At 39.3% G+C, this 72,089-nt stretch overlaps 4 protein-coding genes across 12 annotated transcripts in view; all 4 read left to right on the top strand.

Annotated features, from left to right (window-relative positions):
- Positions 1-15,385: 15,385 nt before the first annotated feature.
- LOC131222889 (probable histone acetyltransferase type B catalytic subunit) lies at positions 15,386-33,742 on the top strand. The gene is made up of 10 exons (XM_058218131.1): positions 15,386-15,577; positions 15,919-15,960; positions 23,397-23,506; positions 28,105-28,173; positions 28,950-28,988; positions 29,063-29,139; positions 29,305-29,371; positions 30,564-30,651; positions 30,752-30,912; positions 32,716-33,742. Exons 1-10 carry the CDS (start codon positions 15,502-15,504, stop codon positions 33,364-33,366), a joined length of 1,380 nt encoding a protein of 459 aa, XP_058074114.1. The 5' UTR covers positions 15,386-15,501; the 3' UTR covers positions 33,367-33,742.
- Positions 33,743-36,001: 2,259 nt separating this feature from the next.
- LOC131222888 (mitochondrial-processing peptidase subunit alpha-like) lies at positions 36,002-50,032 on the top strand. The gene is made up of 13 exons (XM_058218130.1): positions 36,002-36,223; positions 37,988-38,227; positions 38,683-38,979; positions 39,078-39,245; positions 39,349-39,516; positions 39,622-39,702; positions 39,856-39,922; positions 40,073-40,170; positions 41,368-41,440; positions 41,530-41,600; positions 41,726-41,775; positions 49,444-49,556; positions 49,641-50,032. Exons 1-13 carry the CDS (start codon positions 36,017-36,019, stop codon positions 49,691-49,693), a joined length of 1,686 nt encoding a protein of 561 aa, XP_058074113.1. The 5' UTR covers positions 36,002-36,016; the 3' UTR covers positions 49,694-50,032.
- A 1,562-nt stretch (positions 50,033-51,594) lies between these two features.
- Positions 51,595-65,443, top strand: LOC131222886 (pentatricopeptide repeat-containing protein At1g51965, mitochondrial). Of its 8 annotated transcripts, XM_058218124.1 has the most exons (4): positions 51,595-52,807; positions 53,473-55,306; positions 62,544-62,764; positions 64,640-65,443. In XM_058218124.1, exons 1-2 carry the CDS (start codon positions 51,956-51,958, stop codon positions 54,676-54,678), a joined length of 2,058 nt encoding a protein of 685 aa, XP_058074107.1. In that variant the 5' UTR covers positions 51,595-51,955; the 3' UTR covers positions 54,679-55,306; positions 62,544-62,764; positions 64,640-65,443. The 8 variants fall into 8 exon arrangements, with proteins under 8 accessions (XP_058074107.1, XP_058074108.1, XP_058074110.1 ...); XM_058218125.1 differs by lacking the exon at positions 62,544-62,764 and having other exon boundaries at positions 64,640-65,442; XM_058218127.1 differs by lacking the exon at positions 64,640-65,443 and having other exon boundaries at positions 62,601-62,918.
- A 6,521-nt stretch (positions 65,444-71,964) lies between these two features.
- LOC131222885 (nudix hydrolase 8-like) overlaps positions 71,965-72,089 on the top strand; it is a 5,102-nt gene continuing 4,977 nt past the window's right edge. Inside the window, exon 1 of one of the 2 annotated variants that reach the window (XM_058218121.1) lies at positions 71,965-72,089. This exon is cut by the window's right edge and continues 412 nt beyond it. The gene's annotated coding sequence lies outside the window, so the exon portion shown is untranslated. The other variant, XM_058218120.1, reaches the window with a different exon arrangement.

Raw genomic sequence — 72,089 nt, 5'->3', positions numbered from 1 at the left:
AGCCCGTTTCTCAAGCGGGCCTAGCTTAGACTTAGTTGTCTAAAAGTCCATCAACGCAACTCAATAGTTAATCTTTTCAAAAATCAGAATTTAAAAATAAATTCAAAAAAAAAAACTTCTCAAAATTCAAAATGTTCACCATCTTTTCCTAAAACACATCCTCTCTCTCTCTCCCAATTTTTTTCACAAAAAACAAAAAGAAGAAGTTGATTTTTCCACCCCTTGATTTTAATGCATACACCCCTATTTTTCTGGTTGCTTCTAACATTTATAAAGGAGAAATGAGCTACTTTTTTTTTAAGGAGAGAATGTGATGAAGAAAAGAGGGTGGGACGCAGATGTCAGGAGTGAGAGGAGAGGATGGAATGATAAAAATGCCCTCCTTTAGAGCTTCTTCTGTAACTTCCATAATGTTCTAGATTTTGCTCTCTCTCTCTCTCTCTCTCTCTCTCTCAAAGCGGTCGAGTTCAAGTTTGAGTTTAGGCTCAAGTTGTGCCATGCATATGTATTTTGGCCCTGGCTCAAACTAAACTATTTTGGCCCGTCACGAGCCCAAGCCCAGTTTGGGCATATGTTAAAGAAGATGGGTGGGCTTGGACAGAGCTCGAGCCACCCTAGCCTAACCTGTTGACACCCTTACCTATATAACTTAAACTCATTATAAAGATCTTATTTTAAAAGGGGGGAACGTACACGGGCCCCCACTGAGAGTGAGAGAGAGAGAGGACTATGTTAAAGTTATGATACCAAAATCATTATTGGGTCTATTCACTTTTATGAGCTTACATGAACCATGTTTCACATGCTAACAAGACCCAAGTGTTAGTAGATCATTGTAGACACCTTTACCCTAGGCTAATAATCTGATTGAGTTTGAACTGAAGGATGGTCAATCAAATCCTAACCCTGAAAGCCTGAATCCTAGGAACCCCAGTCCTACATCCTAAACTCAGCCCATTTAACTAGATAAACCCAGTCAACATAATCAACCTAATCATAAACCTTAGGAACCTAAAACTCTATAACATTCAATCAACTCGACGAGTCGACTCGCCGAGTCAACTCACTCGGTCAGCCTACCCGATCCAACAACTTAATCAACTCACCTAGTTAAGCCCAAAACCAGGCATGAACTGAAGCCAAACACAAGCCCAATCAGAGAAACGTGCAAAACCTCGAAGTGACAACATTCATAGCAAAGTCTCCACACGCTTAGAGGATACTTCCTACCAAAGTAGAGAGTCCAAGTGGGGACCGACGACAACTAGCTTGCCACCGGCCACATGGCACTCCCCCTCTTTGGGGTGGGGTCCCTCAAGCATGTGGAATCACTCATTTTCAGACCCTAAGTATGTGGTTGAAGTGTATTTACTCCGACATCCATCTCATTACCCAAAATTACACTTTTACCACCCATCCAACTTATTGGATAATGCCATGTAGCAATCTCCAAGTATAACCTTTCAACCGCCTTTTTCCACCAAGATCACTGGGAATTACAAGAAAATCATGTTTGGAGGTTATAAATAGCCCCCTCCCTTTCTCATTTCAATCATCCAAAACATTTAAAAGGGACTCATCCACTCCCATTTCAAAGCCTCTTCATCCCTTAGGGTTTTAGTCATTCAGTCATCCCTTCACCAAGGAGAGTAAGAGTGAGAGTAAGAGAGTCCAGCCCTGGTCTAGCTCAGCCTAGCCAAAGTCCAACCCTAGTCTACAGTTATTGATTATAAATTTCTTAAGGAAGTATGGAGTGGTCAAAGAGTTGATTACTCAAGTATGAGAATTTTTTATTGTGATACTTAATCTCATGTATTGTCTGTTGAGATAGATAAGCTAGACAAAAGAGCAAAAAAATGCACATTCAGTGGCTATGGTTATGGGTGAAAAGTTATAAGTTGTTAGACCGTGCTTCACGGAAGATCATTATTAACTGGGACATAAAATTTGATGAGGGTACTTTGGTCGACCAGTTTATTTAAGATAACTGAGTCGAGCTCCATCCAATAACGCACGATAACTTTAACCCCCTAACCACGATCATGGGATAACTGATAGCATCATCATGTACGCAGTTCTGGCTTAATGGCAGAGATCGTGCCGAGAATAGCGGACGTCCACTCTGACCAAACAATATAAATAAGAGCTTAACCTATTGAAACAAGTACGCAAAATCTCTCACCCTAAACCCCATCTACACAACTTAGACCCAAATTTCAGGTCTGACTTTAGCATCGGAGGATCCCCTGCCCTGGCCAAGGTCTCCATTGTCGTTCATCTGTGCAGATGCTCAGATAAAGGGTGAACCAGATTTTTGCATTAACAAAGGTTTCTTATTTCAGAAAGATGAGCAAAATAAAACAAAAAAAAATAATTGTGATGTAGAATTAGACAATGATGAGATACTTGAGGAACCTAAGTTGCGGGTTGAGGTACATAAAGAGGTAAAGCCGCCACTTATTGGGAGAAATCCATCGATGGATCACAGGCTACCGTTGAGATACCGGGATGACTCAAATATTGCATTTGCTTTCATTACAAATGAGAGGGATCCATTTACTTTTCATGAAGATTAAAAAGATAAAAATGTAAAAAACTAAATGGAAGTTCTGCACGAAGATATGAATTCTCTATATAAAAATTAAACATAAAAGATAGTTGAGCTGCCCGTTAATAAGAAGGCAATCGGTTGCAAGTGGATATTTCATGAGAAATTGATTAGGTACAATACCAAATTGGTAGCGAATATATCTATTCATAAGGAAGACGTCGACTTCACTAAGATTTTCGCGCCAATAATAAAACATATATTTATCATATTTGTATTAGCCCCGGTTGCCCAATACAATTTGGAATTAGAACAGTCAAATGTTAAAATTGTGTTTCAACATGGGGAATTAGAATAATAGATTTAAATGAAGCAGCTGGAAATGAGCGAGGTGTAAGAAAAGAAAATTCTTGTTTATAGGTTGAAGATATTGTATACCTTGAAACAGTCGTCTAGGAAGTGGTATTATAAGTTTGATTCTTTGATCATGTTTAACCAGAATTTTAGTAGAACTAAATTTAATTATTTTGTTTATTTTAGATCATTAAGTGGCAGGGAATTCACCATTCTAGTGTTGTATATTAATGATACGCTCATTGCCAAATATAACATGTCTGAAATCAACATGTTAAAGGCTCATTTATCCAAAATGTTTGAAATGAAAGATATCGAGGTTGCAAAGAGGATTATTAGCATTGATATGTAGAGAGACAGGGAGTGGAAAAAGTTATAGTTGTCTCAAGATAAGTATTTTGAGAAGGTTTTAGTCAAGTTTAGATTTAAAAAGGTGAAACCAATTAACATTCTCTACGATGCTCACCTTTGACTTTCTTCAAAACTATATCCTACGTCAGATGAAGAAAAGCGGTATATATCTCGTATGTCATAGTCGAGCACAGTTGGCAGTCTTATATATATCATGGTATGTACAAGACCAAATATTTCATATGTAGTTGGTGTCGTGAGTAAATACATATCAAATTTCGACAAGCAACATTAAGAGCAGTAAAATTATTACTTCGGTATATACGAGGTACAACGGACTACATCTTGTGTTTTAGAGATTCAGATGAGAGACTCATAGAGTATGTTAATTTAGATTATGTAGAAAATGTGAAAAATAGAAAGTCTACTTCCGGTTACTTGTTTATGCTAGTGGATTGAGTCGGTTACTTGTTTATGCTGATGGATTGAGTTATCAGTTGGATATCTAAGCTTTAGTTTGTAGTTGCACTTTCCACAATCAAATTTAAATATGTTGTAGTGACGGATACATTCAATGAAGTTATTTGGTTAAAAGATAAGATGAATGAATTGAGACTTTAGCAGGAAGTTATGCCTGTGCATTATGACAACGAGAGCGTGATTTATTTGGTAAAGAACTGGATATATCACTCTCGAACTAAGCACACGTCATCACTTCATCCAGCATATGCTAAAAGAATGATATGTTACTCTTGAGAAGATTCTTAAGAGTAGATTCTTATAAATGTCGTTTTTGCAAAGAAGTTTAAATTTTGCTCGACTTCTCTAGGCTTGACAACAAAGGAATAGAGATGGAGTGTGTACGAAATGATGATGTCGATGCTTAAAAGAATATTAGCAAAACAATGAAGTGATTTTGCTATCAAGATAGAGATTGTTAAAATTGTGACACCACAATAACTATTGGGTCTATTTACTTTTATGAGCCCATATGACCCATGTTTCATATGCTAACAAGGCCCAAGTGTCAATGGACCCTTAAAGGGATATTTTTTTATATTTTTCTCATGAAACGGTGGCTTTTAGGGTTAATTATACTGGAGTTAATGGTGAGTTATGATTTTGAACTATTTTTGGTGTTTTGAGAATCTCCAATAAGAGAGACTTAGAGTTTTTGTTGTAAGTTATTTTCTTCTATGTAATCTTCTCTTAGAAATAGATTGATCGTCGCTTTGTGTCTTGGGTTTTTTTCACAAGAATTTCTACATAAAAATTACGTGTTCTCTGTGTGTTTGTTTGGATTTTTGTTTTCTCTTATTTGTTTCAATCCAGATTAAAGTGCTTCTGCATGATTGAATTTCCATTAGGCCATGCCCTAGTCTCCCACCTTCCTATGTCCACACACCCTATGCATAGGGTCCTCTTCACAAATGACTCAAAGATTAGATATGACCCTTACAAAGATTCTGATGATGGCTCTCTACTGTCTCTTCATGTGGGATAAATCCGGTAGAGGCGCCCTGTTTTGAATGACTGACAGTGACATACAATCCACGGTTCTATTTTAGATGTGTAACTTAAATTAGATTTGTTTAATTTTTAAAAGACATGGGCTAATCTATATAGATATCCTGTGTATATACTGAACTCAAATTTTGAAGAACTCTTTTATTACCCTGCCTTTCAAAATTCAATCCAAACCAAATATACATCCTCAATTGTGCATGTAACGTATATATAACTTACAGGGCCTGCATTGCCCTGGCCTGAAGCCAACTTGCTCATGTCTTGCCCTAACCCAGCACTCTAGGGTGAGCGCCAGGGCCAGACCCTCTTTAGCCAACCTCGACCTGGCCTTGGCTGAGCCTATTGCCACCCCTAATCCCAACTCTCTAATGGGCTGGACTCTAGTTAGAGTCCAAGATCCCTGAAATGTATGCTAAGACCACACACGTGTGAGTCCCATCAGTCCACGCACAAGCAACACTTGCCAATATGGCACATGTGCGTGAGATTGGACTTTTCCATGAGATGGGTCACACCGGTTATATCACCCGACCTTAGAAATTAAGCTGTTTCATTCCCACGTGGGCCACATCGTACAAAACAAATGCTTGGCTGGGCATGGAAAGTCCAAAATTTTGGACATGAACCGTATTGACAGGCGTGCTTGTACGTAAATGGCCGACGCGGATTGAATACCGACACGCTTGTAGGGATGTCGCTACTAAATTTTAATTTACTACGTGGACCTTGTATCTGTTTCATCCACGTTGTACATCCGTATGATGTATGTGTTTCATCCGTGCTCTTCATTCATTTTTCCAGCTCATTTTAGGACACAAACCCAAAAATGAGATAGATCCAAATCTCAACTGGACTACACCACAGGAAATTAGTAGTGAATTTAACGACCACAATTAAAAACTTCCTAAGGCCCACTGTTTTATTTATTTGCCATCCAATATGTTGATTAGGTTTGGATGGAGTGAAAATACAAATAATCCAAAACTTTTGTGTGCCCAGGAAGTTTTTAATGGTGGGCGTTCATTCACTTTTTTGCGACGTAGTCCACCCGAGATTTGGATCTACCACGGTTTTGGCTCATGCTCTAAAATAAGCTCGACATATGGATGGACGGCATGGATAAAATAAATATATCCTGGTGGGTCTGACATAGCACCGTTTATCAGCGAGTCGGTACTGGAAGTATCAGTTGCAATCCCTTTCGTGGACTGCGGGGTTCCATACACGTGGCGTGTTGGCAGGGCTTCCGTTTCTCATTTTCCGGCATTCTCCAGGAAACGGACTGGCTACTCCCCCTATTGGCTGATGGTCGGTGCTCTGTGGGCCCTATCATGATGTATGTGTTTCATCCATGCCGTCCATCTATTTTTCTAGATCATTTTATTGCTTGGAACAAAAAATGAGGCATATCCCAATCTCAATTGGAGCACATTAAAGGAAACAGTGTTGAATCAATTTCGACCATTAAAAACTTTTTGGGGGCTATAAAAGTTTTGGATCAAGCTGATCTTTGTTTTTTCCCTTCATCTGGGTCCGTATGACCTAATCAACATGTTGGATGTCAAATAAACAACGCAGCGGGCCTTATGACGCTATTGTTTTCCTGTGATGTGGCCCACCTGAGATGTATATTCCTATTATTTGTATCAAGCCCTAAAATGATACGTAAAAATGGATGAACGGAATGGACTAAGCACATACATGGTGGGCCCACAGAGCACCCACCATCAGCCACGGGGCTGGTGGCAGGGGGAGTAGCCAATCCGTTCCCCGTTCTCCACGTCCATGTCATCAATATCTGTTATACCGCAATAATTCGGACGCTCATCATGGTGGGTCCACCTGACGATGGTCAAGGCTATATCAAATATCAAATGTGCGCCGCCTAAAAAGATAATGGTACAGAAGCAAGAAATATAAATTAGAAAATCGGACCGTACGTTTGAGGGGTCAGGACCAAAAGTGGGCTCTGGATAGCCAACAGTCACGGACGCGGATTAGCTACGGGCAGTAGCGAGACTCGCTACTCAAGTGATGTCACTACGTTATGTGGGCCCACTATGATGTATGTGTTGTATCCACACCATCCATACATTTGGAGAGATCATTTTAGCTAATGATACAGAGAATAAGTTACATCCAAAGCTCAAGAGGAACGCACCGCAAAAAACAATGTGGACTGAATGCCTGCCCTTAAAATAACACGTCTCAGAGGCTACAAAAGTTTCCGATCAAGAAGATATTTATGTTTTCCCTTATTCCATGTCTTTGTTAACTTATAAACAGGTTGGATGTCATCTTCAACTGTGGTGGGTGTCATTGTCCCACTGTTTTCTACAGGGGATCCACTTGAGATTTGGATTTACTTCATTCTTCGGCTCATGCTATATAGTGATCTCTCCAAATGGGTGAACAGTGCGGATACAACACAGTGGAAACGGATTGGCTACTCCCCCTGCCACCAGCCCCGTGGCTGGTGTTCGGTGCTCTGTGAGCCCTACTATGATGTATGTATTTCATCAGTTCCATTCATCCATTTTTAAAGATCATTTTAATATTTTATCCCAAAAATTAGAGGTATATAAATCTCAAGTGGTCCACACCACATGAAAACAATAGTGATTAGATATCCACCATTAAAATCCTCCTAAGGTCCACTGTACTGTTTATTTGACATCGAATCTGTTGATTTGGTCATCCAGGCCCAGATGAAGGGACAAAACAAAAATCAGCTTGATCCAAAACTTTTATGACCACCAAATTTTTTTAATGGTCGACGCTCATTCAACACTGTTTCCTGTAATGTGGTCCCCTTGAGATTGGGATATATCTCATTTTTGGTCTCATACTGTAAAATTTTCTGTAAAAATAGATGGACGGAATGGATGAAACACATACAGCATGGTGGGGCCCACAGAGCACCGACCACCGGCCATTGGTTTGGTGTCAAGGGAGTAGCTAATGCGTTCCCTAACACATACATCATAGTGGGACCCATAGAACGTGGTGACGTCACTTCAGTAGCCAAACTCGTTACTGTCGCGCTCAGTAGCTAATTTGCGTTATCAGTCACGTAATCACATTGTTTTGATGGTTAGAGCCATTTGCAAGGGAAGCGGATTGCGTACCAAGTAACTGAGTACAATTAGCATACTGAGTAAACTTTGTCAGGTTCATCATGATTTATGTATTTTATCCACTCGGTTGATCTATTTTATAGGATAATTTTAAAATTCTAAATAAAAAATGAAGTATATCCAACGCTCAAATGGGCCACACCATAGGAAACAATGTGAATTGAAGATCTATTGTTGAAAAATTCTTAGGGGCCACGGAAGTTTTGGATCAAGCTTATTTTTATGTTTTCCCTTCATCCATGTTTGTAAGATTGTTTGAACAATTTGGATGACAAATAAACATCACTGTGAAGCTTAACAAGGTTTCAACTATGGAAATCATTATTCCCACTGTTTCCTGTAGTATGATATGCTTGATCTTTGGATATTCTTAAATTTTGGACTCAACGCCTTAAATTATATGGAAAAACGGATGTATGGCGTGGATAGACTACATACATTCACGGTGGAGCCAGCTGAGTTTACTCAGTACGATAAGAGCGTACTGAGTTACGCATTACGCAATCCAATTTCATTTGCAAGCGTTGACTTCGATAAGCAAGATCCAACAGACGTAGGTCACCTGAGCTGTGCGTGGCCCACCATGATTTGCACGACATCTACTCCATCCATCCGTTGCAAAACCTTATCCGACTACACGTAACAAAAATCAGTTCACTTCAAAACTCAGGCGGGCCTCAGAAGCCACAAAGTAACAATGTCGAATTAGGCCTAAACATCTAAACTCATGTGGTGTGGCTGGGTCAGGCTAAACTATGGAATGATTCCTTGAGGGAGCATATTAGGTGCGGCCCCAGCCTGACCCAACGTTGTGCAGCCCTAACTATGGGGGCCACCTTGATTTATGTACTATATTTAAGGTTGTCCATCTGTTTTGCTTATTTTAAGAAACGGGCCAAACAATGAAGCATATCCAAATCTCATGTAGACCACGCCACATCAAACAGTAATGATTGACAATAAAAAAAAACTTTCACGTGAACTTATCCATATGTTACTTTCATCCACATCCGTGTGATCTTACCAACGGGTGGGAACGAAAACAAACATTAATGTGCACCCTAAGAAGTTTTTAACGATGAGCGTCCAATCACCACTAAAATGAGCTGAGATTTGTATGGTGTGGTTCAACTATTGTGTTTGATTCAACAAGCACGAGGCCACACGTGTGATTAAAGGCTTGCATTCAAATTTCATATATAATTATAATTATGATGTGCGGGCGTGATAGAGTCTACTCAACTTAATGTCTGACTAAACCATTGGTGCCTTATGTTGAATCAGACTAGTTAGAGATTAGATATAGGATCAAATTATCCTCTCAACCACCAATTGTGATCAACAGTTGGGTGAATTGTGAAATGGTAGGGGTTAGCCTTTCCAAATGGATTCTTTTTACATTTTGTCTATAAACTCAAGGACTTATTCTTTCGATGGTAACTTAGTTTTATACTTCTTAAATGAATAAAAAATGAATAGATAAAAATAAAATAAAATTAAAGGATATTTTAATGTATGGTTCATTACAATTGACGAAGTGTCAAGCAATCAAGTAAATAAATAAACGAGATAAATACTTGATCCATCCATCGAAACAAACGATTGATGCATGTAATTGCCTTAGTCAAAACTCAGTTGATCATGATCAAATAACTTAGAATTGCAGACATTTAATCTAATCATACGGTACCGTAGCGGTTGTCGCTAGGTAGTAGCGATTTATGCCATAACTAGGTTATGATATATGATAAGATAAAATATGATAAATGTAAGGTAAATTGAAAAGTAGATATATGTGTTTCACGCAGGGCCTCAAGTTCTTCTTCGCGTGTTCCTTTTATAGCTCATTGAGGCGGCAAAAACTTCATTAGTTTCCTTGCTCATCATGGATCATTCGTGTTTATAACTTTTATTCAAAAATTTTTGAAAAAAAAATCATAGATATATCCATAATTGTTGACTTCTAGAATCTTCTTCTTGTACATAATCTATTTTATGAAAGATGCTTGTGTCCCACTAATCAAATTAGAAATCAATCAGGGGAACCTTTAGGATCCCATACCTCAAATTAATCACGGCCACTCATATGGTCAGTCTCTCTAACTCATCCACTTGAGTTATTGGTTGGTCCGGATCCACTTAATACCGTTCTTTTATCAGAGACATGATAGATCTAGTTCTCCCATTATCTTTATTCTGACCAACCAACAGCTCGAGTAGAATGTCTTTGTAAAAGATATGTTGGACCCAATTTGGTTGATGTCCATTCTCTCCTAAATTTGGTTTAAGTTATAATTGGCTTTACTCGGATAAGGTTTAATATTCGGATATTTAAAACATTCTCGAACGTCTCTCGGAAGATATCCCATTTTAGAAGGACTCTGAAAGACTGCATTGTTGAGTGTATCATAACAAAATTTGTGATAAGATACGTTATCTCAATGGATCTTTTATAAACGCAGTGGGCACATTGCCTTATTAATTTCTACGTTAATCCAAAGCTATGTGGCATTCAACAATTTGCTGCCTTAAAGGTATGCAGAAGGGTCAGTGCGCATTAATAATAGAACGCATACCATATAATAGCCTTTCATTGGTCCACATTAGGGCACCAAAAAATGGGCATAAACAATGTTGTCCACTCGAAATTTGGGTGGTATGGTCCACCTATATATTTCCCATTGATGGATGGCTCAAATATATAATACAAACCTGAAGGTGAGCCACATGGTCTAACGAAGGGATTGGATTTCTTACACACACATCACGGGTGGGCTCACAAAAGCTGGGGTGCTGCGTGGTTTTCCCTTCTGTCCAGAGCTAAGCCGCTTGCGTTGCAGGTCTCACCTAGCTCTGCTTGCTTTGCAGGACTCATCGTTAATGCCTCGTTTAAAAAATAAGAAGAAGAAAGGAAAAGCTAAAATGACACGGCAGTTGGGAGAAAAGTAAGATGAGACATGAATTGCAAGTAGTAACAAGACCCCTGAACCCTGAACCTGGCGGCCTGTGTTAGTTGTGGGCCCTACAAAAACAAACAAGTATTCTCGAGTGTGAAAAGGTGTTGTTGCCCTTTCACTACCGAACCTGTCTTTAACAGACTTATGAGACACTACTTTCATTAGGATATGTTAGGAATTACAAGGGCCAAAATCCTGAAGGTTGAGCCTGTTTGTTTTCCTATTTACTATTGTAAATGGTGGTAAATAGATAATTATAACCTATTTTTATTGTTTGGAAGAGATAAAATATCAAGGGTAATTACACCTCGAATTTTTTAATTTACTTTTTGAAGAAAAGAGTGAGAATGGCTGGGTGAAATTTTTTGATCGCACCGTGATGTATGTGATTGATCCACGCTGTTTATCTATTTTATCAAATCATTTTAGTGCTGGTCTCAAAAAAATAGGTAGGTTATAAGCTTAATTGGACCACGCTGCAGCAAACAAGGGGATATTGACATCCATCGTTGAAATGTGAAGCCATCTGTAGGTCCCACACTGATTTGTATATGTGATCCAACCTATTCATATGATCACATGGACAAGGATGAAGGAAAAACACAAATATCAGCTGGATACAAAACTCATATGGCCCACAAGAAGTTTTCAATGGTCTGTGTTTAATCCTCGTGTTTCTTGTGTTGTGGTACACTTGCACTTTGGATTTGGCTTGATTTTCATTTTATGCCCTAAAACGAGCTGTTACCATGAATGAACAGCTTGGATCAGACACATATATCATGGTGGGCCCTGCACAAATTTGAAATTTTTTCCCCATATTAGTGTCGTCAAATCAAGGCTTACTTTGCATGGCGGCTGCGTGCATTTCTTATGGAAAATAATGATGGCTTATTTACTTTTACTTCCAGCTAGAAATAAGAAAACAAACACCCCACAATTCACATTCAATACCACAATAGACAGATGTAGATTTCCTCGGGTTATTAAGCTATAACGTGGGGCCCACTTGGATGCATGTGTTAGATATCCGCATGGCTTGTCTATTTTACTAGCCATGTTAGGGCATGAGCTTAAAAATAAAGCATATCCAAATCTTAGGTGGACACTGCAGGGATCAGTAGTGATTGACCACTGAAGATTTCTTATAAGCTATGGAAGTTTTGGATTAAGTTGATATTTATAGTTTCCCTTCATTTAGGTTTGGTTGACCTTATCAACGTGTTGGATGACAAATAAATATTAGGATAAGCCGTTTAATCACCACTGCTTTCTGTAGTGTCGTCCACTTGAGATTTGGATCTACGTAATTTTTTAACTCATATATTAAAATGAGCAGGAAAATGGATGGATGACAAGGATAGACAAGTACTTACATCAAAATGGGTCATGCAGTCACGACCTGACTAAATCCTCATCTTGGCAGAATAATATATCTATATGGCGCGTATGCAAATCAGGTAGTTTCCCATGCAGGGCAAGTGGATTGGTTAGTTGCCTTGCTACGACTGGGAGGTGGTTTGGCGAGTGACATTGACCGTAGCTAATTCTCTTCGTTTTGTATCCACCATCCATTCATTTTTCCATGTCTTTTCAGTGCTCGATCCCTAAAGCTAAGCAAAGCTAAATCTCAAGAAGACCCCGCCGTAGAAAAACAATAGTGATTGAGTGTTGACCATTAGAAACCTCTTAGGGCCTATTGCAATGTTTATTAATTTGACATCCAACTTATTGATGAGGTCATACAAACGTGGACATAGGGAAAAAATAAATATCAAATTAATTCAAAACTTCCGTGGCTGATAAGAAATTTAACTGGTGAGCTTTCATTCAATATTATTTCCTGTGATGTAGTCCACTTGAGATTTGGATCTAACTCATGTTTAGGCTCATGCCATAGAATAATCTATAAAATTGGATAGACGAAGTAGATGAACCACATACATCATGGTGGCTACTGGCAAACATAGCCAAACCACATCCCTATGACCTTGTGAGAGATGATCCATCATGAGGTTCCACGGAGCCATATACAGTGATATATGTATTTTATATACACTGTCCAGCCATTTTTCACATGTCACTATTAGGCATGAACTCAAAAGGAGGCAAATTAAATGCTAAGGGGACAACACCTCGGGAAGTAGCTGTGGTGGTGACAATGAAACCTAATGCATTGTTCATAAGATCACATGAATTTGATGAAGGGAAAACATAGATATTAGTTAGCTCGATTCAAAACTTTCATGGCCTTTAAGAAGTTTCAATGTTACTATGTTCTTCAATTCCCATGCTTCCTGTGGGTTAGTCTAGTTGAGCCTTCAACCAACTTATGTTTTGGGTTCATACCTTAAAAAACAAAGATAAGCTTGATCCAAAACTTTTATGGCCCTCAAAAAGTTTTTAATGGTCGACGCTTATTCAAAATTGTTTCTTGTAATGTGGTCCACTTGAGATTGGTATATACCTCATTTTTGGTCTCATATGATAAAATAATGTGGAAAAATAGATAGACACCATGGATGAAAACACATACATCATGGTGGGGCCCACGGAGCACCAGCTACCAGTCCTTGACAGGTGGCAGGGGCAAGGTGGTACATGAACTGAGTTAGCTCGGTTAGCTCGCTTGACTCAACTCGAAAAAGCTCAGTTTGAAATTGAGTTCGAGCCAAGTCGAGCTAATTTTTTGAGCTCGAAACAATTTTGAACCGAGTTCAAGCTTGCCCAAGCTTGATTCAATTCGGATTGAACCTAACTCGAAACGAACTCGGATCGAACCAGTTAGGTGACTCCGTTACTTTGATATTGATGTTGCTCCCAAAGTGTTTGATGAAATGACTCAATGAAGTGTCAACTAATGGCAAGTAAGGTATGTATATGAAACAAATACTATTTTTTTTCTTGATTTTGATGTTGCGTATAAGGCATTTGATGAAATATCTATGAAATTGTTATCATTTTACATACAATGAGAATTTGAAAGTGTAATCCATATATTTGTGAAAATGCTACACGGGTAAACTCGGCTCAATCTTGGCTCAAGCTTAGCTCGAACTCGACTTAAATTGGCCCAAGCTGTTGATAGAACCAAGCTGAGCTCGCCAGTCAAGCTCAAGAACTGAGGTGAGCCGGGCTTAAGCTGGGGTCAACTAGTTGCCAAGCCAAATCAAGTTGTGCCAAGTTCCTCTCGCGGTTCACCTGGTGTACACCTCTAGTTTTCGAAGGGGGAGTAGCCAGTCCGTTTCCCCACGGAGCCCCTGCTAGGATTGTCTGTTTGGGCAGTACCCAATCCCCGTCTATACGCAGGAATCTAGCGCGGATTGGTTACGAATAAATATTTGCTCTAGTAGATAATACTTTTTCATTTGATTTCATAATAATAGTGGAAAACAAAAAACAATTGGCAGTCCATGCGGTGATAAACGGTATTAAAAAATAAAGCGACAGGATTATATCATGGCTTTTATTTTTAAAACGCAAGCCATCTGTTTTAACACCACAATATGAGTGGACCTGACCCATGCATCACACTGCCACATGTCTCATGGAGAGATTGCTATTCCACATTGCGGACCTTCCAGCGCTACCCTCACAATAAAATCAAGCCAGCCTTCTCATACAGTGGCCCACACACTCACACCAAATTTCAATTCTTGATCAGTTTCCTCGACCGTCCATTTTATGTTGTACAATGTGCAGATTGACCTGATCTTTGGGTAAATTGATCTGTATGGTTTATATACGAGCGGCCTGGATCTCACACACTTCCACCATGTTGATGCTGTGATAGCTATGGATGGACCCGGAATCAGCCCTAGTCAACTGCAGTCTTACATTCAGTACGGGGCTTGGCGTGGCCAGATCGGCCCCACCAACAAATCTAAGGAAGCAGATTGCGTACTGAGTAAACTCTGTGGGGCCACTATGGACGTATGCATCCTATCCAAACCGTACATCCGTTTTTACATATCATTTTAGGGCATGTGCCAAAAATCGAAGCATATCCAAGGCTCAAGTGGACCACAGTACAGGAAAGAGCGGGAATAATGATGTCTACTGTCGAAACATTCGTTCGTATGGCCCACAGAGATGTTTATTGATCATCCAACCTGTTCATAATATTACAAAGACATGGATGAGGGGAAAACATAAATATCAGCTTGATCCAAAACTTCTGTGGTCATCAAGAAGTTTTCAACGGGTAGCTTTCAATTTATACTTTTTCCCGCGATGTGGTCCACTTGAGCATCGTATATCCTTCAATTTTTGGAATATAACCTAAAATTATCTGTTAAAATGGGTGGACGGTGTGGATAAAAGATATAAATCACAGTCGACTCTACAAAGTTTATTAAGTACGCTTAACTCAGCACGCAGTCCGCTTCCCAGAGTTAAGTATCGCCGCACATGCCCCACGTGGTGCAGTGGCAATAAAGTACCATTATTTCGCATGGTATCGAAGACCATAGAAACTCTATCAGCCCTACATAAGCCGAAACCCTTCCCCCTTTTCCCCCTTTCGTATGTCATTTCCCGCCTCCCGATTTTCCCTATTTTCCCTCTTCTTTTTTCTTTCCTGCTGCGAGAAAACCCTAACCCTAGCTACGGTTTTCAGGAATTAAAAATGGTGCCGAAACAAAAGGGCAGCATCGATCTCCCTACAGAAGGTAGGAAGCGAAGGCGAGGATTCGCAGCTATCGGTAAGTTCTCGGAAAAATAGTTCAAAACCCTCCTTTTACCCTTCTTTTCTTCGATTTCAAGCTTTTTCTGTAAATTCTTCCCTAAAATATAGCATTTCATCTCTGACTAGATTTGTTTTCCAAATTTTTAGCTGTAGCATGAAAAAACCTTCGTTATTTTTCTGTTTTTAGTTCTAATTTGCCTGAAATGTCGATTTTATTTAGGTCAGGCGTTTCTGTGCTTAGGCGGGGTTTTTTTTCTTCTGTAATTCTTTTGAACTTTGTGTCCTAAACTCGAAAATTTCGTTTCTGCATTTTTCTTATATTTGTTCGCTGATGATTGCATTTTTCTTTTGGCGCAGATGTTGGAATCGAGGCGAATGAATGCATAAAGATATATCTCGGTATGGATTTATTTACACGCACCACTAGTTTTCCTATGGTAAGACAAGAAATTGTATTCCAAAATCTCACTGTCCAGTTAAGGTGGGTGGGAATCCCTATGCACACTTAAAATGGGATTTCACTAAGGTTGTCAGCAGGTGGGCCTTCGGGCACCATAGTTCGGTTCAGACCTCAGTTCCAGAGCTGGGGCCACAATGATAATATTCATGTCGGTTGCTTGTGTGTATATATATGTATGCGATGCCACTAATATACATATCAAAATTGATTTTAAGGGGCTGCGCTTGGGCTTGACAAGCTTTTATTTGGTTGGGCTCAGGTCTAAAAAAATTGGCCTGTTTCCGTTTTCATTTGGGCCTGGGCTTGGGCCTTGTATTTTTGGGCCTGGACTGTTTTGGAACTGCCTCATGCCAAGACGTTGATTGTTGATGGCCTTAACCGTTGCTTGATGGTTGGAAATGTGGGAACATAATCTTTTGTGCACTCAATGGCCTAGGCTGAAGCATGTCCACTTTCAGCCTGTGAGTCAAGGACCCAAGATGGGGTTCAACCCAGCCCTCAGGCTAAGTAGCCATACGTTGGCTGATCAATGCCCGCTCGTCAAATATTCATCATATCGATGTTAAATAAATAAGTCGAATCAAACTGGCCTACTTGTTGGGCACGTGGTAGGGCTTTCAATGAAATGGGTCTGCATTAGGCAAAATCAATATTTTGAATAGGGCCGTCTGACCAGCTCAAATGCAGGCTGGAATCAACCCCAGGTCCCGCCTGTTGAGGCGCTGACAGCCCTAGTCCTTTGGCCTATTTAAGCCATTTCCAGCTCGATAATTGTGAGGCCTAAAATTCAGGCAAGGGTCATAACTACTTTTTTGGAGGCTCAACTCAAATTCCACTGCAAAGCTGGCTGGACTCAGGCCAAGCAGAGCCAGCTGTGCACTGCTGCAACTATAATAATAAATCAACATCTCAACTTGTTTGCATGCAAATATCATGAACATAATGATGAAACTCTTTATGTTTTGCTTATGGCATGAAGTGGTTGAGAAAAGCACTGTCTAATTCTGCATTATATATATATATATATAAATTGAATTTATTAAATTGTGACAAAAAGGTATCATGGACAAGTTAAAGTGTCATCTAACACAATCGCCTAGTGGGCATGTTGAGATTGATTTATCCATGCTAGTAGTGGTTTATGTTTTGTGCCAATGTCTATAAACTTGATAATGTGTTATCATTTTTTTGTTTTTTAAAAGACAACAGTGAACTTCATAAAAGGGCTGCTGAGATAGGGTGAAAATATGTACAAAAACGCAAAAAACGAAGAAAAGGAAAATATTACATATGCCCCACCCAGCCTTTGCGCACCGCCCACTCTACAACTGAAATCCAAACATCACTAGCTGCTTATCCCACTTCATTACTTCCATTACGGAAGCATCTAGCATTCCTTTCATCCCAAATCCTCCAAAGGCCAGCAAGAAGACAAAGCCTCCAAACAGCTATGGAGCATTTGCGGTGTCAATAAGTTATTTCCACCTCATAATGTGTTATTTCCACCTCATATTTTCACCATCAGCTTAAGTCAATAAGTTAGGTTTAACTTCAATAGTGTAATTCATTAAAAAACATAGCACTAGATATAAAAGTTTGTATGTGATCAACTAGATGAGTGGTGCCATGTTAAGTGCTTCATAGAGTTCCATCAAGTCCAATAAGCTAAGTTTAGCTTCAGTTAAACAGAAATCAGGTTTAAAGGTAAGCATGTGATGAACTAGAGTAATGGGACCATGCTAAATGCCTCACAGAATTCCATGAAGCAGTCCAAAACATTTTCACAAAAGCATGGTGCTGGTGCATGGTGGTCAGGGCCATGGTATTAAAAAACAGTTGCATAACGGTAACAGTTATGCGTTACGGGTTTGTAATGGTTGTAGCAGTCATTATAGAAAATTTGTTCCATTACGGGGCTGATACAAGTTTTTTTTTTCCTTCCGAAAAAAGGGTTGTAGTAGCAACTGAGGTGGTTGTTACGACTATGGTTACCATTATTGAATACCTTGGCCAAGGCTTTTGATTGCTTAGGCTGTTATGTGGATGTACATAACTATAAGAACAGCCATGCTTTACGGGACAAAATGTTGGGCAATTAAGGAACAAAATGTTCATAAGATGAGTGTGGCTGAAATGAGGATGGTAATATGGATGAGTGACAAGATGAGGAAGGACAAAGTTAGAAGGGCACACATTCGAGGGAACTTAGGAGTAGCACCAATATGTAAAAAGATGAGGGAAGTCCTACTTGGATGGTTTGGTCATGTGTAACGGAGACTGAGAACCGCGTTGGTTAGGAGTGGGTTGGTGTAAGTTGAAGGCTCTAAAAGGACAAGGGGAAGGCCCGAAAGGCCATAGGTAGAGGTAGTAAGAAAATCTTTGATGACCTATGGTCTAATTGAAGTTATGGACTTAATAGAGTGGAATGGTGGAATAGGATTCATGTAGCTGATCCCAATTAGTTGGCATAAGGCTTTTGATTATGATGTTGATGTTATGTGGATAGGTCATTGCTAAAAAAAAATCATAGTGGTTGGGCTATAGTAGCCATTTAATTACTAGTTGCGGATGGACAATTAACCCAAAGTTAAGAAATTGTCAGCAATTGTCCACATTCAACAATCAAAATCTATAACTATCAAATGGTCAAGATCGTCTAATCACTATAATTTTTGGGCTATGGCCTAACAAGGTGGAGTTTTGTGAGATCACTGATACCAATCTTCATATATGATTTTCATGTGTATGGTCAAGATTATACTTTACAGAATGCCATTGAGACATTTCATATCATGTGTCAATAAACTAATATGTTTTCTATCGACAACAAGAATTTATTGAAAAGGGGAGCGGGAAGCATTATTGATAAGGGTAGAGAAACGTGACTAAACTCTAGTGAGAAGGTGACCAATCATTAATAAGGTTGCTTACAATGAAACCCTGATTCCATGGTGGGGTCCTCAACATTCAATTTCGGAGTGGGACCTCAAAGGTGGGCTTGTAGGCTTTGAATGATCTCTCTAAATTAACCAGTTGGTATTCATTAAGCTAATATGTTAGGATTCACAAGAGTTCTTATTGCAAGCGTCGAGTAAAAATAACTTTCTCGTTCCTTGATAATAGAGAATGATGAACCATTTTGATTAGATAGGGATGAGATGAATATATCAAAATGTTGGTTTGGCTTTGTGCCAGGAAGGTCAACCGGTGAGGCTATTTCATACATAAGATAGTTGATGGAAAAATATATGGAGATGATCTCCATGTGCTCTCTAATTGACTTAGAGAAAGCATACAATAGGGACCTTAAAGAGCTAATTTAGTAGAGTATTGCGAAAGAAAGGAGTCTTAACTCTTAAGAGTACATATTGACATGATTAATGATATGCATAATGGCGTGGTAACAAAAGTGAGGATCATTAATGGAGAGAAGTGAGTTTCCAATTATTGTAGGCTTACATTGGGGGTTGGCCTTGGTCCAATGTCTTTTTACATTGTTTATGAATGAGTTGATGAGGCATTTATAGTTAGAGGTCTCTTGGTGTATGCTGTTTACATCATATATCGAAAAATTGGTATCGTATCGGCTTGATGCGATACACGATACGGGCTTGTATTGGTTGTTTCAATATTGATTGTACCGTATCAGGTGACACGGCCCGTATCAACACAAATATGCTATACTTGTATCGACCGATATGGGTATAAAAAGGGTAAAAATGGCAACCTCCCTATATCCCCCCCCCCCCCCCCCCAAAAAAAAAAAAAAAAAAAAATCTCCTCCAAATCAGTCACATACATCAACCTATAGGATTTTCGGTGCCATTAACAACTTATCAGAGGATCAAAACATCGGATTTTAGCCGATATGAAGGATCGAAACAATTTCTGGCGGTTTTGAAAAATTGGAAAAGGTTAAAAAACCATTTTTTGCTGTTGATCCTGGTTGAAATCCATATTTATGTTTATTATACCCCTAGATCTACAAAAAAAACTACCAGATTTGAAGGTCTTTTTGATCATTTTTGGGTTTTTTGGGCATTTACGCTTAATTTTGTTGTTTTTCCATCGTATATGAGTAGTTTGGTGGGTTTTTTTTTTTTTTTTTTCCAAATGTTATGTCAAGTTTTCTTCAATTTCAATTTTTGTTCATGCCTAGGGGGTGGAAGTTTCTTGGTTGATGTCTTGATGATGTAAATTGATAACACACATTTACAAGCAAGCATGTACTAGTGACTAGAATAGTGAGTAGTGATTCTTCTTGGACATATCAAACTATTAGCAATATACGATATCAATTTACGTTATATGTCAACAGTTTATATAAAAAAATTTAACACCAGAACTTATAGTAGGCAACCCGCCATGCCATCATTCTTACTAAAGAATGGTTTGATATACCATTGAATACATGGTAAAAATAAAAATAAAGATGATAGATTCGTGAATATGTCAATTGTTTTTTTGTTGTCAATATCTTTCATATTTTTTTGCTTTTTAAAAAATAAATTCTGACTGATACGGGGCGATAAGGCCTCGATTCTGATACGCGATGTCGTATCGTATTATTTTTCCGCAGTGCAGATACAACGGCCGATACCGTCATTCAGAACCATGGTTTGTATATAACATAGTTTTGATTGACGAGTTGAGGGAGGGTAATGCAAAGCTAGAACTTTGGAACAGAATCCAAAGGTTCTAAACTTAGTTGGGACATGGGACTAAAATAGAGCATATTGAATGTAATTTTAGTAATTATATGAGTGGAAATGAGGAATTAGTTGGGATTGTTGACAAAGAAGTACTCCAAAAGTACCATTTTCGATATCTTGGGTCAGTAATTCAGGACATTGGAGAGATTAAGAAGGATGTTGCTCTTAGAATTATAATTGGGTGGATGAAGCGGATATGTGCCTTTGGAGCTATATTGGATTGATGCATACCAATGGAAGTAGGGGAAGTGAAATTCTATAGGAAACTATAATACCAGCCATGCAGTATGCGACAAAGTATTGGGCAACTAAGGAACATGTTCATAGAATTAGCATAGCTGAAATGCGGATGTTGAGATGGATAAGTACAAGACAATGATAGAATAAAAAATGAATCCATTTGGGGGAATTATGAGTAGGACCATTGGGTAATAACTAATAAGATGAGGGAAAGTAGACTCAAATGGTTTGGCCATGTGCAACGGAGACCAAGCACTACATTGGTTAGGAGCGTGTTGGTGCAAGTTGAAGGATCTAAAAGGGCATGGGAAAGGGCCAAAAGGATGTGATGGAGGTAGTAAGAAAGGTCTTGATGACATAGTTTTCTTAAGGATGTGTGTTCCTTGATAAAGTGGAATAGTGGAATAAGATTTGTGTAGTTGACACGAATTAGTTGGGATAAGGCTTAGATGGTGATGCTGATGAGTTAATTGTACAGGCATGTTTGTTTTGAGAAGAAAAGTTAAAAATGTGACAATCATAATATGAGTCTAAAGATATTTAGTACAATCAATGTGTCCAAAGAATTCTGCATCGTGCTCACTCGCCCTAACTTCTAAAGCAATGAAGGGGAGGGGTTACCCCCTCTCCTCTTACTTCAGGAACTTGTTTGAGACAGGGACTTCAATGAAGGGCATCATATTTCTTAAAAAGAAAGTAACTATATTAACCCCACCATGAGAGGAATGCAAAATCCAAACACAGAGTGCTTATGATATGAGAGGAATGAATACTTCGGTGAAGTTGGTCAGAATCATCACGTCAATAAAGGGGAAATCATGTAAAGGGGCACTCAATTGACGGTACTTTGGGAAGTGGTTTCTTTTCTATTGTACCCTCCCTGCTCGCTATGTGACGTTTGACGCACAAGTCTCTCTGTGTAGTCGTAGTCATTGCAGTCAATATTCTATAAGTGGTAACTCCCCACCTAGAATGTCTCTTCCTACAGCCTCCTTTCCCATGCTAGGGAAGCTCTTAGGGAACTGGAAGTTGACAAAGGCAACTTTTGTCTCTTTTCGTGACTTCTATGGATGACGTTAGCTAAACTCCAGCAGTCGCGACCATGACGGTTTGATTGCTGCACAATCTATCGTTGCCTTTGATCTTTCGGAAGTGCCCTTGCCTTGGTATGCAATATGTATTTAAATCATAGTTGAGTATTCTTGAAGCAAATGTCCTTTTCATGGTTAGGCTGTGTTATGTCCCAACATAAGTTATGATGTCAATATCCCTAAAAAGGAAGATTGGGTCATGCTCCAACATAGAAGGAATTTCCATCTACCAAGTTATGGATCAGCTTGATGCTTAGCTCTAGTAACACAAACACATCCCAAGGTAATTTTCCAAGACAATGTTTGCCGAGTTGTAAAGAATATCCTACATGATGAATGCTCAAAAATAGAGAGGTGTTGCCCAAGTTGCAATGATTAGGCGAAAACAAATTAAGTAATTACAGCACTAGGATTATATGCTTCATTTGCATGGTGGTGGCTATGTTATCTTTCCTGTTTGTGATTGATCTTGCACATTTTCATAAACCCTACTCAACATGGTCTTTGCTCTCTTCATCTCGGCTGACTGTGAGTAGAAAGTTTAGTTGGAATTAGAAGAGGGGCTTTATCTTATTTGCAGAGAACTCAGTTGTAGTTTCACAAGTTGTTCCTCTTGTCTCGTTGGTTGGCATTTTGGTGGAGGATGAGTTTTTTGCAAGATGACAACATAGTCTTCTGCAAATTTTTATTGCATTTTCCCCTGTTCGAGCTTTTTGATTGTTTTTTCATTATTTTTCTGGCTTTGAGATTTTTGTGGCTTTCAGACATACTGGGATGGAGACGACAACTTGAAAGCCTTTTAGGATATGCTCATTTATTTCCTATACAAGTGAAATGCGTTTAATATGTTGCTTTAATTAATTTAGCTTTCCAATATTATATTCTCATATTTTAGTGCATACCTATGGTCCTCTGATATATGGTTCACCAGATATCTCAGCAAGGTTGTGGCACACAAGGAGAACTGTGAAGATAATGAATCATGCAAGATTTAAGACTATAATGGTCCAGCATAACTCAGAGCTTAAGTAATCCTATAATATTCTCCCAAATGGATCCTTTTTTCTAATTGAATTTGGCATGATGGGTCTTCTTTGCACATGAGGACTAAGAATTTGAACCTTTAACCTTGTGGCAATGATCTGATTATACGGGGTCGAATTCATGGGTTTATAACTTCATTCTTCGTGTACGTATCAAATAAACAATCACATTATTTGTACATAACAATAGTTTTTACATATTTATGTTTTTAATTTTCTTTTGAAGATGAACCGTTACACATTTATCACTTTTGTTAACTTGCGTTGTCTTTGTTGGTCCATGTTGTAGTAAATAGTGTGGATGAAGTGGATACTGCAGACAGCTTTTGTTTTGAGCCAGTTGATCTGAATCGTTTTTTTGGTGAAGATGGAAGAATATATGGCTATAAAGATTTAAAGGTGACTCCAATTCAATTAAGTTGCAGCTATCTTGTAGTCAAGAGTTCCGACATTAATTCCTTTGCTGCTTTGGATATAAAATTAGCTATTCCTTTTTGCTTTTGCTACATCTAGTCTTTCAATTTGATTCGTTATTATCTTTTGTTGCTTTCATTACGATGGTAGGTCTTTTGTCCTGCCATTTTATCCTTAATGTCCATCCCATCTTTGAATAGTAAATTAGGTTCATAACTTCATATTATATTTATTGCCAGAGCACTATAATTATTGGATCTCATTGTCTTTAGAATGTTAAATGTAGCTTTGGTTGAACTGGCAATGAAAATTTCAGGTCTAGGACATCTAATGCCATATTTCTTATTCTTATGAACTTGCATATATGAATACAATATGAAGTTGTGATTGAGAAGAGGAGGTCATTTGTGGAATGTGGTGATTGAGAGAATCGGGTGGAAGAGTTGTTTTTTCTTTTTTGGCGGAAAGAACTACTCTCGTTAAAACAACTATATCTTGCATGCTGATGGACTTCATGTCCTTATTCTACTGCCTAAGCAATGTCATTAGGAGGCTGGAAAATATCCAAAGGAATTTCTTACGGCAAGGAACAAAAAGTAGAAACACGTTCCATTTGGGGCTGTTTGGATGGGAGTAAATGGAGTAAATGGGTGGAATTGGGAGTAAATGGTATTTGAGGTGTGTTTGGATGGGAGTAAATGCATGTGAATGAAATGAAATTGGAGTAAATGTGCATTTTAATGAAATCCTCTCTACGAGAGAGGATTTGGAAGTAAATGGGGTGAAATGCCTTTTTGAGCTTCCTTGGAGAGTCACATGTGTAAACAAAGGTGCCACTATGCGCATGCCCACCACACACATGTCACACTAACGATACTCCGAAACAATCCAATTATCGGCCACATCACTACCAAAAGAATGATCCAAACCGTCAAAAGGATGACCATCTTTCTATTAAATATCGCATATGTACACTAAGTTGGGATATTAAAGTGGATTTGGGATATCATATATATTCCTGTGAATATATTGAAAAATTCAAATGCATTCCAATTCCTCCCATTTACTCTCATCCAAACAAAATATTTGCATTTCAAATGCATTTCATACTCCCATCCAAACACAACTGTGTAAGCCATTTACTCCCAATTCATTTACCTCCATTTACAAGCACCCAAACGGGTGCTTTGGTGAAATGGGAAGAGGTGTGCAAACTGAAGGAGGGTGGCTTGGGAATCAGAAGATTGAGAGCCATGAATGAAGCTTTGTCGAGGAAATGGTTATGGAGGTATGGGGAGGAGGTCAGCCTTTGGAGAAACGTCATAATAGACAAGTATGGTGTGGTAGAGGAAGGTTGGTTTCCTAGGTCGACTACGATTTATAGGGCATCCGATATGTGGAAAGTGGTGCTCGAGGTTGTTCATAGCTTTAGCAGGAAATTTGCTTCTTGTTTGAAGACGAAACTAGAATTAAATAATTTAAATTTTAGTATGATAAGTGTTGTAGGGATATGCCTTTGAAGATGAGATATCCTCACATATTCTCCTCAGCGTTAGAAGAGGAAGGCAATATTTCTTATTTTATGTTGATCGAGGACAACAAGGTGGTATGGTTCTCTCGTTTCTGAAGAAGCATGAGTGAAGATGAGATTCAAGAGCTTGCTAATCTGTTGAACCTGCTGCATCAAGTTAAGGGGGATGGCAGGCCCCAAGATAGATGGGTTTGGATCTCAGAAAGTCAAACGGCTTTTCTGTCCTTTTATTGGTCTCTCTCTGCTCAATTGCATCACTCCGATCCAAATCCTCTGTTCCACATTTGGAAGTATAAAGGTCCTCCTAGGATTCTAGCCTTTGTTTGGTTGGTTAAACAAAAGAAGGTTCTCACCATCAACAATCTAGGGAAGAGGAAGATGTTCATTATAAATGGTTGCCCTATGTGCCTTATTGGTGAGTTGGTGGATCATGTATTCTTGCATTGGCTCCTCTTCAGAAATATGGTGGCAAATACTATGCCTATTCAAGGAGGAATGGGTGATGGCGCAGTATGGGGGCACTCTTGCAGGCATGACATAGGGGGTTTAGGGTAGCAAATAAAAAAATCAGACATGGAAATTAGTGGTGATAGTAGTGGTTTGGGCAGTGTGGCTTGAATGTAAAAATTGAATTTTCAAGGACAAGGTATGCCCTGCAAATGTGGTGTTTCTAGGCCAAAAGAATGATTGCAGAATGGGCCATTGCTGCAATATTCAGCAAGAGCTCCCTGGGGAAGTTTTGTGGCTCTAAGTCTGAGTGGTTTACTATGTTGCTTTGTAGCTTCCATGGATAACGTGCCATTATATTTTGTACCTTTTTTGCTTTAGAATATATATATATATATATATATATATATATATATATATATATATATATATATTCGGAAGCCTTCAAAAGAAGAAGAAGTGCTTGCTTGCAAATAACTTGCTTTGCAATATCAATCGTCTATCTTAGATCTTGGACTCTCAAGGCTCCTCTCTAGTTAAAACATGGAAAAATGAATATTAGAAGCCTTATGGAATGGTTACCATTTTTTTTTATAGATACTATAGAATGCTCGCATAAAAGCAAGGTGTTGATCATGGCTCTTAAAAGAGGTTTGATGTAATCCAATATGGTCTTACATTGTAGACCTAATTAATCTTTTGGTCGGATTAGGGTCCAACTATCCAACAAATCTATGGACCACCTGTTGCTTCACTACCCCTTCTCTGCTCAGATTTCGAATCGGATTCTTGGTTTGTTTGGAGTTCAATGGTTGCTGCCACAGTCAGTGCCGCAAATGCTATGGGCTTGGCATGGAGTACAATTGGAGAAGGATAGGTTACCCATATGGATGCTTTTTGTATTGTTTGGCTGGTTTGCTTCCATTTGCTTTTTTCTTATAAATTATTATTCATAGCCCTTAAAAAAACAACTATCCAAGTACAATTAGAAATTGGGTCGGGCTGGGTACCCGAATGAGTGTAGTGGGAATTCAACAAGGTAAAACATATGTGCAACACATAATTGAAATGCACAAATTTGTTCTCTGAAATTAAATCTCTTCCCCCATGGCAAGATTTTTCCTAAGAAATGGGGAGAAAATATGATTTTGGAAGGATGTGTGGATCGGCGAAACTCCCCTTTGGATTATGTTTCTAAGATTGGCTCGTTTGGCAACATATATTGATATTTCAATCTTGAGGTTGTACTCTTATGCCACCACCGTTCATCTTTGTATTTAATGTCTGGATGAAGCATTAGAGCATTACACCTGTGAATATAGTTGCAAGAACCGTTAATTGATGCAGCAAAAGATACAGGACGGGAGCAGGGAAGTGTTTGTTTCCTAGTGTAGTCAAGTACAAGCAGCTAGAAAGCAGGAGTGGAAGCACAAGTCCGAAGCATGAAGTGGACGTGGCACCTAGTTAGAAGGATCACACAACTAAGCTTAGGAATGGTTGGTTTAGGCATCCAATGATGTCATCTTTGCTTCTAATGTCTAGAACTAACATTGAGCGGTTAGATGGGTATTCGGGTTGGTAAGGATTTCACCCTGGGACCAACCTATTTACTTAAATGGGCCACATGTTCTAGCTTGAGCCCTACCCACTATGCATTTAGCTTGGTGCCAAGCTGCCTCAAAATTAGGTCCGGCCAGTTGACCTATGGGCTGACCTGACCCATTGCCAACCCTAGTTCTTGACACATACCATCATACCCATGGTGGCATGAACATTATTGATTTGATGATTGAGATGATCATTGCGATGTTACTCACCTACGTTATAAATGGCAGGTTCATTGACAAGATTAGAACTGACGTGAGCCAAATCGAGTTGAGCTTGGCACATCTTGGCTCGGCTTGGCTCGGTCCTCAAGCCTAGGCCAGCTCGGCTTGGTTCGGTCAGCAGCTCGGGTCACCTCGAGCTGAGTTCAAGCTCTAGCTTTCGAGCCGAGTTCGAGCTCAAGCTTTTGAGTCGATCGTTTTCTTTCTAGTTTTTATATGGGTGGGCCCTTTTTTTATTATATATTATATATAATATAAAATATAATATATTAATTAAGTTATATATATAAATATAATATTATATAATTAAGTTATGACTCGAGCCAAACCGAGCTGAACCGAACTGAGTCAAGTTCAGGCCGAGCTTTGAGCCAAGTTGAACTCAGGCCAGCTCGAGCTCGGCTCAAAATCCTTTTGAGCTCAAAAAATCAGCTCAGCTTGGCTCAGAATCCTTTCGAGCTCAAAAAATCAGCTCGGCTCAGCCCAAACCCAACTTCAAGTTGAGCTGAGTCGAGCATGTCCGTGCCGAACCAAGCGAGTTAACCGAGCTAGCTCAGTTCATGTTCAGCTCTAGACAAGATTCAAGCCACTCCGAGTTGTCTGTTTGCATAAGTTTTAAGCTTTCATTACGAGCAGGGCATGATATTCCTGACATAAATAAATGTGAGTTTCTATAGATATTTTTCTAGATTCTAGTGCATTGCAGAGAAAATAAAAAGGAAAATTGCCTCCCCCCTTTATATTTTTTATTTTTTTACATTTCAACTCGTTTGGTGCAGATCGACATTTGGTTGAATGGCATATCATTTCATGCATATGCTGATATTTCATTCCAGAGCACATTCAATGTAAGTGTTGATTACTGGTTACCCAACATACCATCTGTAACTATTTGTATTTTTATTCTGAGTACATATTTGTTTGTGTTGGGCACTCCTTTAATAGAGTTCCATGAAACTAAGCCTTGAAATGCTGGGGAACTGAAATCAGCTAAGTCAGCCTAGTAGGAGATTAGTAGTGGTTATCTGGATGAGAAAGATGGAAGGCAGATTTCATTCTATGTTGTGAAGTGTCAAGTTCTCTTTACTGTTTGTATGTTCCATCGAGGAATGTGAATGAGACTTGCACGTGTTGGTGATGGGGTGGCCTCGCTGCATAAGCACTAACGAGGCGTTTTTGTGAGAGATGCATTCCCTGATCACTGTGAACATTTCTGTGCTGAAAAAGCAGGTCATTTCATCAGTTTGGATCACGAGTTTAAGTTGAATACGAACCATTTCCCATTTATTCCAACCATCCTCTATCTCAAAAAGTGTTGACCAGCCTGATTTTGGGCTGGAGGAGATGTTCATGGTGGTTGGTCCCCATCTGATGAAAGGCTTGGATCTCTCACATGTATGCTACATAGAGTTGTGCATGCGATGTCCCTTCACCATCTTAGCCGTGCTTGTCCCATTGGCAGGGTCTTTTCCATCTAGCCTTTCATTCTAAACTGGCTTTCTTGGTGGATTTCAGCCAACTCAATTCCATTTGGCTGCTAACTAGGTTTTTGTTAAATCTTAAAGTTTGTAGCGGTGTATCTCATTGCAACATACTCATGCTAAATATTGTTAATTGTTTTAAGGGATCGAAAGGGACCACAGATCTGGACCCTGCCCTTAAGGTATGCATTAATAACTGATTTTAAACTATCTTTAATTTCCTCTACTGCTATACTTACTCTTAATTTTCAAACAGAAAATATTCGGTGAATCCCTGGTTGAGAAAAAAGAGGAATTCCTTCAAACTTTCACCACAGACAGACATTATATTAGGTATGGTCCCTTCAATTTACTCATCGATCATTGCTTCCTCTGTCCATATGGTTCAATCGTCAAAATTTCATTTGTATTTTTGTGCATGTGCATGTCTTTATGAATGTGTTTTCTTTTATACATGCTCATATGCATTTCTTTTTTGCTTTCCTTTTATTATCTCAGTACCATTATTTCACATGGAGAGGTTGTGCATTGTGAAGCCTCCAAGGGACGTGATAACACTACACAGGTAGTCTCCAGTTTGCAGTTTCTCCTGTTCTCACCTGCATTTATAATCTCACAAATCCTGCCAATGTCACAGGAACTGATACACTATGCTTCCTGTAATATCTTGACAATATTAGTTTTATTATTGCTGCTGCTACTATAACTATTTATGAATCATATGGTCAGACACCTAGCTGAAAAAAAAAAGCATGATATTTGAAAATGGTTACGTAACAATGACTTCGGGACCTGTTAGCAATACAGGGCTATAACCCCCGTTCTGAAAAAAATGGCTCATACGAGCCTGTAATGACTGTTACGGGGCCCCTAATGGACTGGTATAACAGTCCAATACAGGGCTGATACATTTTCTTCCTTTAAAAAAAAGTTGACTGTTACAGGGACATAATGCCCATTACAGGAGCCATAATGGCTGTTATGGCCTGTATCATAACAGCCATTCAGCTGGCTGTTATGGCCACCGCTACTGTTATTGAATACCTTGGCCTTAACTGGTGCTGCACAATGAGGCCCATCTACTTGCAACTAGAAAAGCTAATTTCATGTAGGTGGCCCCGCCCCTATTTTGTTGCCAATCAAAGTACATATACTTCGTATTTTTGGTTGGACACATTCCATGTTATTCTTCATTATCTAATGTTCTACAGTCCCATTGTATGATTTATTTACTTTGTTTGCAAATACCTTTCATTTATTGGCATTTCAGGGGGTTAAAATTTATGCTATATTTATAAAGTATTTTAAAGTTTAAACTAGTCTCCACACAACCTTTCAGCAGTTTACCTTTTAACCCTTGATTAATGCATGCCTTCGGGACACAGAATATCCACAGATCCCACCAATGCTATATTGTTTGATTGTAGGCTAGTGGATTCAAGTATGGACATACCTATTGCATTAATTTCAGTACTTAAAATTTTCATGTGAACTAGATAAATCTACCTCATTGTTTATTTCTCCACTGCAAAATCATAAAAGCATCCTTTTCCAGCCCATTGTGTTCTCATGCCTGGTCCAACTCAGTCCAGAAGTCTAGGGTGCTTGGGCCCAATGTGTGGGCATTATATTATTGGGCTAGAATTGGACTGACTTTGACCGGGGCAAGCCTGGCCATTGGCACACATTTGCATCTTTTGGCAGCAATTGAAGTTCGTAAGTGCTAAACTACCATGATGGTGCTTTCTCTTCCACAGAACCTCGTCATTCGCATGGGTCTGCGCAGCATGCCTGTTGGAGAGCTCTATAGTCGTCTGGTACCTCTTGTGTTTCTTAATGTGGAAGGTAACCTTCGATGTTGTTTTGTGCTGTGATATTTTATTCTTGTGTCTACCTGCGTCAAGTTTGGGGTTTGAATTTATAATATGTGCAATGCTTTGTTCAGGTGGTAGTGCTATAGATGTAACGGATCCGAGATGGGATATTTATCTAGTTGTTGAGAGAAAAGCTGGTCAGTCAGGGACTATTGATTCTAAGTTGCTTGGTTTTGCCTCTATCTATCGCTTTTTCCACTACCCTGACAGTACGCGTTTACGAATCAGCCAGGTTTGCTCTCCTATATTGTCACAATATTAGTTATTTGTCCCATGGAGAAATGAAGCACTGAGGAAGGGTAAATGCACAATTCATCACACCATTGAACACATGGCAGGCATGTACAGGGTCTGGAATGCTTCTCCGCCCTGACCATGAACTTGCCTTGGCCCAAAAACCAGACCATTCAGATGACCCTAACCCTAATCTCTTGATTTGAGGAACAATGTCTGTGGACTGCGTTTGGGTGCTGTTCTTATGATGAAGTGGGATCGTCTGGTCAGCTCATTTTTGGGTCACAGCATGTCCTTTGTGAAGCCTGCTGGATAAGCAATCTGGCCATCTTGGTCCCTTGTAGATGCCTGCGTCTTGTTCCTGTTGGAACTCTGCAACAATTTGGGACAATTAGTGCTCCCTAAGCAAAAATGGTAAACCATGCTAGCATGCAATGTTGGTTGTGAGTAATAAAATTGCATGTGTCTGGACATAGATTAATTATATGTGAGTGATAGCTGCTAGAGCATGATTTGCGGTGTGTTCCAGCTCACCATCATCCAGATTTATGCAAAGTGGGTGTTTATATGTATGTTTTTGGGGAATGGTCATATTTGCAATGGTGTATGTTACCATCCACCACTGGCAGTGGTCCCAACATGTTACACGTACAATATCTGAGATGTTCAAAACATATACCTCCCAACCCAGAAAAAAAGGTTTTCTGGTGCAAAAATCAGGCATAAAATGAAATAATGGGCTGTTTAAGTTAGATCTGCTGACGTTCTGATTCAATGCACCTGTGTTCCACCTGATGAATGGACTGTCCCTTTGCGATTTCATGCCGGGGCTTTACTTTCCATGGCTCAGATGCTATGTACACATGACCTGTTGCCACGCTTATTGGGATGGATGGTAACTTGCAGTCCAATCAGTGTGTATGTGATCATTCCTATAATATCTTTTGACTGCTCACTAGGGATTAACTTGGATCTGGGTTGTTTTAGCTTTCACCTAATTGATGATTTTAGCTTAGCATTCATCAACAGAAATGAGGTGAATGTTGTATCTTGACATCCCGATTTTCTTGGGTGGGCGGTATGCTTCCCCTCCCAGATGAAGATTGGCTGTCAGGTTGGAGCTTTAACATCCCAGATGTTGAATTGTATGAGAAAAAATGCGGGAAAAAATCCATGATGCTCAAAATGCACAGCAGTTTACCCCTTCAGGGCCCATTTGATAGCATTCGTGTCTTATTAGAAACAGCTAAATTCAGATCCAGATTAAGGGTCCTATCAAATGAGCAACATGAGCCATAAATGACCATTTTGCCCCAAAATTTCCTCTCCCGAGCCAATCACCATGAGGGTGCAACTTGTGCAGATTGGGTTGGGTTCAGGGTCAGCCTGAGCCCAACCTGACATCAAGCTTGGCCAACCTGTGGCCCGACCCAACCCGAAGCCACATATCCTCAACCCTAACCCTCTCGAGTTGGGTTGGGTCAGGTCGGGATGAGGCGGAGTGCAATCAGGCCTTCCAACAGTGGTCCTCGTGGGTGTAACCCCCAATTCATGCCAGTCCATTATGATGACTTGAGCTTCTAAATCAGGCCAATCCACGCATCAGGTGGGCCACACACGATTACAAATCAGTCCACTATTTTATGCCTGCCATGGCAGCCAGCAGTCATTTCTTGAAAATGAAAATTGATCTCCACCTTTGCCTGAATGGTGAAATTATATACATGATTTCCAACCCTTTTAGCTCTTTTTCAGATCATGAAGCCATTAAATGATGGTTTACGTCTTGCTCTCATGGCAGATACTCGTCTTGCCTCCTTACCAGGGCCAAGGATATGGCCGTTTGCTTCTCGAGACTCTCAATTCCATGGCAATATATGAAAACGTGTATGATGTGACTGCTGAGGAGCCCTCTGATTACCTCCAACATGTCCGAGGCTGCATCGACACACTTCGCCTGCTTGCTTTCGAGCCAATCAAGCCGGCAATTACATCAGTCACTTCTCAACTGAAACAAAGCAACTTCTCAAAGAAAACTAGCAAGTTCCACTCAGACCCACCTGCAAATGTGGTTGAGGGGGTCAGGAAACTCTTCAAAATCAACAAGAAGCAGTTCCTTCGTTGTTGGGAGGTTCTTATCTATCTGAGCCTCGATACCAAGGACCGCCTGTGCATGGAGAACTTCCGGGCCTGCATCTTTGATCGAGTGAAGGCGTATGTCTTAGGGAAAGATGTTGGGAGTGCTGGGAAGAATCTGACCGATGTTCCGAATGACTATGAGCATGACATGACATTCGTCATGTTCCGATCGCGGGCTGCTGGAGGCGCTCTGGATGCTGAGGTTGATGGGAACCAAAAGGTTAAGGAAGAACAGTTGGGTCAGGTAGTCAATGAGCGGATGGAAGAGATCGTGGAGATTGCAAAAAAGGTGTCATTGCATTGTAGGTCTTAGGTAAGTGTCGTACCATATTGATCTTGAAATGTGGATTGCCGGAATCTGACATCGTTTATGTTGAATGAGCAATTGGGCTGCTGTATTTTCAACTTGTCCACCTGAAAAAAAGCAGTCCTTGAAATGTTCCTTCTATGCCATGAAGCTTCTTTTTGTATATCTTTTGCTACATCTGGATATGTAGCGAGGATAGGCTTGCACCATGTATGTTGATCCATCCTAAGCTATCATTTGGGGGTCGTTTGGATATGAGGAATTTAAAATAGCTTAGAAGAATTTGTTTCCAGGAAACAAAGCCCCTGAGAAGAGTTTATGTTTGTCACATTTGGGTACTTGGAATATAGTTGTTTGAAAACCGGAGAATGTGTTTAGGTCATTCGAAAAGAACTGCCAGGAATTACACTCTGCATAATTCACTGGAGAGGGAATTAGAAAAAAAATGACCATCAGTGCGGAATTCATTACTCGGAAATTGCAAGGTAGCTCCTCCCAAAGGAACTTCAGAATGGCCCTTTTGGTGGAAATGGACTCCAAGAGGAAATGAATTCCTAGTATTTCCAGGAGACTAAATGCAGGAAATTTCATCTACTTTTGGATTTCATTATTGTGGGTTTTCGGGACACCCAGGGGACCCGAGGATGGGTTCCTGGTAAAAGGTATTGTCTTTATTTTATTTTTATCACCTTTGTTTGTTCAGGAACTTATCATAGTGATTTTGATGCAGATTCTCTTGATCCTATAAACACACCGCGGCTCTTCTAAAAATCTAATCTAATGCGGTGATTATCCCAAAGCCGTGGGTCCCACCAGCTTTTGATGGAGTGTGAAGCATTGCTGTATTTTCTTATCATAGCCATTTACTCTGTCCACCTATCGAGGGGTTTACATCTTTGGAGATTTTGGTGCATGGACCGTCTCAGTGTGTCCATAATATTAATAGCCATGATCAGGAGGTAACTGGTGCTGCCCACGAAATGTGTGTACAGTACTGTTTTTGGTTCTTATTATGTACAGGCATAGCCCCTTGGTCAGTGGTCGAAACCATTGATACAATTTGCCCCCACTGTGGATGGTCGATGATCCATCAAATAAAAATGTCCCATAGTAGAGTCATAACCCTTCAATAGGTGGCCCAGCAGCTAGATGGTTAAGAAAGCAAGCATAGCTAGGATTAACATTCGAAGGGCCGCCAGGGGTGTTTCTGGTGCATTGACCGTCCAAACTGAGGCCGATGGCACTGTTGATTTTTACCTGACTGAACCGTGGCTCCCCCTAGTACAGCCCAAAGACTTGGATATGCCATACAAATTCACGGACTGATGATTGTGTGATATCCACTAGGATATTATCTACTGTCCACTTGTATATTCATCTGGTGGGTCTGCTATAATCGACCGTTGGAATATTTTGACTTTCATTCCTATTGTAGCCACCAATCCAAAGGTTAGGATTGTTCTATCCACGCCATTTTTTAGGCACCGTGCATCCAGTGGGACCTAGCAGTCCAATGATAAAGATCACTTACAAATGAACTTCTACTGTCTAAAATCTGTGATTGGGCAATCCATCTACCCCTGTTTGATATGCTTAGAAAAATGGATTGCCCGTTTTGCGTTTTGATTATAATATAAAAGGTTTAAGCTTCGTAGGGAAGGAGTATTATGTTGGAGCCACCTTTGGCGCAACAGCTTTCAAAAGGCACTTTCATAAGATGACCTGACCAACTGATCAATAGCTAGGAAAATGCACAGTTCATATTCAAAATCATGATGAATAGATGACCAAATCCATCTTACTATTCGCTTGGGAAATGGAAATGGACATTCCATGTTGATTAATGCTAGAAAGATATAAATGGATTGTCCATTACAAGAGCCCACTTTATTGCTATAGAGTGATGAGAGACTCCTGTAAAATTAATTTTTGCAGCGATCTAAACCATTGATATGATGGGCCTCTGTGGATTCCTGTGCATAAAATTCCTCCACGGGAAGATACCATTACCCACGGGATCTTTTTCAACTTTAGGCCAACATGATAAGATGGTTCCATGACTTGAAATTCTGTCTGAAATACGCTGTTGTCCCATTATCCCGCTTCAGTGATGATCTTTGCCTCAGAACTCCAGCCAATGGGAAATTTTCTCTCCTGCTCTAAATTCAGGTAGTGACGTTAACAACCATAGGCTGGCATAAGTTTCTTACCGTGGACCTTATAGCATAAAGTACAGAACATGGATGTTTATGATCACCGGGCCTCTCAGCCAGTGGCAGGACGTACGCTCGATCCTTCGTAGAGACGGGCAAAACCCTTTTTTTCCTTCCTTAACCTGACGTTTGTTCGGTGACTGATTGACGGTTGGGGGGTTTTGGAGAATCTGCCATCCAGAGCGTGAATTATAATTCCAACGGCTTGGACCACTGAACGATGGCCCCCCCATTTATACAAACTGAAACTGAAAGCCCAGACGTTGCTGCACGTGCCTCCTAAATGGTTGATCAAATCGAGTGGACCATTATCTCTTCGAAGACACTGATCAGATGACCAAAATTGTCCAATCAGCACGAATCTTAGACTCTGGCCAATCCGTGGCGGGGCCCACTTTGTGGATGGCTAGGATTACCTAAACCGTGCAGCAGCCAGGTCGTCCATGCGACCGAGGCTACAGGGTAGTTCGCACGTGTCGAGAGAATTCCCTGCACTCCTTGCTCGCACGTGCTGCATTCCCTTCTTGCCGCACAAAATACAGGCTGCCATCTCGTTAACAATCCTCATTTTTTCAGAACTCCATTGCTCTAGGGTTTTCGTCGCATCGACCATGTACAGAGCTGCAGCTTCTCGACTCAGAGCTCTCAAGGTCAGTGCTACAAACCCTAATCTAATATCTCTTCTCATTTCCTCAGAATCCGTAAACCCTACTTTCCTTCGAACCGTCTCCTCTTTTTCATCCATGGATCGCATTTTCAACCGCTGGGTTTTTTTTTATATTTCTTCCTGATCCGATTTTGAAGTTTCTTTCCTTTTTTTTTTTTGAGAAATTGATTTTGTTCTGAATCGCATTTCAGTTTGTTCTGTTTGATTGTGGTTTTATTTTTCGGAGGAATTATGTGATACGTGACCACTTCTTTGCAGACTGTAAACACGTTTTCAGTTCTGAAAAGTGGGTCCCATGGTCCGGTAATCCAGACCATTGATCTGTTGAGTCCGTTTCTGGATGAAGCATGCCCAGTGGATCTCTTAGTTTGGAAGATCTTAGTGCCAGCATTAGGACCTTTTTGAGTTGAGTGTGGACCGTTGGTGTATTCGTCTTCTTAACCATCATCCTCTAGGCCAGAAATCGGAAGGTTAAGGTTGTCCGTTGGAGGAGATTCCTGAGGCATGGTCAATGCATGGGAGGAAACATCAGCAAAATGGTCTAGTTGCTGTACCATGGTCCCGGTTGCGGGAACTGAAAACTCGTGGATACTATGCGGGCCAAGCATCATAACTCCACTTTTTTTTTTTGGTTTTTTAAAAGATATCTGAATTCATGAATTCCTTTTCATATATATTGTTTTTTTTTAATTAAAATAATAAATAAATAAAAGGTCCGATAGGATATGCTGCGCTGGTTATTTATCAGAAAAAGAAGAAAAAAACACATGACCCAGTCTGGGAATGGAAATGCATTTGAGCTTCTTAATTGTAGAGCCAAAATGAAAGGAATGTGTCTTTTGAGGATATTTGGGTATTTGGTTTCGTTGGTTCATTATGAATGAACAAAATAAGGGGAAGGCACAAAAGGCAGTAATAATGTTGGATTCAGGCGTTATAAACTTATAATGAATGAACAAAATAAGGGGAAGGCACAAAAAGCAGTAATAATGTTGGATTCAGGCGTTATAAACTTATAATGGCTGCATCCTCATTGTCGGTGGCAGCTGCATTATGAAGGAGAATATTTGCCCACTATACTTCTTTAACACGCCCTTTTGTGTCCTTAACTAAAGTATGTGGCAATTGTTGCAATGTTCTACATTAGGGCGTGGGTATCGAGAATGGGGATGTAAATATGTTATATTGTTATTATTCGTACCCTTCTTTATAGATATATTGCTATTGTGGATGATACGATTGTACAAACTTGTACTACTAACACATTACCAAAAATGTACAAGAAGTCAAGAAGTGTTTGTCTATCAATACAAAGGTTTGTAAACTGTGGCTCCATTATTATTTATTGTCAGTTCTATTGTTTTCGTTGTATATGCATAAAGCGCTCTTTTCAATGACAACCTGTGGTCTGGTGGACTAATATTTGTAGAGTATGTGATGGTTTTTTTAAAAATTTAATTGTAAGGAGTTCACACACACTTTTTGGTCCTGAGTTTTTCTAGTACTTTACTGGCTTCTCCTGTTTTAGTTTTTGAAAATGTTATGGACTTTTCAAGTGCTTCAACTAGGTCCTTGTTTGGTTTTAAGAAAATTGAGTCACTTGTCTTTTTAACTCGACCCAAGTTCGATTGAATGAAGTCATCTGGCAACTATTAGAACCCTCAATTGGTTTCTAAACAATGGTGATCTATTTCATATGCTTATATGCTGTCTGAAATTATGAATGACTTGTTGCTGGCATTCCCAGAGCTGTTCCAGTGATAGGGCAACTGCATCCAGATATGCTAGTACGAGCATCGCAAAAAGCTCCTCCTCTGGAGGTCTTTTCAGCTGGCTTACGGGAGAACGCTCTAGTTCACTTCCCTCTCTAGATTTTCCACTTCCGGATGTCAGTCTCCCACCTCCGTTGCCAGATTATGTGGAACCAGGCAAGACGAAGATAACAACTCTTGCCAATGGTGTCAAGATCGCCTCTGAAACATCTGCAGTATGTGTTTTCTTTATACTTTTGCAAATATTGGCATCTTTCATATATGGCCATTGCCGAGGCTACCTTGCTCGATCAGGCTTCTCAATCCTGCTCTTGCTCCATAACATGTATGTGAGATCCAGTCATTCATCAGGTGGTGTGTGTTCTGAGGACCGAAAATCAAGCTGGTCCATGTGCGACAAATGTGGACTGTTGGTCATTTTTCTGACTGTTCCATTTTCTTTATACACACATGGGCCACCTGATGATTGGACTGGGCTGATTTCCAGGCCCTGATATATTCAGTGGGGCCCACCAAATGTATAGTTTTGCAAACATGTGCCTCATTGGCACATGTAGGAAGTAGGATTGAGATTCCGACTCCTGCAAGCATTTCTCATTGTTTATTCTGTTAGCCTCTTATTTACTTCAGTTGGCGGTTTTAACCATCGTTTGGTGAGCTCATTGAGCAGAGTGCTGCTGCCTCGATAGGGTTATACGTCGACTGTGGTTCTGTCTATGAAACGCCCATCTCAATTGGGGCCACACACCTGTTGGAACGAATGGCATTCAAGAGCACAAGAAACCGGAGCCATCTACGTATTGTAAGGGAAGTGGAGGCTATTGGGGGCAATGTCACGGCATCGGCGTCTCGTGAGCAGATGGGCTATTCTTATGATGCTCTGAAGACGTACCTGCCTGAAATGGTTGAGGTGCTTATTGATTGTGTAAGGAATCCCGTTTTTCTTGATTGGGAGGTTAATGAGCAGGTATTCATTCTTGGGTGCCAGATTCTTCTGTGGTCTTTCCATTAGTTGTTATCATTGGATAGTGCAAGATGCTGAGATTTTATTATATTTTGTTGCAGCTACAGAAAGTGAAGGCGGAGATAGCGGAAATTTCTAACAATCCGCAGGGTTTGCTTTTAGAGGCAATTCACTGTGCCGGATATTCTGGTGCCTTGGGGAATCCTCTCTTGGCCCCAGAATCTGCAATTAGCCGAATAAATAGTACAGTTTTGGAGGAATTTGTTACTGTAAGATTGAGGGGACCATATCACTGAATCTGCTTCATTCTGTTATTTCCTAGTTGCTTCATTTTCTTGTTTTCATACCACTCTTATGTTTTTGGAATTTCAGGAGAACTACACTGCTCCCCGAATGGTTCTTGCAGCATCGGGGGTGGAACATGAGGAGTTGTTATCATATGCAGAGCCTCTTCTATCTGACCTCCCCAAGGTTCCTCCCCCCACGGCACCAAAATCTGTTTATGTTGGTGGTGATTATCGCTGTCAAGCTGACTCACCGGTGTGTTTTAACAATGTCCTCTTTCTCGCATTGATAATTCATGCTGTCTTGCTTTTGGATTACTTGGAATATGCTGTTTGTTATCATTTTTTCCCGTCTGAGCAGAGCACTCATGTCGCACTTGCCTTTGAAGTTCCTGGTGGTTGGCTCAATGAGAAGGAAGCCATGACATTGACAGTACTTCAGGTTCTCCAGTTTGTGCTTGCCTTTATGAAATGTTTCTCTTTGTCTAGGGTTATGGTGTTTTGCTTCTGTCGTATTTGTTCTGTCTTATCTAGTTATTTCTTTTGGGGTATGTCAATATTGACTGTCATATTGACTTGACACTGTGTATTGCAGATGCTTATGGGAGGGGGTGGCTCTTTTTCTGCTGGAGGTCCTGGGAAAGGGATGTACTCTCGGCTTTGTAAGTTATTTATTTATCAGAAACGAAGGCCCTACAGTTTTTAATTTTTAATGAAAGCATTAGCATGCAATTTCAGATTTGGTCTTGAATCTTGATTTAACTTCTCTATTGCAAATGTGTAACATTGTTCACTGATGCAAATTTGATCAGATCTCCGCATCTTAAATGAATTTCAGCAAATCCAGTCATTTTCTGCTTTTAACAGTATCTACAACAACACCGGCATCTTTGGGATTCATGCAACCACTGTAAGTCGCCCACTGGATTCTTGATCTACTTCAACGGAGGTGGTTCATATTCTGTTGGATATATACTCATATTTTTTAGTGATTCCTGTTTTTTCTATTAGCCAGCCGGCAAAGAATTGTTTGACTTTGTTTAGAGACACGTCTGTTTTGTATTTCTCTATCATCTATCCTCTTAATTGTGGCTGCACTTCAATTTTATTGTTACAATTTCCCATATTTTATGAAATTCCTATATTGACAGACCAATTGATGGCCAGGTTTTATCGGTCCTTATATTGATACATCAACATTTGTCCAGATGTAATGAAACCCCGTGTATATTGATGTGCTTCAATTCTTAAAGGCGGTCAATAGGTCAATCAAAAGATCTTTAGACTAGCTGGTTTTTATGACTCACAGAAGGGATTTCAACATCATCTTGTCAATTGGAAGACCAGTAGTAGCCAACATTTACTCTGTGATGATTTATTATTTTTCATACATAATCCAAGCAAGGAAATCTATCTAGAGGTTGCATGGCTCACAACATAGCATCATGATCCAAGTGCCGTGACCAAGACGGTTGCATATCTCTCTTCCAATGCCTTCCAATGCCTCCACATCATTTATAGTTAATAGCTCATCTTTAAGGTTGTAGGTAGATCCCAATGCCTGCCTAGAATGCCAATGCCTGCCTAGAATGGTCTATCCAGCACTCTCAACATTTTTTAGCCTGTCGCAGGATCGTCAGTGTAATTTTGCTGTTGTCCTGAAAAGTTAACTGTTCAAGGTCTTAGTATGTGCAAATGTATATTTTGGCCTGTTCTTAAAACAGTAAAGGTATCGCCAACTTGACATACTGTCCCAAAAGGAAAATGATAGGTTGATGATGTAAGTGTTCCTTTTTTGTTCCAGGAAAATATTCTAAATATTTCGTATATTTCTTCTGAAAATCGCTAGATAATCCTTTTAGTTCATCAAAGCTATGTAGTGTTGATCATGTGGAAGTGGGAGTCTTTCTGCATGCACCATTGCTTCTTGTCATTTGTACCCTCACATCACCAGAATATATTCTTGCAACACCCTATGACGATACCACTTCGAGAGCAATGTTCAAATCTGTTTTTCCCCCTGTCAGCTTTACCGATGTTCACGGACTTGACTGATTCTTGCTCTTATTTATCCCCTCTAAGCTTTGGATATTCTCCTTCCAATTAGGGTTCTGAGTTCGTATCTAATGCTGTCGATTTAGCAGCAAGAGAGCTTCTTGCAGTTGCAACTCCTGGACAAGGTTTGATGTTGGTCTCTATATCTCAGAAGTGTTTCTCAGTGAACCCAACTTAATGCTTTCTGATTGCAACCCCCCCTTTCCCCTGGCAGTTGACCAGGTGCAGCTAGATCGTGCCAAGGAGGCAACAAAATCTGCAGTTCTGATGAACCTGGAATCAAGAGTACGCATTTATTTTATCTTATTTTCGACTGCATATTTGTGTTTGTTATTATTAATCTTGTCCGTGTTCTTTTATTTTTAAGATTTTTTTTTTTTTTTTATAAATGTTCCAACCAACCGTTGCAGATGGTTGCATCAGAAGATATAGGGAGACAAATTTTGACATACGGGGAGAGGTGAGTCTTTGCCATTACTCTTTTGTGTTTTTGCTCTAGTTTTTTTTTTTTCATTCTGTGCACAGTTTTCCATTACCTTCTTATTCTAGGTTGCTCGCTTGTATCTTGTAGTTTCTCTGTACAAATATCTAGTTGTAAATGCTGGAAGAAGGTTGTGTTTGGAGGTTGCTAAGTTAGATTATAGTTACAAGAGTATAACCTTTTTTTTTTTGCCTGTTAGTTGCAATGTCAAGCACATGACATTGCTTAGCAGCAGCTTGAAATTATAATTTTTTGGTACTGGAAATCAATTTCATGAGACTTATATTGGTGAAGGAAACTATATTTTCATTAAGTGTGCTTTTTAGAAATGTGCCCGAAAAGATGGCATTTATTAATTGACAGAAGGCCTTCGATGTGACTCACAACCAGTGATGTCAAAATCTTACAATTTACAATTTACTATTTGAGTCAAATTTTAAGCAAAATGATTTGAATCCCACATTTGAATCCCTTTTAATATGAATCCTACGATTTTATGATTTGAATCCTACGGATTTACAACTCAAATCCCGATTTATGATTCAAATTATACTTGTTTTCTTCTGTTTTGAGCTTCACTTGGCTTTCATTTTATGTTTCTAAATTGGTGGCGGCTTTTAGAATTGTTTAGAAAAAAACCTTTCAAAAAAGAAAAAAAATCGTTTAGAAAAGGTAAACTATTTTATTTTGATCTTTATAAGAGATAAAATTATATATATATTCTCTTCAATGTTAAATCGTAGAGCTTTTTATTTTTATTTTTATGATTTCTTTTTGGCTGGTCGAAACACCAAATTGATGTATGACTTATCCAGAATGTTTTTATGGATGGTTACGATCATGTTGACTTGTATGTATTTTGGAATGATGGTTAGTAATCAAAATATCCTTTGTCGTTGGTTTACATAATCAAATGCCGCTTTTCCGATGTGATTCTACATTCAAGAAACGTAACAAGAACATAAATTATTGAAGTATCCTTGAATGTCTGTTAAGGAAGATTTCTTAAAAGACAAAGAAAGGAAAGATAAGAATCCTTTAACACTATCATGACATGGCATTACTTGGTTCATATTGATGGCAAAGGATGATTCTTGAATTTTTGATTTTTGATTTTTTTCTGATTTATTTATATTTTTAAGAAAATAAAAAAATCTTACGATTTACGATACGATTTGTGATTCAATACGATTCAACCCCTATTACTATTTGTGATATGATAACGATTTTGACAGCATTGCTCACAGGTCACAACTTCATTCAACACCTTCCAACATACACATCAAAATCTCTACAACAATATTGCACATGTTCTTGATTCAGGGAAGATGATTGGACTTCTCACTTCCTTTTGTATTCTTCCCTGACAAACCTTTTGTGTGGATTCTAAAAGAGAGTCAGTCCACCAGAAAAGGGTTCAGACACCCAATTTTCACAATCAAGCCCCAATTGTGAATGTTAACATTGGAATAAGATGGCAATGAAACTAAACTGGAAATTTTATAGGACCGCTATAAGACCAGCCATTTATGGGACAGAATATTAGGAAGTCACGGAACAACATGTTCATAAGATGAGCATAGCTTAAACAAGGATGGTGAGATGGATGAGTGGAAACAAAAACGAATGATAGAAGAACTAGAAATGAATGCAAATGGGGAAGGTCAAGAGCTATGCTAGTTAGAAGGTATGAGTTGGTTCAAGTTAAATGCTCCAAAAGGGCAAAGGGAAGGTCCAAAATGATGGGTGGAGGTAGTAAGAAAAGACTTGAGGGCCCATGGTTTAATTAAGGATATGGCTTGTGATCGTGGAATGGCAGAACAAGATTAATGTCGCCGTCCCAAATTAGTTGGGATGAGGCTTAGATGATGATGATGAATAAGATAGGCCTTGCGATGGACCGTAATCACCACTTGGTATGTGGAACTAATGTAATCTCTCGCACTCAAATACAGCATGTACTTAACTGTGGGATCAACTTATATCCCCTGTGTCACTCCTACAATCCCCAAGTTTAAAGCACAATTGGACTGCAATTTGACACCTGTTCTGAAATCCAACTGGGCCCATTCCCTGACCATACACAACTCTACCCACTTTTTGCTTTCCAGTTCATCACCCTAATGCCCTAAAAAAGTCTCCTATTGAACCTGCCACCCTACTTTCCAACTCATCACCCTACTACCCTATACAAGCCCTATACAAGCCCCTATCAACCCATCTCCAACTCATCACTCTACCGTCCTTCCATGGTCTCTCATCAAGCCTCAAGCATACCTCCCTACTTTCCACTCCACCACTTACTCCGAAGTTTAATTACACCTACTTACCACCTATTTCCACTTTCTCTATATCACGTAACTGCCACCTACCAAGCACACTATCTACCTTCATTTTAAAGTCAAGGAGATTTACAGATGGTCAAAATTATCGTTTCACTACTGATAAAAAAAGAAGAAGATCATTTTATGCTCAAAGGTATCTCAATATTTATAAAGAAGGGCCATATCCTGTCATTTTCTATCACCAAGCTAGAGAACTGAGGAAACTCTACCTCTCTCTACACCTCTCCTTGCACTAAAACCACTCCACATTACTACCCTTCAAATCACTCTCCTACAACCAATACCAACCTCCACTAAAGCTACCAGTCATAACCACTCATTAGACCAAAAGCACCCTCAAAACCACATCTTACACCATAAACCACTATCCAAAAGACCCGTATATGCTAATTCCATGTACAAAATAATGCAAGCCAGGATGATTGCAGAACATCTCTCTCTCTCTCTCTCTCTCTAAAAAGAATGGGTCCCTCAGTGAACCCATAAATCAATCCATGGCGAGGTATGTCAGTGGTTGGGTTATAAACTCCAACAAAGACTTCGATGACTAGAACATGGGATGCTTTCCTATTTGCATTGAAAGCCTAATAACATATAAAAAAAGGATGTGGGCAATTCAAATTCCTTCACAAGCTTGTGAAAGGAAATTCGGATGGTCTTCTTTCGAATCTGAGCCCAATGAACCCTATACATCGTGGAGGAGGAAATGAAAAGGAAATGGATCAACAGCCACATCACATTTTCCCCCCCTTTCCTATGGACAATGCTGAATTTTATTGACAAGGAAAGCTGCATCTTGTGCATAACAGGGATTAACCAAGGAGCTACAAGTGCTCTTTCTGAGGGGCAACCAACCATTTATTAGGAGGGCAAAAGCTGATGCAGAGAAGATGTTGAGGCATCATCCCATTAATACGAAGAAGATGAACCCCCCAATATCCCGATGACATCTATATAAGCCTATCTTCAAAATTCTTTTGCTTTGTGGTCCATTCAATGACCACCTATTTACCCTTTAGGAAAACCACTCCTGATGAAAGTGACTTGTCCAGTAATCCCCTGTTATTGTGTTCAAAGCGATATTGCCTTGCCCTCAGAGTGGCCAAGATAATAAGCTGCCATAAAGAGGTTGTCCTTTTGCATTCCGTTCTTCCACCATGCCAAGCATGAAAGAGGTCTCCAATTGAACACTTGCGTGACCCTTTCCACGCTGAAAGTCTTGAAGAATTTCCACCAAACCTCTAGGGCAAAGGAGCATAGCATGAATGGATGGTCCATCCGTTCAGCATTCCTGAGACATAATATGCACGCATTTGGAAGAATCGTCTTCCTATTTCTCAAGTGATCTATTGAGCACCTTGTTTTTACCGAGCAGCCACCCAAATGTCAAATGCAAGGAGGCCCCATGTACTTCCATATTCAATGCATAGGGCCCAGTGTCCTAGAAGAAAGAGGTAATGAGATGACCAAAGGGAAAAATTTGACAGAAAATTGTCTCAAACAGCCATTTTTTCACACCCACCTATGCTGACCTAACATAGTAATACCTTGGTCATACAAATTTACTGTGAGAACCAAAAAATTGATGATCTCCTCATCAGTCCAGTTCCTTCAGAAACAAGGTGCTGAGAAAACTCTGTCTCCCACCTTAAATTCACACTGAGAAATGGGAGCCTCTTTCTGAGTGGCAAGAGTAAGGACCGAGTAAGGGTCCATTTAGTCGCATCAAAATTGTGTTTGGACTTTGGATAAACTAGTTTGGACACTAAGGCTGGATAGGCTTGTATGGATAGCCCATTCCGCTATCCTGACTATTGTTTGTCAAAAACCCTTTAATAAGGATGGAGGGACATACATGTGGCACTTGTACATATTTGGTACATTGGCACATGTGGACATGCAAGGCGCATGTAGATTGATAGTGGCACATGTGGGACATTTACATTGTCTCTTTAGGGGCTTCTTTTTCTTTTGGAAATCTAAGGCTTATGTGAGAGTGGGGACTCTTTTTTTTTTTTCTCTTTTTCCTTTTTCTTGTAGGAAATGTTAGGCTGATATGTCTCTTTAGGGGCTTCTTTTTCTTTTGGAAATCTAAGGGGTTGTTTGGCACCATGGATTTGGGGGGATTTGAGGGGATTTCAAATACCCTGATATGTTTGGCACCATAAAGTAACTGGAGGTTTCAAATACAGGGGATTTCAAATCCCCTCAAAGAGGGGGTTTGAAATCCAAGGTGGAAGCTTAGTTTACACCTAAAATCCTTCCAAGAATTGCATGTGTAACATGTGTGTCACTAGGCTACTAATCTATTGGGCACATGACCCACTGATGATTTCCCAAAACAATTAGATTATCAACTGCATCACTATAATTACTTTTATAGGATAATCTGTGCCGTCCAAACATTGCCCATGTAAATCAATGGTTAGTCACTTGGATGTGATCCTGTGCTTCTGGCCCATCCGAGACTTGGAATTTCATTATTTTCGGGCAAAGTATATATTTCAATGGGCTTATTACAACCATTGTGTCAAACATTACATGCATACACTAATCAGAGATATTAAAGTTGATTTAATAATTAAATTCAAACCCCTGTAAATATACTATGCATAGCTACTTTTGGATTATAGGCGATTCTGAATCCAGGGTGCCAAACACAAAGGGAGAATTCCAAATCCAGGGGGTCCCAAATCCATGCTCCCAAACAGGCCCTAAGGCTTATGTGAGAGTGGAACTTTTTTTTTTTTGGTTTTGTTTTGCTGATATTTAGGACTGTTTGTATTTGCCTTGGGGTTATATAAATAGAGAAGGTCTCAAGTCCAACCGGTTGGACCACGAGTCATGGTCCATCCAGAAGATAACTTCCTATCTGTTAAGTGCATGCAATCTCCAACCCATCCAATAGCTTGGTCCCACCACAAGGATCACCTAGTGCACAAGTCATCCATAGCCACTCATCAAGTAGGTTACACTTGTATTTTTCTATTTATCAATGGTTAGACATTGTTTTCTATGGTATGGTCCACTTGATGAGTGGATAGGGCTGATTTTTGCCCAAGGTGATCCTCATGGTGGGGCTAAGCTATTGGATGCATTGGATTAGGCATGCATTTAGCTGGATAGAAGTATTCCACTAGGTGGACTATAACTTGTGGACCAACCGGTTGGACTTGAGACCTGCTCATATAAATATTAGTTGTGCAAATGCAATTTTCATAGCATTTACCTTGTGGCTTTTGGGGGGTTTCTTTTCTTTAGAACTTGGAATTTGAATGTCTGATATTTAGGACTGTTTGTAACTTGATATAAATATCAGTTATGGATGCCATATGGTCAGTGTTGTGGGAAACAAAGAATTTTTTATTTTTTATTTTTTAATGAGAAGAATTCTCTTGCAGAGGGTTGACATCCTAGTTCCATTCTCTTAAACATGGTGTGTGAAGGTGATAATAATCAAAACCAAATCTGTCAATATCGGTCTTCTTTTTTCTGTCTTCCTACAATAACCCATCTATCCTGTGTTACAAAACCACCATCCTACTTTCTGTCTTCCAACAATAACCCATTTATCCTGTGCTACAAAACCACCATCCTACATCCCCATCTGCCACCTTAAAACCATTTGTCACATTGAAATAATCTCATCCTTACTCAAAGAGTGTATAAGATCTCTTCAAGCTTTTGGTGGTCTGGCCCTCCACCGATAGCAAAAAAGATGCTGACATTCCTGCAGGACACTAGCATGCTCACTGTAGTATTCACTCTCTAGTGCTCAAAAATGAGAGGGGCATGCTCATTTTATGTATCTTATAAATTAGAACTTCCGGTATTTAGCACATATTCAATCTCAAGGCCCTCTTTCAGTTGAATGTGGACTGTTGCCACATTTCTCTCCTTAGCCGTCCATTCGAAAGGTTAACATTGTCTCATCTAAGAGATTACAGGCACTGCCCCCCCCCATGTCAGATCAATTTTCTTCTGAGGCATTTGTTAGGTGAGCTCTCTGGTTCTGCTGTGGGGGTTAACCCTTCTGCTCTAGTTGGCGCATGTTTTGGCTTGTTGCTGGCAAGCAGCTACCAATGGAAGATCTTGGCACTTGTAACCTCTAGGAAAGCACATCATTGCCTTCCCAATATGTGCTTTATGTGTAAAGCTGTGACTGAGACAGTAAGTTATCTTTTCTTGAGAGTGTTCTCAGGCTCATTGGAGACTGGCAATGAGAGCACAAAACTCCCATAGACACTATGTAATAGTCAATTACAAAGGTTGATCAAACTCGACGAGTTAAAATTTACTGGAGTTATTTTTTGGGAGGGTGCGCTGTTGGAGGGGAGAGGAAGTTGATTCTGGTCTCTAATTCCTTTGCTTTCCAATGTGGTGTTTGGAAGAAAATTAATCATTGCATTTTTAAAAATGAAATCCTCCCTATTGATAGTGTTTGAAGGACTATCAAGAGACCCCTATTAGCTGGGCCTTGTGAAGTGTTGACAGGTGCGGATGCAGGAAACCTCTCACATAATTGGAGATTGGTGATTTCTAATGTGGAACTGTCAACTGGGTATGCAGTGACTAGTTCTGTCTGTTATGGGGCTTTGGAACCTCGCCATTGGTTATCATTTATCAGGGAAGAGAGGTAGTTGCAGGAAAGCATTCTCTGGGCCTATTAATGCTTTGGATATCTTTGAGGTGGAAACATAAGCCCTCAAGCTGGGCCTTATCTATTATATGGGGCTGGTGTATAGTGTCAAGTTCTCTTCATTTAATTGGAAGCTCCTTTTCCATTCATGAATGGATCTCAAAATCTAATCCAGAGCCGTGGAGACACTCTTTTGCAATGAAATTAGGGGCCTGACCCTGAGGTTAAACGTTTTTTTTTTTTTTTTTTTGCCTCATCAAGGGCCGATAATCCTTGGGTGGAGTTGCTAAATTTGGGGAATTGCCTTCTGCTTTTTTTATGTGGAAAGACGTGCTCCCTTGGATGCAATGTTCTATTCAGAGATAGTTCTCTTCTAGTCTCTGTTAAAAACGGTCTGGTTCACTTAAATCGAAAACCTAGGCCCCACTGTCCAGACTGAAATCGCGAGTATGATGTTCATGGATCTTGAGGATCATATAATCCTTTATAAAAGAAAAACAAAAAGAACTAATAATTTCATCAACATTAGTTGATGTTTCTATTCTTTTCCTGTTTATTTATTTATTTATTTTTATTTTATTTTGTTATTATTTATTTTAAATTTTAAATTCCTATTAACTTAGTATCTCGAAAGTAATATATGTTTTGACTTATTGTGCACAGAAAGCCCATTGAGCATTTCTTGAAGGCCGTAGATGAAGTTACTCTAAAGGACATAACTTCCATTGGCCAGAAGATAATCTCTTCACCTCTCACAATGGCGTCATATGGAGATGGTAATCCAAATTGCAAAAGAAAATCCCCAGTTTCTTCAATTCCATTAGCATTTATGTGAACTCATTACCCTTCTTTCTTTGCAGTTACTAAAGTCCCCAGCTACGACTCCGTTGACAGGAAGTTCCATGCCAAATGAGCGTAGTAGCAACCACTGATCTCAACATCTATATTTTCTGTGATTTTCAGGGCTTTTCTATTTTCCGGTCATGGCTGTAGCTTCAGATTTTTATTTTATTTTATTTTAAAGTTGTGAGAGAAGCTATTGAAAATTCCCATTTGGATCAATAAGCCAGTGATCCAGTGAAGTCTTTGGTGCCCAAGACTTTCGATCTGCCCAGTGAGCCCAAACTTCCGTTTGTCATTGGGTTCAGACAGGGATTCATTTGCATGAACGCTGTAATATCCCTTTTTTTTTTTCCATGGGAAACATGTTTCCTGCAATTTTTTGGTTCAAATAAATTCTGAATTATTCTTAGACTCTTGAAGTGTTCTTTTGAATGACCTCTTGCTGTTTCTATGCACTCATGGAATATACCTAGTATGGTTGTAAGTGGTTGAAGAGATCATGCATCAGGATGTGAAAAGTGTCCCTATGGTGTGTGTTGGCACAGTTGGGTTCCATTGTTGCTTGGTTAGGTGATCCAGACCATTGAGTTGGTAGGCCTACCAAGGGGGGCAGATGCGCCTGAGATGTTCCCGATTGGCAGATCCTACCATCAATTGTCTGGCCTTATTTATGGACTGTTGCTGCACCTTTTCCAAACCATTATTTTGTAGGGCATAATTGAAGTGTTAAAGAACTTTGAAAGTAGAAGATTTTCAAGATCCCCATTCACAACAGGGCACTTGAGATGAATGGATTCTCTCACTAAATCATGTGCCTGCATACAGACTGGATCAGGACTTTATAAATTCTCTTAGTTAAATAAATGATATGATAAAATGTCAAATTATAGGGCCTTTCATTTCCCTTGGTAAGTGAGTATGTTGTGATATATTTCTCTTAGGGCCTGTTTGGGTGCCACTTGAGTTCATCTCCGTTTTAGTTAGTCATAATTATGCATTAGAGATCACATTAAGGATTGAAAATGATGTAGATAAGGGACAACCATCATGGGCGTGTTTGGTTGCACCGAATTTCAGTAAATATCATGAAAATTTGCACCGAATTGACTGGTTAACAATGAAATTTTATGATACGTTGCGCAACCAAATGCACCTATAGTGAGTCTCACAGAATGAACCGTGTGGATCATACTGATGGCATTTTGGTGGGTTAATCCAGGGTTACCCTGATATAGAGAGGCTACAAGGAATCGTAGCCCGCATCTGATCAGTTCATCTCGTAGAGAGCTCTGGAGAAGTTTGGGTTCTCTTGTGTTTTGAGATGACGGCAAATGCCACAGATACTAGAACAAAGATGTTACTTGCAGCACATGTGCAAGTTTCAGACTGCTCATCAAGGGGGCTGCTGTCAACATGCTCGAGCCAAAAGACCTCCTCCTGGTCAGTTGCCTGTCATTTTGCTTGGAAACTTTTGGCCCACCTGATAAGTAGGCCCCCCCAGAAATGGTCTGTATTTTGCGTTTGGTCGCACCAAATATCATAAAGACTAATTAATCATGAAAATATCATGATATTTTGCACTAAATTAAACTGATTAATCATGAAATATCATGATATTTTGTGCAATCAAAACGCAACCATGGCATCTATTGCATAACTACAATGAAGAGGCATATTTGAATTTGAGGAATTCCCCGGAAAACAATTGTGATATTTATATTTGTTTGGGTTGCAAAGAAAATCACAAAATTTATATAATTATTATTAAATTAATGTAGGATTGACCGTTGGATGAAGGTGACCTTTGTCTAAAGGAAAAAGTCATTTTGGCTTACCATCCAAGATCTGCCCTCCATGGCGAGTGGTGTTGAAAAAATTGTAATAATCCTTGCAAATCATCCGTGTGCAGCATTTCTCATTTTGGGATTTGGGATTGAAGAAAATTTTCCAAAAAGTACTACAAGTTGTCACGTGCCAGGATGATGACATGCTTGTGCAAGATCCTGGCTGTTCATCTCGACCATGAAAAGGGATTTGGTAGAGCGTTGGTATTGATAGCTGAACATGGGGGAAACGGAAACGGACTTGGTCGATTCTATCAATCGAGACTGTCCATTTAGTGGCCCGTCATTGATGGTTGATTTTTCATAAATAAGATCAATCCGTGATTGTTCTCTACCGTCGCTCTGAAGTCTGAACGCCCGATCAGATGGTTAGGACCACCCATTCCGCTAACAAGTGGGGCTCACCCGACCGGCCTGTTTCTCGGGCGAGCCACAGTACATGCACTCTACGGCACAACTGATGAACGGTAAGGATTTTTCTTTCCAAAATGACCAAAATATCCCCCCATGCATCTCTGTTTCTCTCCGTTCCCTCTCGAAATCCAACTAACGGAAAACAAAACAAGATGAGACATCACCGTCCGCTGCGTCGTCTACTCCGCTTCAGTCCATCTCCCTCCCACCGCTCCTTCGCCACGAGCTACAGCGGCCGCGTCGTGAAAGAAGCCTCAGACGGCCGATCCTTCGCCATCGAGGTCGAAGCCCCTTCCGTCCTCCGCGACGTACGGGGATACTCCCTCCCACGCCGCGACCTCATCTGCCGCGTCTCGAAAATCCTCCAATCCTCACCTTCTTCTCACATAGAGGATCCTTTCCTCCAGCTCTCCGAATACCTTCAAACCCTAACCCCAACCCTAACCCCCTCCGAAGTCTCCGAAATCCTCAAATCCCTCCGTAGCCCCCGCCGAGCCCTCGAATTCTTCCGCTTCACCGCCGACTCCCTTCCCGGCTTCCGCCACGACTGCTTCAACTACAACCGCATCCTCACCATCCTTGCCCGGTCGGTCTCGTCGTCCGAGGGCGACCGTGATCTCATCCGTAGTATCGTCGATGAGATGGATCGGTCAGGCGTCCGCGGTAGCATCTCGACCGTCAATATCTTGATAGGTATTTTCGGGAGTGGCAGCAATGGCGGAGAATTGGAGAGGTGTTTGCAGCTGGCCAGGAAGTGGGAATTGAGGTTTAACTGTTATACTTACAAATGCCTTCTTCAGGCGCATTTGAGGTCGTATGAGGTTTCAAAGGCGTTTCGAGTTTATGAAGAGATGAAGAAGCGAGGGTATAAATTAGATATTTTCGCATATAATATGCTGTTGGATGCGCTTGCGAAGGATGAAAAGGTATGGACATTTTTACATGCACATAGGATAATGTTTGGATAATCTGAATTGTGGGCCCCAATTCATTGTTTGTGAAGGATCACCCAAAAATTACATGAATCGGACAATCGCACTTTCTGATTAGTGGCCATCAAACGGACGGTTAAAAGGGAAGTGTTCTACTTTCCACATTGAAAAACGGTTTCATCAATGTGATTTTGGCTATCCTCTATCCACAATGTTGCATCCAATTTGATTACTGGGAGTGACATACAGGTATGCCACACGTACTGTGAATGTATGTCAATCCTGACTGTCCAAATTGTGGGCCCCATTGTGGATGTAAGAGAGCCAAAGAACACTCTTATAAGGTGACATTTCCTGTCAGATTAGTGGCCACTGAATAGACGGTTGAAATGAAAATAATCAATGATACAAATTGGGCCAATGGAAATGGGTGGTTAAATGTTCATTTGTGTTTTTTTGGGATGTACTCCTTCCACAATGGGGCCTACAGTTCAGTTTGACAGTTAAGATTGATATACTTCTATGCCACATGCACTGTGGATTTGTTGCTAACCCTCCCTTATCAGATAGCTAACTCACATCGTGGTCTAGCCCTCATCTTTTTTCTTTTTAATATTCTTTTGCTCATTATGTATTTTTTAAAATCCTTTATTCACTAGGTTGAGCAAGCTCAGAAGGTTTTTGAAGATATGAAGCATAAGCATTGCGAACCAGATGAGTATACTTACACTATACTTATTAGAGTGATGGGAAAGATGGAGAAGTCGGATGAGTTCCTTGCTCTCTTCCATGAGATGATCACAAAGGGTTGTACTCCTAACCTGATTGCCTACAACACTATGATTCAGGCACTTGCTAAGAGCCGGATGGTGGATAAAATGATCTTTGTTTTCTCGAAAATGGTAGAAAACAATTGCCGCCCTAATGAATTCACATACAGTGTGATCTTGGATGTACTAGTGGCTGAAGGGCAGATCAGTAGATTATATGAGGTTGTGGAATTATCTAAGAAGTACATTACCAAATCTATCTATGCATTTTTAGTAAAAACGCTGAGCAAATGGGGTCATGCGAGCGAGGCTCACAAGCTATTCTGTAATATGTGGAGCTTTCATGACAAGGGAGATAGGGATGCGTACTTGTCCATGTTGGAGAGTCTATGCAATGCAGGAAAGGTGCTAGAGGCCTTAGATTTGATGGGTAAAATTCATGAAAAAGGACTAAGTACAGATACTGTCATGTATAACATGGTGTTCTCGGCGCTTGGTAAATTGAAGCAGATATCTCATATTAATACCCTTTTTGAAGAGATGAAGCGAGATGGCCCTTCGCCGGACATATTTACATACAATATTCTTATCGCAAGCTTTGGCAGAGCAGGCAGGGTTGAGGAGGCTTTAAAACTCTTTGAAGAGATGGAGAACAGCAATTGCAAACCGGATGTCATCACTTACAACTCTTTGATTAATTGTCTTGGGAAGAATGGTGACTTGGACGAAGCTCACATGCGATTCATGGAGATGCAAGAAAAGGGACTGAATCCCGATGTCTTCACTTACAGCACACTTATCGAGTGCTTTGGTAAGTCAAATCGTGTTGAGATGGCATGCAGATTGTTTGATGAGATGCTTGCCGAAGGCTGCTACCCAAATATCGTGACATACAATATTTTACTTGACTGTCTTGAGAAGTGTGGCAAAGCAGCAGAAGCTCTTAAGCTATATGAGAAGTTGAAGCAGCAGGGCTTGACTCCAGATTCTATTACTTATGCAGTCCTTGAACGTTTGCAAAGTGGATCTCATAGGGTTGTGAGAGTACGTAAACAGATTCCTATTACTGGTTGGATTGTTAGCCCTTTAAGGTGATGGAAGCAGTACAAGGGGCATAGAAATTGATACATTTTGCGAGTCAAGGTTTTCTAGATTTTTAAACATGCTGCATGGATAATGGAACCAGAAGGGAAGATGGTTGTGTATTTTATTAGATGAGAAAACATGGGCTTTCCTTGGTTCTCTTCACATCCATGAGCATGCAACAAGAGATGCCACCTGACTGTTGTCCATGTGCCATTAGTGAACCAGCCATCAGATCACACATACTTGTGTCCTTCTCAGTTTATGTTCTATATCTTGAGCAACCCGAGTACCCGATGATCTGTCTTTGGACTTTGGATGCTATTGTGGTTTCATTTGAGATGTTCCCTTGGAGAAGTTGGTAGAAGTTTTCTGGGTGCTGCACATGGCTGTCAGACCAATGATAAACGAGAAGACACAAAAATTTTAGGGGCAAGCTCCAAGCTGAAGATGGTGGATGGTTAAGGGCATCTTGTGTGCAGCTGGTGCATTTGTTTGGGGCTAGGATATCATTGATTGCGCTCTTCCGCTGCAATCTCTGCAATTTGGTATTACTGGGGGTGTCCTACATTATCAACCTTTAGAAATGGAATTTCAATACTTGAAAATCAATCCTTTCTAAACTGTGGCGGCAACAACGGTAATGCTTGTAACATTTTTCTGCTGTTTCTTATTTATTAAGCCATGATGTTTCTTGAAAAATTTAGAATATTTTCCCTTCTTATTGAAGTATTGATTTTCATGTGACTTCGATAAAGGTCCATTCGGGTAAGGGAACCTGCAAAATCGGGATCCCAATATTGGCAAGCTCTGTGACCTCAACGTTGGGTTCATGTGTGTTACAGGGGCACTTTCCTCCACCCAATCACAATTTTGGGATGTTTTACTTCTTTTCACAACTTCCTCAACTTGTGATTAAGATGGTAAAGAGCTGCTTTGACACACACAAAACTGACAGGGTGGGCACGTGGCCCACCAAAATAATCCCAAACTTGCAAGATCCCGGTGCAAATGGAGCCTAAGCATATTTCAAAAATAATAATTTGTACTTTTTTATTAGTCTCAATCCCATCTTATTGGAATTCCATGTTACTTTGATGGACAGTTATAACATACTCTAATTATGATTCTCTTGAATTGGAAAATCAAGTTTTCAGATTCTGGGGAGTGGCTCATATTGTATATAAATTTTAAAGTAATTTGGTGCTTGTACTCCACTGCCTTTTATTTGTTTTCCATCTGGGCTTGTTTTTCTTTTAAAATTTTTTTCTTTTATTAATCTCCAAAACCCCCCTAATCCTGTATAGCCAAGGATTTTCCTAGTCACTTTGTCATTTCACCTTGTTCATCATCAATAGATTCAATATTAACCCTTCATTTTCCGAGCTTTGGCTCTGTCAGTTGGAATTCCCATCAAAATATGGGTACTTGAGAAATATATTTGACTCAAATTAATTAGGCATGACATTACATAGAGAGATACAAAATTATTGTCTTTGGGAGGTTGCTAGTTTCTCAAATCTTGTGAAAAAACTAATTGGAGCAAGGGTGGAAGACCCCTGAATTGGACTTGACTCAGTCCACCTTGACATTTTGACTCATGTGGGTTGACGGGGTGACTTGGGTAAATGTCGTAGCACTAGTTAAGTTATTTAACTGGAAATACTTGGCTAATTCAATTTATTGTCAGTGTTTCAATGTGATTATAACCTATTTTTGATGGGGACAAGTGGTTCATGGTTGCAGGGAAATACATCTTGATGGCAATTTGAAGAATTGGGAAAAAGGAAGGAGGGTTGTTGGTAATATCCCAGAAAAAAAGAAGGTCATTGACTTTAATGATAGGATGTGAGGAGGTTTTTTGCTTCTGACCAGGATTAGTCTGGTCATTTTAACAGTAGTAACCCGTCATAATTCATGACTGGGGAAAGTGAAGATGATTTTGGAAAGGATAGCGAATGCAAAATACATTCAAACGCAGAGAGGAGCATGCCTTGGTTACTCAGCGCCAAGGGGAGATGACAAAGCTCGAACTTGAAGTATGCATATCCGTTGCTAAACCAGCTAGACAGGGAAGGGATCGAGAGGGAGGCACTGTAGAGAATTGCAAATTCAAGGTTTTGTTGATCTAGCTCTGTCATTGCTTTGCGGACAATACTCTTCTTTTTTGTGAAACTTACAAGTTTAAGGTTGACAATTCGAGCATATGATTATAAGGTGATTTGAGGTGGTTTTGGGGCAGAAGATTAATCTGGCTAAATGGTGAGATGCTTAGAGTTCATATGTTACCAAAAAAAGGAAGAAGAAAAAAGAAGAAGAATTAGAATGTTTCGTTGGGTTATTTGGTTGCAAAGTGGGCTCGTTCCCATTGACTTGTCTAGGGTTCCCCCTTTATGTTGGGATGCCTGCTAAACATTTATGGGAAAGAGTGGTAGAAAGATTTGAGGGGAAATTGACGACTTGGAAAGGATGGTATTTGTCTCTTGGTGGGGAGATTACTATCATAAAAGTGGCATTGTCAAACTTGTCCCTTTATTTTATGTTGCTATTCACGTGCTCAAGTCGGTTTTAGCTTCATTTGGAAAGGCTAAGACATGATTTTCTTTGGAGGGACACGGTAGAGAAGAAAAAATTCCATCTCTTGGAGTCGGGTGAGGTTTGCATATCTTTTGATGAGGGTGGTGCTGGCATCAAAGATTTCAAAATGATGAATTTGGTTCTCTTGGGAAAATGGTGGCTGTGTTTTGGTTTCGAGAGGGGATCTCTTTGGCGAGAGGTCATTGAAAGCAAATATGGGGTACCTTGAAGGGGGTTGGTGGACTAAGGTTTCTCTGCTTTATATAGTGCCAACAGTTTGGAAAGGAATATCCAGTATGAAAGCCAAATTCAAGCAGGGCACTTCTCTTTAGGTAATGGGGAGAAGATTCGCTTTTAGGAAGATGTTTGGAGAGTTGACTTACCCTTACACATCATGTTTCCTTTGGTGGTCTGTCTTGTGCCGGATCGTAATATTATGGTTGCTAGATGCTATTTTGTTCGTGGAGGATTTGTTGTTTGGGCATGGAATCTTCAGGACAACAAAGTCACCAAATTTCTCTCTATTTTGGAATGGTTGCATCTTTGTTGCCCATCTGGCGATGATTGTGATAGGATGGTTCGCTTCAGTCTTTCTATTTCCTGCTTTAAAAGAAGGGAGCGAAGGTTGCTCAAATGGGTCAAGTGTGGCATTATGGTGCTCCTCCAAAGATTCTAGCCTTTTGATGGTTAGTTGGGCATAAAGAGTTTTTACTATCAACAACCTTCAGAAGTGATCATCCCTAATATATGTCTCATGTGCATCTCTATTACTGAATCTATTGATCATCTCTTCATCCATTGCCCTTCTGCATGTGGAGTGTGGTCAGCTTTCTTTAGAAGGTTTGTTTTAGCTTGGTCACATGCCTCTTGACTTAGGAGATCCTTTTCAGGCTCGGCATGGGGTGTCTCTTCACAAGGAAGTTAAAATTTTATGGAGATTATGCTTGCCGGCTGGTTTTGTGGATGATTTGGGGAGAAATAGATGGAAGGTGCTTCCGAAATGAAAGCAGCCGGGAGGAGTGGGTTGCTAGTAGAGGAATGTTTCTTGTATATGAATGGGCTGCTAGCCTAGGATGCATTTTTGAGTTGTAATTTTTTGGGCCTTCTTCCTTGTTTTCTGCTTTTATGTGGGTTGTATTTAGTGTTACCTCAATGCTTCCTTTCATTTTTAATGAAAATTCCTTTGCCTTAACAAAAAAATAAAAATAAATTGTGTTATGATTGTTGGATCTCTCTTGGGGATTACTTGATTCTAATTTATTCTGCTGGAATCACAATTGTAGAGCTGAAAATCCATTTCTAGCTGTTGAATATTTTCTTTTGAAAGTTGATTATTTTAAATAGAAGAAGAGCTATAAACAGAAAGCGACCCATTGCAAGTGACTTTCTCATCACTTAACAATAAGGCCTGCCAAAATGAAAACAAAAATAGGGAAACTCAAAGCCCCAAAAGCTATTAAGAGGGCTGCCAGCAAAAACAACGACAAACACTTCCAATACCCAACAAGTCTGCCTTGTTGTATCCAGTAGGAGCTCCTTGCAGCAGAGACATCTTCATGGGATCTCCTTGCAACCCTTGAATAGCCTGCCAAGCCACTCCACCACCATGTTACCAATCGTTATGTCAAAGCCCCATCTTCCGTAGGATCTCCAATTCTGGATTTCCGATCTAAAAATCTCTAATCGAACTGATAGCAGAGGCCCTAGTCATAGTTAAACTCAAGCCTTTTGCCACAATAGAAAAGAGGAGAGGTGATAGAAGGTTTCCCTGACGAGTCCATTTAGATTTTGAGAAGAAACCAGTCGGCGAACTGCATACAAGAAGTGTAATGCTACCGCAATTCGCCTGTGGGCAATTTGCATGTTACAACGACATGCGTCCTCTCCTCCCAATGCTAAGGTGTTCCGTACCCGTTACGATACGAGTGTAAAGGTCGATAGGTATAGGTAACGGCCGTGACCGTTACGCGATATGGGGGTGAAATGTGGCAGCTGGTTTTTTTGGACCATATTGGCCGTTATGGGGCGTAACGACCGTTACCCCCATAATGGTCGAAAAACGACCACTCGTTTTTCTTTTTAAATCCATTTTTTCATCTTTTTTTCACTATTCTCATTCCAAAAACTTTCCTAAATTATTCTATAACAGATTTTGACCGCTCTTACTATAGTTTTTATGATAAAACAATAGATTGAAGTGATTTAAGCGAATAGAAGCTCCGAGGGCCATTTTTTCAAAAAATCAAAAAAAGTGTTATTTGTCTTTTTTTCTTTTTCCGATTTCTTGTTCTAATGCTTGATTGTAATGTGTAAATATTAGAGACACATAACCATGTTCATAAATTCACCAGACAACCAAATACAACTTCCAACCAAAGAGTGGACCGTTATGTTACCATAAACATATTAAAAAAATGAATACATATTTAGAATATTTATATTATTCTGGTTCTTCTAAATATTTTTTCAGAATTTTTCGGGCGACAAAAAAATTTCAACCGTTACGGGGGTCGTAATGGTTGTTATGACCCCATTATCGCCAATACCCGTATCGGTAATGGTGGTGACTGTTACGACCACCGTTACCGATGCCCGTATACGGAATACTTTGCCCATCTACCGTGCAACATAAATCTCTATGGGGCTCACCATAATGGATATGTGACATTAAATCCGTCCGTCACTTGAGCCAACAAGTTTTAGGGGGTGAGCCGATCGAAAGATCAAGTGGCCCACACCATAGGCCAACAAATGAGTAGAGACATCCACTGATGAAATATTTCAATGGCCCACACGGTGTTCATATGACATTCAACCGTTCATAAAGCGAGTACATGGAGGATGAAGGGAAGAACCAAGATATGCTTTATCCAAGACTTCGATGGGTCCCAGGAGGATTTTTTATGGCGTGCCATTCTATCCTGTTGGTCCTCGTGGCGTGGCCCCCTTAAGGTTTGGATTGGCACGATTTCCAAGGCCAAGTCTTACAATAATCTCTTGCAAATGATGAACGGAATGGATTTCATGCAAACATCATGATGTGCCCGATAGGTATCGTTGTCTCACCTACTGCCTCCATCCAAAGCAAAGGACACACGTCAGTACAATATAGTGAATTGCTGTAGCATTACTCTTACCAAAGTCAACAACAAAGCCGTGGAGATGCATTGATTCTCCTATCCACCCAATCCATTTTTCAGCAAACCCCATCTTGTGTAGAGCATAGACGAAGAAATCCCAATCCACATGATCGTTTGCCTTCTCCATGTCAATCTGGTACAAAATTCCCACCTCATCCCTTTTGGCCCTAAAATCAATGAGCTCATTAGTTACTATAATGCCATTCCAAATCTGCCAGCCTTTTTATAAAGGCTCATTGAAACAACGAGATAACAGAAGCCATGAAGATCTACTCCCATCAGCTGCTGTTCTTGTTCATAAGTTACTTTGGCCGCCTTTCACTTTAAAAAAGTCATAGTAGTCATTAAATAAAGTTTAAAGAAATTGAAAAACCCGAAAATTTTCCACAATATGGCCAGTGCCAGGGCAAGAATGAATAAGTGACTAGTTTGATAGTGGATGGAAGGATCATCTTTGTGAGGCAATGGTGAATTTAATAAAAATATACTCTCCTCAGAGGATTGGAATAGGCCAAGGATTGATAACCTTCACTTTAGTTGGATGTCGCAAGAGTAGGTAGTTTTATTAGAACGTCCTTTTCCAGAAGAAGAGGCGAAGGCCACTGTTGAGTCTCTATGTATAGACAAGGTGCTAGGTCCTGATGGTTTTCCGATCGTGTTCTTCCAAGTGTTTTGGGACGTCATCAAAGGGGACATGTTAGGCTTTATTTTTGAGTTTCAAGAGGGAGGTCGTTTGTTAGTAGACGCTGGTACATTTTTTATTGCAATCATTCCAAAATCTCGAGTGGAAAACATCAAGGACTTTAGATCCATTGGCTTGATTGGAGGTCGCTACAAAATTCTTGCTAAAACTCCCGTGTCCAACTTCCGATTGGTGTTGGAAAGTGTTATTTTCGATAACCAATGCACTTTTGTTTCGGGAAGGCATAATTTGGATTGTGCCCTCTTGGCCCATGGATGTATTGTATTGTTTTAAGATTTAAGGAGGGATCAAAAGGTTTGGTGTGTAAATTGGACATTGGAAAGGCCTATGACCACGTTGACTAGAGTTTCTTGGACCACATGTTAGCAATGTTTTAAATGTCGACAATATCAACCAATATATCCCACGATATATCTTGCATCCCACTTGCGCAATATGAAATGCACAGGCAGTGCCGATATATTCCACATGTTCGATCTAATGAGCATTTTTAATTTTCGATCCCCCCTTTTTTTGTTGAAATTATGTTAAATCAGTGTCAAATGGTTACAAATCCATTGGTTCTTCATGTTTTGCATGAAAATTCATAGAGTTGGAGCTTTGATTTTGGTATCCATTGGTTCTTCATGTTCTTCATTTTTTTTTTCTTTTCAAAAATTTCTATTAACCATCTGTCAATTGAGACGAATTTCAGAGTATTTAGGATTATTTGATGAAATGATCATCACATGCTCTCTAATTTCGAAATTTGAGTGTAGCCGGTCCCGATTTGGGAAATTCTCCCAAATTGCTTGTAATGTTGCACACCAAACATGAAATCAAGCATGTATGAGGGTTGATCTACTGATTTGTTAAGTCCTTGTCAATTTTCGAAAAATAAAAATCATTAATTAATTAATATATATATATATATATATATATATATATATATATATATGAAATTTCTCTTCAACCAGCTATCAATTGAGACTAATTTCAAAGTATTTAGGAGTGTTTGATGAAATTATCATCACATACACTCTAAATGTTATGTATTCAATTTGAATATAATTGCATTAGTTTAGTCAGACATCGCATAGCTTAGGACCATATATAAAGGAAACCTACTATGTGCACTTTTTCTTTGAGATGCTATGATTTAAAAGTATGTATTAAGGCCATTTTTAATAATCTCTGAAGTTTAATTGAAAAATTCAATCATTTCCCCAATGTTTCCTTATGTTTCTCAAAAAGTGCGATAAATTAATCGATACAAACGATATATCCTGTGCGATAACTGGTGTGTATCTGTATCCCAAGGGTGCGATACGTAACGCGATACTGATATTTTGAACACTGCATGTTAGGCATGATTGGGTTTGGTGAGAAGTGGAGGATGTGGATGAAAGGGTGTGTTCGATCTGCAAGGTTTTCTATTCTTATAAATGGGTCTCCTAAAGGTTTTTTTTTTTTTCCAGAAGCTCGAGAAGGTCGAGGCAGGGGGATCCCTTATCCCTGTTTCTCTTTTTTGGTAGTGGCAGAAACTCTGGATAAAATGTTGTTAAAAGGGCAGCAGATGGGCTTTCTCAATGGATTCAAGGTTGATAGGAGTGGGTCCTCAATCTCTCGACTTCAGTTCGTGAATGATACTACTATTTATTGCGATGTGGATCCTGATATGGTGGATAAGCTTTACATGGTAATAACTTTTTTAAAAGCAATCTTGTGGTTGAAGGTAGTGTTGTCAAAATCCTACAATTTACGATTTGAGTCGAATCTGAAGCAAAACGATTTGAATCCCACCTTTGAATCCTTTTTTATATGAATCCTACGATTTTATGATTTGAATCTTACGATTTATGATTCAAATCCCGATTTACGATTATTTTCTTCTATTTTAAGCTTCACTAGGCTTTCATTTTATGTTTTTAAATTAGTGGGGGCTTTAAGAATCATTTAGAAAAAAACCTTTTAAAAAACAAGAATTGTTTAGAAACGGTTAAATATTTTATTTTGTTCTTTATAAGAGATCAAATGATATATATTCTCTTCAATGTTAAATCGTAGAGCTTTTATATATATATAATGATTTTTACTTACTGAACTGGTCGAAACACCAAATTGATGTATGACTTATCTGGACTGTTTTTATGGATGGTTACGATCATGTTGACTTATATGTATTGTGGAATGATGGTTAGAGTTCAAAGTATCTTTTTTCATTTGTGTATGGAATCAAATGCCACTTTTCCAATGCGATTCTACATTCAAGAAAGGTAACAAGAACATAAATTATTAAAGGATCCTTGTATGTTTTTTAAGAACATTTTCGTGAAAGACAAAAAGGAAAAAGGAAAGATAAGAATCATTTAATTTTGAAGTAATATGAGAGTTTTGGAATCTATGAATATTGTGCTTCTTGGGAAGTGGTGGTGGAGGTTTGGGTAAAGGAAAGCTCTCTTTGGAGAAAAACAGTCGTCTCCAAGTATGAGTGTAAGGGTGGGGGATGGTGGACAAGGAATGCTTCCTTGCATAGAGCGTCTGGGTTATGGAGGGGTATCATAAGCGTAAAAGCTAAATTCAAAGAGGGGATTAGTTTTTTGGTTGGAAATGGCGAAAAGATGATGTTTGGGTGATGGATTCCCCCTTAATGAATGGGTTTCCAGGTTTGGCTAGACTAGCGAAGGGTGTTGACATTTCGTTTGCAGATTGTTTGTCGGCTAGTGGCTCCTTAGGGATGTGCTAACCCCCTTGTCATCAAAATCTTTCTGATGAAGAATTTGAAGACTGTGCTTCTTCAACAAATCCATCTGGTTTGTCCAATTCTTGGGGAGCAAATTGAAAGTTCAGGATGTTTTTCAGTTTCATCTTTCTATGCTTTGTTGTGTTCTCCCCCGCTTGAGGTCTGTGCTTCGATAGCCATGCGATGGAGGTATGGTTCTCCCCTGAGAGTGACAGCCTTTGGGTGCCTCGTTGGTAGAAAGAGGGTCTTGACCATCAACAATATTTGGAAGCGAGAAATGGTGATTCCAAATATGTATGCTTTATATATGGGTAGTGCGGAGACAACTGATCACCTATTCATCTCGGCACCTTAATAAATTCCCGTTATCTTTCAAAAAAATAAAATAAAATTGAAGATATTAATGTCATTTCAAAATTTCAACTACTGAGTTTCAGAAGTTCAAGAAACAGATCAAACTACTTCATTCTGTGGCCTTGGAGTTCAGCGCTTCATTTGCTAGATGAGTTCAAATAAAATCTTCTCATTGCAAGCCAGCTGTGATAGGTTGCCGTGTTGGAAGGTTCTTAGCTGATCTGGGCATCCCAAGCCAGCTGGGTGTGGCTTCAATCTTGTGTTAGCTTGTTAGTACACACCCACTGTTAGCCACCTCCACTAGGAAATCGATACCAAGACCTCAATGTTGAAACAAGGTATCTTCACTCAGTCTACCACTTGAGCTATGGATCAGGGTGTGTAAAATATTTTGGTCATTTCTCAAGCTATCAGTGTTTCAATTGTGGCAGCAAAAAAAAATCATATTTTACTGAAATTACTCGCACTTTCCAACAGATTGAAAGCGAGCACATTTCCGTGCATAAGAGAAGCACGAGCTCTGTGAAACCTTGGTGACTAAAGCGGCAGGAAGCATGAGTGGCTGCAAAATGGCATATAATGAGGTATTTTATGATGTGAAGCATCTAGGAATCGAACTATATTTCTAAGGGTTTCAACACCCGGTCAAGGGTTCGAGTATCCATAGGTGGTGAAATCCCACTACCGCGTGAGTGTGTTGGAGTGTGCGCGTGTGTATAAAAAAAAAAAAACTATATTTCTAAGGGGGAGCAACAGCCACCATATGTGTGCAATACTAGTATTTGCTCACATCATAGTCATCATAATGAGTGGGATATATTGGGAAAATTTCACTTCCATTTTCCGAAAGATAATGTGGGTGCGAACCAAAAATCCGAGCCAAAACCTTTGCGCCACACAAGTTAAGGCAGCTCATTTGCATAAATTTCTTTTATTAAAATATGTTCAAACTCTGTCTAGGAGCAATCTAAAAGCAGGTCCCAAGCCTAGGTAAAGGAGGGTTGATGTAGGTGATCCGGCAATCATCAAAGAAATCATGAGAACTCATGATCCCAAGTCCGGTATATGTTTATGATGATGATGATGATGATTCTGGAGTTTATTTTCTTTATTCCATGTTCTAAATCAGAACTGGACATGCATTTCTTTTTTATGTATGAGAAGTTGAGAACCATCACCCACTAGTGGTAGATGGGCAACTAGCTGGGCACACTGGTGTATGCATTGTCTGGAGTATCCTCGATATTATCAAAATGTCCCCTCTATTATCTCTCATCTCCAGCTCAGTGATATCGACAACATTGGTAGCGATATCGACAACACTGGTAGCATCAGAAATTCTAGGTATTGGCAATGTATCGCTAAGTATTGTCAATGTATTGATATTGCCAATGTATCACTGATATTTTTGACTGTATAAATTTTAGGTGTTGCTTATATCGATATCTGTATATTGGCAATCAATGTTTTAAGTATCGACGAAATTGGCCGATATATCCCACGATACATCTTTTATCCTACCTGTACAATACAAAACACGCAAGTAGTGAGATATATCCCACATGTTTGATCCGGTGAGCTTTTTTTCGATCATTTTTTTTTCTTCTTCTTCTGTAAATTATGTTAAATCAGTGTTAAATTGTTATAAATCCATGATTTAAAAAAAAAATGTTTTGCATGAAAAATTATGGATTGGGAGTTTCGATTTCGAGATTTAGAGGAGATGGACCGAGTTGTGGAAAATTGAAAAAAAATAAAAATTTCTCAATTTCTCGCGAATAGGTTACAATCTTTGTGCCCAAACATAAAATCAAACATGTATGTAACCTAATCTAGTGATCCTTCTTTTACTTTTGAATGTATTGCTTGTGTTTCACATGTTTTCTTACATTTATAAATTATATGAATATATTTTGAATATACTTGCATTAAATCAGTTAAACAACGCATAGATTAGGACCCCATACAAAGAAAACCTATTATGTGTACTTGTTTTTTGTAATGTTTTAATTTATAAGTGTGTATTGATGTCCTTTTTTTTAAAAAAAAAATTATTTTATTTTATAAATAATCACTGAAGTCTCTTTGAAATATTTGACTAATTTCCCAATGTTTTCCCATATTTCTAATAACAACGATACATTACGTGATACAACCAATATATCCCATGCGATAATTGATACATATCCGTAACCTGAGGATGTGATACGTAACACGATATCGATATTTTGAACATTGTTGGCAATCGGTGTCTGAAATATCAGTATCGTGTTACGTATCACACCCTTGGGATACAAATACACATCAGTTATCGCGCGGGATGTGTCGAGTAATTTATCGTACTTTTTGAAAAACATTGAGAAAATTGTGGAATCTTTCAATAAAACTTCATGGATTGTTAAGAAAAATCTTAATACACTTTTAAATTATAACATCTTAAAAAAGAAGTGTACATAACAGGTTTTCTTTGTATCGGGTCCTAAGGTATGCACTGTCTGACTGAACTAATGCAACTATATTTATATTGAATGCATAAAATTTATAGTGTGTGTGATGATTTTTTCATCAAACACTCTTAAATAATTTAAAATTAGTCTCAATTTACAACTGGTTGAAGGGAAATTAAAAAAATATATTTTTAAATAATTTTTTTATTAATTTTTAATTAAAAAATAATTTTTATTTTTTAAAAAATTGACAAGGATTTAACAAATCAATAGACTAGCCCTCATACATGCTTAATTTCATGTTTGGAGTGCACATTGCAAGCAATTTGGGAGAAATTAAGAAAATATTGATTTTTTTTCCAAAATTTTCCAAATCAAACCACCTACACTCAATTTTCAAAATTATTGAGTATGTGATGATCATTTCATTAAATATCCCTAAATACTTCGAAATTAGTCTCAATTCACAAATGGTTGAAGAAAAAATTTGAAAAAATTTATGAAGAACATGAAAAACCAATGGATATCGAACCAAAGCTCCAACTTTATGATTTTTCATGCAAAACGTGAAAAGCCAATGGATTTGTAACTATTTGACATTGATTTAACAAAATGTTAACCAAATAAAAAAAAGTGAATCAAAAATTGAAAATGCTCAGCGAATCGAACATGTGGGATATATTGGTATTACATGTGTGTTTTGTATCGCACAAGTGGGATACAAGATATATCGGTTGATATCGTTAATATTTAAAACATTGTTGATAATATTTTCAATTGTGTAAATTACATGTGGTGCTTGTATCGCTAGTGTATCAATGATATTTCAATAATATCGCCAATATATTGATATCGCCAAAAATCTATTCATTGAAATTTTATGGGCGCATGGTTATATTATTAAATCATGGACAATTTCTTGGGGATATATCATGTGTTGTCAATATTTTGAAATACTAATAGATATTTGTATAGAAGGTTGGATGGTTAGATAGATAGTTGGATGGATAGATGGGATTGAAGGGATGGTTGGACTGATTTTTTACAACAACACATGCTTTTAAGCCCCCCATTAAATAAAAACTTATTATATATGCATTCTTTTTGCAAATGTTATTCTAAATATGCAAATACATATATTTTAACATCTCTTAGAGTTCGACTGGAAAATTCTATCAATTTTGTCTCATGTTTTCTCAATATTTTCCTGCATTTTTTATTGTCAGATATATTGATATGATATTGTTTCCGTATCCCATTGAGCGAAACTTGTAGTGATGCCGATGCTTCAAACACTAGGTGTATGTATGGCATCCTTCACCTCACTATAAAAATGGGACACGCTAACAATCAGACCGATCCAATTATCAGGTGGGCCGCACTGTAAAAAAACAATGGAAGGGTACCCAAACCCTACCAAATCATGTGGTGGTCCACCTGATGGTTGGATCACCTGATTTTGAGGCGTCCCGTCTTTGGATACCATAGACACCACGGTGGACCCCACACACAGCTAATGGCATAGTTTTCTCATCGAAGGCTAGTTGCAGACAAGACATTCTCTTTATATTGTCTGTCTATATGTCATCGTTCTTGTTTTGTAGGCTACATCTAGGGTTCTACCGCTACCCTTGGCTACCTGAAAAAAGCAAAGGGGCATACATCTTATCCACTTTACACGTGCGACCCGTATCATGGATGGGTAGAGCTGAAAAAATCACGGATTGGATGATCTGACTGTCCGAATTTGCCTATTGAATTTGGACAACTGACCATTTTCTTTTAAAACCTTACATTTAATGGTCACCATTGGATGGTCTGGAGCTAATGATCAGTGGACCATTTTCTTTTAAAACCTTACACGTGCAACTTCTTTTCATTGTGGGCCACTGCACTAAAGGTAACGTCCGGACGGGTTGGGCCCATGTACAGTTGAGACCGTTCAAAACACACATTTTACTTCCGCTATCATACATGCATGGATGGGCCTCCTTAGACTGCATTTTCTTTATGCTAAGGACAGACTACGTTGATGGTTCATTCCTTTTAAGTTGTGGTCCCTCATCCGCCGTACACGTGGCATATATTAACGTCCATGGATGGAGGATGACCCCCAAAATTTTCTGATTGAATGATCCTAACCATCCTGATTGATCAGCTATCAATTGGATGGCTAAATAAAAACTGGTCCAAATTCTTTTACCTAAATTGGACGGCTAAGATTATCTAATCAGTGAAAATTGTGGTCCTTTCTCCATCCAAAAGGTGGTCCCTTATTTGGACAATGCGAATTTCTTTACACGTATGCCACGAGTACGGTGGATTAATACCGCAGCTTAAAATGGTGGTGAACCTGACAAAGTGAACTTGAGCGATTGCACTTTGTTTGCTGCTCGCCTCTCACACGTGACAACATCCCATGAGTTGGGAGAGACATCTGAGCCGTTCATCAGTTGAGTCCTGCCGTGTATGTTCCTAAAACCAAAAAGAAAAAGGGTCAATCTGCTCATTAGGTGATGTTTAGAAAGATGGATCATCGGTATGTATTCAACGTACATATGTGCCTGCCTGATAAATGGATCTACCTGACGTGGCACATGTATCAACGTATCACGCATTGGCCGCGTCATTTTGTCTGTCCCTTTAATTCCATAAAAGAAACTTTCCATCCATTTGATGGTCCACTTGTTCTGCACGAGAATAAAACTTCACTCACTACGCTTTTATCGTACCGAGTAAATTCTATTAGGCCCAGTGTGAATGTATTTGATTTATCCATGCCGTTCATCCGTTTTTCTAGTTCATTTTAGGGGTTGAACCCAAAATTGAATCATATCCAAATCTCAAGTGGATCACACCACAGGAAATAATGATTTCCACCATTGAAACCTTTGTAGGGCCTACAGTGATGTTTATTTATCATCCAACCTGTTCATAAGATCAGGTAAACATGAATGAAGGGAAAACACAAATATAAAATTGATCCAAATTTTCTGTTTCCCTCGAGAATTTCTCAACGGTTGTTCAAATTACACATTTTAATTGCACACCTAAACTGAATACAAACTATTGATTATATGTGTGGGCTTGTATTTGATTGAATATATATATATATATATATATATATATATATATATATATATATATATATATATATATATATATATATATATAGTGTACCCACAAAATTTACTCAGTACCCTCGAAGCGGATTGCATAGTGAGTAACTCACCATGCTTAGCGTACTGAGTAAACTCTGTGAGGTCCATTATGAATTATGTATTTTATCCGCTCCGTTCATCCATTTTAACAGATAATTTTAAGTCTTGAACCCAAAAATGAAGCATCTACAATGTTCAAATGGACCACACCATAGGAAAAAGTTGAATTGAACGTGTACTGTTGAAAATTTCTTGGGGCCTACGGAAGTTTTAGATCAAGCCTATATTTTTAGATTCTCTTCATCCATGTTCTTATGATCTTATGAACAGGTTGGATGAAAAATTAACATCTGTGGATCCTAGCAAGCTTTCAACGGTAGAAATCATTATCCCCACTGTTTCCAGTGGTATGATCCAATTGATCTTTGGATATGCATCAATTTTGAGCTCAGCCCCTTAAATTAGATGGAAAAATGGATGGACGGCGTGGATAGACCATATACATTCAAGGTGGGCTCAACTGAGTTACTCAGTACGCAATCCAGGGAATTGGAAAATCAAACACGCCCTTAGGGAGTTATTTGATTTGATACTCTGGAAGAGTACGACGCTTGATATACAAGCACTACAAAATTGTACACGTGGCATAAATTAACTTAAATTAAACCCACTAAATTGTGGAATCTTCGGTGACCAAGTCACAATCACAAAATATGAGTGGTTGAGAAATCCTAACCTATGATTTGCGGACACTTGTTTGTTGAAATAGGACCATTGGAATTTTTCATTTTTAACGGTCCAATAAATGTCCACCAATCCGCTTGTCAGATATTCGAATGAGCTTAATTTTTTGTTCATGATACAGTTAAACTGGGATCCATAATTTAGACATTTTTATTCGAATTGATTTTACGCCATATGCAATTTCTAAGGGGCTGTTTATCATCCATCAGTCTGCCAGAGTATTACAGTTTTCCTCATCCTATTTTCCAGTGTTGTTTTCTTTCGGCATCAGAATCTCTCCTACAAATGAATTTAAATGTGTAGCTGATGAGATAAACTAACTTGCGCACGTATGTAAATGGTATTAACATGCGCCTACCTGAATTTTAGCCAGTGAATTGGAATATTAGAATCTTTCTGTTTGAAAGAGAACGTACTCTAGTTTTCTTAAAATGTTTCTAACTTCTATGCTTTTCGAGGTATAGGAAAAGAAAAGAGGGCCATATTCTAAGTTCGTTATCAAGCATTTTATAATCTGGACCGTTCATCTACTGGGCCCTACCATGGATAAGACATACTACTGCAAAAATCACATCAATCAGTTAATCCCAGAGACTGATTGAGGAAATATGAGGATTACAGCAGGGCTAGGAAAAACTCCAATCAATGCTCACGTTTAATGGAAAAATTCATCCAATAGATGCCTAGGATCATCGTACTGGTTTGATTTTTGATACATGGTACGTTAAAATAGATGGACAGTACTGATCTTGTTCATGAGCGCTGCATGTATATAATCAGTGCCTGATGATAACTACTTTAGAGGTTAGCAATTAGCATTGGATACTTTCACATCTGAAAATGGAAATTATACCGTTTGATGCCCTTTTGAATTGTGGACATACCTATAAAGCATCTTTTCAGATGCCCTTGACTGTAGATGCTTTAATTATTGTTGTTGATGTAGGTAACGGTCAAGAAGAATGGATGGTAAGGATGAGTTTTGCTAAGCACTGCACATCTAACTGCAAGCATATATCTCATTATGTCACATCTTTGTGAGATCTGATCTTTCCATCAGGTTCACCGCACTGATTAGATCTTCTGGCCAAAAAGATGGGCCTTTTCACTCCTCATGTGGGCCACAATGTCATATGGATGGATAGACTGCCCACATGGAGTGAAATGAGCTGATTTATTAGCCAAAAGATCTAAACACTGTGGCCCACCTGATGGAAAGATTGGATCTTGAACATGCATGGCATATTAGCACGCGCACTTACCCTGTTGGAATTATTCAATCAGTGCCATTTCTGAGCCATTTACCATCCAAGAGTGGCCCATCAATTGGATGGACTGATGATGACATGTGCACTAATTGGATACCACAAAAATGATACTCTTTTGTTGTGATAGATATGGAAAGTTTTGGGATAATACACAGAATAAAGTCAGCATAATTCCTGAAATGAAGAACATTCCTTAAGAATGTAGGATGTTGGAGAGTTGGAAGGCAGCTTATGCTAAAAAGGATTCCTGACTGAAATGATAAATTTCTCAACTTTTATAATACCTTGGAAAGAGATAAGCAGTAGT

This window comes from Magnolia sinica, chromosome 13 (genome assembly GCF_029962835.1).
Source record: "Magnolia sinica isolate HGM2019 chromosome 13, MsV1, whole genome shotgun sequence".
Classification (NCBI taxonomy): Eukaryota; Viridiplantae; Streptophyta; class Magnoliopsida; order Magnoliales; family Magnoliaceae; genus Magnolia; species Magnolia sinica.
Note: the sequence above shows the minus strand (reverse complement) of the source record. Positions and strands in the feature narration are given on the sequence as shown.

Excerpts from the sequence above, each read along its gene's own strand:
- LOC131222886 (XM_058218124.1), top strand. The coding sequence starts at position 51,956 with ATGACCAAAATATCCCCCCATGCATCTCTGTTTCTCTCCGTTCCCTCT. Across the intron at positions 52,808-53,472 it reads CGCTTGCGAAGGATGAAAAG|GTTGAGCAAGCTCAGAAGGT; the intron begins GTATGGACATTT and ends TTTATTCACTAG.
- LOC131222889 (XM_058218131.1), top strand. The coding sequence starts at position 15,502 with ATGGTGCCGAAACAAAAGGGCAGCATCGATCTCCCTACAGAAGGTAGG. Across the intron at positions 15,578-15,918 it reads GCGAGGATTCGCAGCTATCG|ATGTTGGAATCGAGGCGAAT; the intron begins GTAAGTTCTCGG and ends CTTTTGGCGCAG. Across the intron at positions 29,140-29,304 it reads ACAGACAGACATTATATTAG|TACCATTATTTCACATGGAG; the intron begins GTATGGTCCCTT and ends TTATTATCTCAG.
- LOC131222888 (XM_058218130.1), top strand. The coding sequence starts at position 36,017 with ATGCGACCGAGGCTACAGGGTAGTTCGCACGTGTCGAGAGAATTCCCT. Across the intron at positions 38,980-39,077 it reads ATTGGGAGGTTAATGAGCAG|CTACAGAAAGTGAAGGCGGA; the intron begins GTATTCATTCTT and ends ATTTTGTTGCAG. Across the intron at positions 41,776-49,443 it reads ATTTTGACATACGGGGAGAG|AAAGCCCATTGAGCATTTCT; the intron begins GTGAGTCTTTGC and ends TATTGTGCACAG.